The 72,089-nt window shown below is 35.8% G+C and overlaps 3 protein-coding genes, 1 non-coding gene and 2 pseudogenes across 7 annotated transcripts in view; 2 read left to right on the forward strand and 4 right to left on the reverse strand.

The window, feature by feature from the left end:
- Positions 1 to 3,464: 3,464 nt before the first annotated feature.
- AMD1 (adenosylmethionine decarboxylase 1) lies at positions 3,465 to 25,062 on the reverse strand. Its single transcript, XM_011364818.2, has 9 exons — positions 24,625 to 25,062; positions 10,192 to 10,278; positions 9,079 to 9,205; positions 7,985 to 8,087; positions 6,836 to 6,878; positions 6,579 to 6,723; positions 6,374 to 6,466; positions 6,098 to 6,253; positions 3,465 to 5,660 (listed from the first exon to the last, which is right to left on the reverse strand). The coding sequence occupies exons 1-9, from the start codon at positions 24,732 to 24,734 to the stop codon at positions 5,523 to 5,525; spliced, it is 1,002 nt and encodes a 333-aa protein (XP_011363120.1). The 5' UTR covers positions 24,735 to 25,062; the 3' UTR covers positions 3,465 to 5,522.
- A 5,904-nt stretch (positions 25,063 to 30,966) lies between these two features.
- LOC105295232 (40S ribosomal protein S29) lies at positions 30,967 to 31,272 on the forward strand. The gene has a single exon (XM_011364819.2). The coding sequence runs from the start codon at positions 31,015 to 31,017 to the stop codon at positions 31,183 to 31,185; it is 171 nt and encodes a 56-aa protein (XP_011363121.1). The 5' UTR covers positions 30,967 to 31,014; the 3' UTR covers positions 31,186 to 31,272.
- Positions 31,273 to 35,760: 4,488 nt separating this feature from the next.
- LOC111742812 lies at positions 35,761 to 35,879 on the reverse strand (annotated as a pseudogene).
- A 6,337-nt stretch (positions 35,880 to 42,216) lies between these two features.
- LOC111742796 lies at positions 42,217 to 42,343 on the reverse strand. Its single transcript, XR_002781481.1, has one exon. It is a non-coding gene; the product is annotated as a small nucleolar RNA SNORA25 (small nucleolar RNA).
- A 7,735-nt stretch (positions 42,344 to 50,078) lies between these two features.
- Positions 50,079 to 72,089, forward strand: part of CDK19 (cyclin dependent kinase 19) — a 127,116-nt gene continuing 105,105 nt past the window's right edge. For 2 of the 4 annotated variants that reach the window (XM_023533386.1, XM_011364820.2), the window contains exon 1: positions 50,080 to 50,392. Coding sequence is in view for 2 of the 4 variants with exons in the window: in XM_011364820.2 (XP_011363122.1) it covers positions 50,265 to 50,392 (128 nt within the window). In the remaining 2 variants the exon portion in view is untranslated. Of the gene's footprint in view, positions 50,393 to 72,089 lie in introns of all 4 variants that reach the window. The other 2 variants (XM_011364823.2, XM_011364821.2) reach the window with 2 other exon arrangements.
- Positions 56,638 to 56,738, reverse strand: LOC111742795 (annotated as a pseudogene).

The following is a 72,089-nucleotide window of genomic DNA, read 5'->3' on the forward strand; positions in this document are numbered from 1 at the left end:
ATTAGCTATCTCTATGTAACTACCCCCAAATTTAGCTTAAAATAAACCTCTTCACAATTTCTCTGATGGGGGAGCAGCTTAACCAGGTGATTCTGGGCCAAGGTGTCATGAGGGTGCAGGCAATACATTAGCCAGGACTGCAGTCATCTAAAGTCTTGACTGGGTGTATAGGTTTTATTTCTGAGATGCCTTTTGTGACCTATCTTTGTCAGTCATACTTTTATTATTTTCTGCAATATCCTATTGGCTACTTTCAGCCCTATTACTGTGGGAATCATGGGGTCATCTTGGAAGCTGACCTCATACTTGGGAAATAAAAGTAAATCCCTGCCCTCAAAGTTTATTCTAGTAGAAGCTGCTAGACAATAAATAAATTACTTAGCATCTAATGAAAAAAAAAATTAAGGAACATTAGGATTGCTTTGGTGTCGGGTTGCAATTTAAAATAGGAAACAGGATGTCCTGAAATGGTATTTAAAGCGTTAGCTTGGTGAGGGAGTGAGCTAAGTAGATAAAGGAAGAGAATTCCAAGGAACAGTGCAAATGTCCTGAGACAGAATCATGCCTGACAGTTAAGGAGCCAGTGTTCCTGGAGAGAAGTGAGCAAGGAGAAAATAGATGATGTTAAGGGGAAGGAGGAAAGAGATCTTACAAGGCCCTGTAGGATACTATGACTTCGGCTTGAAATTGAGATGGGGAACTATTGAAGATTAGAGCACACCGTTTTACATTTTTCCATTCCCTCTATGTCTTGTAGTTGTTGAGTAAATATTTGTGGATTGGTTTCAGTGAGAACCAGATATACTTATGCCGACTTAAAGAGTTATGTACTAATAGTGACAACTTTTGGGTAGCCCCAGCCAGAGGGGAAGATGTTTTGAGGCAGACAAAAAACATAGTGGAAACTGCTGACTACACCACACAGCTAAAAACAATTTAGGACATAGACCAGCTAGTTACTAGATTAGGGATTTATTGATCCTAATTGTTGGGTGCAAAGTTAGACTGTGAAGCAACTATTCTAATCAGGTTCTACAATGTCCTTGAGCATTGAGCAGTCTTAGCAATGATTTTAAATGGGATCCACTTTTCACCTCAAAGAACTTTTTGTTCTTCAAGATGTGGGTGTTGCCATACTTCCTTATTTCACATGTATTTTAATGTTCTATTGTCTAATAAAAACTTCTAAAAATTACCCAGAACTCTTCTGCCTTATCAAAGAATTCATCTCCTCAGGACAGGTAGTACCAGCACACAAATGTTTTTTGAACCAACCTAATGCACAGTTGAGTTGTGGTGGGGGTAGCATCTGGTCTCAAATGCCATTTGAATCCCTGCTTCTTTTATCAGGACTGCATGACTTCCACAAAGACTGGAAAGTGATCTGCATGTCATGTTCCCCCTCTGCCATCCCCCAGTTGTACATTCTGAGGTACATAAAGCTCTAGATCAGGACACAAAGTGTCTGCTGACTGACGTAAGCTCCAGTTAACCAGTTTACAACCAGGTCGGTACAGAAACTGAGGGTAAGCTTTTGTAACTATTTGGCAGAGTCATTCTGCCTGCTGAACTAATTTTAAAAATCAGGTTTCTTTTAAAAATTCATTTTCATAGTTATTGATTTATTGCAGTTGACAAAGTCATCAGTCTGTTACAGACTGAGAGCTCTAATTCACACACTACTATCTCTGCGTGGTAGATTATGGTACGTGGGTCAAGGGAACCAGAAAGCAACAGCAGGAAGTTATTAGATATTTACTACTCAAATACTTCACGTACATTGCAGATATGAGTTAAAAGCATGCCCATAAAGCCATCAAGATGACTGAACTTCCATATTTCTGTGCGATCTATGAATGCCCATTATGTGTATTTAAAACAAAAAGGTGACCATTTAATATTGTTTGAGAACTTGCTTTTCTCACTTAACATGTTATAAAAATGTTATGCCAACATAGATGTAGCTTTGATAGCTTCAACGTACCTCAGCATTATTTAACTAATCTCTTAGTGGTACACAGGTTTATCACTTGTATTAAGCAATTCTTTTAAATTTAAATAAATTTAAGAAGCTTGCAGAAATGGTTAAACATTCTTTATAGTGCCCATAATCTCACAATACACTCATAGCAAGTTTGGGTTTATCCACCTTTTGGCTCATTAAACTCAACGTAACCAAAAATCAAACCTATTCTATCCAATCCCCCTCCCTTGCCTGTGTAGTCAGTAGAACCAAGTCAGAAATCTGTTTTTTCACCTGTTTATGTCTCATTTATCATTGTTCCTGCAACTTCATCATGTTAACATTTCTCACCTCTCCTTACAGTAGTGGTCCCCTGGCATCGGCCTATCTTTCTGAAATCCATTCTAAAGCTCCCTCTAGGGTTATTGTTTTTGCTCCTTTAAATCTCCTGCTAATATATATATATTTTTTTAAGTTATTATACGCAAATGTTTAGCTGAGAATAATTTCTAGGAAGAAACCGAGCTGCCAGTAGCCAATACTCCTGGGAAAGATATCAATGCATTGGCCCTGGGGCAGAAGTCAAGGGGGAAGTTTAGCACCCACCATCTTAACTTAACCACTTCCCCACCTCTCTTCTCTCAGCACCTCCACCTAAATGGAGATTCTTGAAATTTCTAGAGCAAGCAATTCACCTCTATCTCTTTGAAATGTATCTGCCTTACAATGCCACACTCTTGCTTGCTATTTAGTGGGTTCCAATCTGTCAGCTCAGATGACCTCTTCTATTAAACATTTCCCCACCACCCTAGGCCAAGAGGAAGACTGCTCTCTTGATCTTGCAGCATATGCCTCTATCACTGTCTACTTCCTCTGCTAGAATGAGAACCTAGAAGGGGCTGTGATTAAGACTCATTTATTTTTATATTCTCAGTATCTAGTACCATGACCTGCATTTAATCCATACTCAGCATTTTTAACTCAACATTTAGTTTTACATACTTTAATTAGTTAACGCATTTCCTTTAGAAATTTAATAATTGCATAGACATTATAACCATAGCACCGTTATTTCTGACATCTAGGTTGTTTCTACGTGCAAACTTTGTATATGGCAACGATTTGAAAAACTTCAGGCTAAAAATGCATTTTGCCAGATTTTCTTTCTTAGGAACTATTTCCACGGCTACCAGCATTTAATTAGTGTACTTATTTCCATAAAGCCTCACAAGCATTATTTCTCCTTATTTTGTAGGCTTTGAATCCCAATCAGAGCTGGTCAGGGAAAATGGGTAAGTGGGAGATATCATGAATCTGCTTAGAGCACCAGGAGTCAAGGACATCAAAGTGTTTATGAAGGAGGCTTTTTCAACTTCCAGGGTTCATCTCAAACACCCTTACTACTAAAATGTAGATTTCATCAACTAACTATAAAACCTTTAGGTTATCTAGTATTTGATCATGTATACTATTTAAAAAAATACATCAACAGAAAGCTTTCTGAATGTTACTAGACAATCAATTAAGCAAACTTTTATTGAAGCTTAAATTGTGGTACAGAAATACATTTCAACTGATTTAAGTCCAACACCACGAAGAGAGAAATTATGGCACCAGAATTTTCCCTCCTCTGTCATACACACTAAGATTAATTTAAATTACTGTTTAATCTACATTTTTCTAGGCTTTGTTCCATACAAATTTTTGCAGTTTTTCAACATTAGAAATATTGAATCTATTAGGGAAAAGAAAATTAGACCTCAAGCCAACAAATGTCATCAAATCTACTGGGGCACTGTTCAAGAACAAAATCCACTTTGAGCACTAGTCCTCTAAACAGCACCAAAACATTAGGTACTGTGTACGCTAATTACAGAATCAAACTGATCCATTGATTGAAAGTTTCTTCAATGAAACTTTGAATCAAGAACATGCTTAAAATAAAAGTCAAAAGTGTTCCAACCACTTGATTTCAAACCAAGTAGATTTTGCTTAGAAACACTAAAAAAAAAGTGTTTCGTTTATAAATACGGAAGGAACAAAAACATCACTGCATCAATCCAGAAAGCATCAAAAAAATTTTTGAGGACGAGAATACAAAATTTAGTCAACTTTGCTGTTTTCTAGGCTGCTTAAATCTTACAGTATTTGCAAATATAGCTAAAAGATGCCAACTCTTGAAAGCCTGTATTTCTAGTCATTTCCCACTGGCCACTTTGGAATTTTATGTTTCATGGACAGCATTCTGTTTCACTGTGTATGTCTGAATAACCTGAACAGCTCTCATTCTGGGCAGTCATTCACTTGGATCCTGTGAGACCATGGTAAAAGAAATATCACCAGTAAGAGGAACAGATGAAGTCCGAACATCATCACATGCATCACGAAGTCACAGAACTTCAAGTCACAAGATGGCAGACATTGATTCTGCTTTGAACTAAATTTTATAGCATATTATTAATGGAAATTAGAGGAACTGGCTGCTTAAGTAAAAATTAAGGTGAATGATCTAAGCTGATTTGACTTACTGAATCCAGTACCTGTATCTGAAATCTCTTTGCTAAAAAATTGTGATAAAAATTTTTGTACTACTACTTAGCAAGTAGTAAAGACATGGGACTCATGTGAAGCTAATTCTTATTTACTGGGGAGCACAGAATGGCATGTAGTTCCCATATAGTAATGCCAGTATATCTTAATATTCATCTGTGTCTTCCTTGCTAAACAATAGTTTGTCACTATCTTCCAAAAGAGCCAATGCCAATTAAAAAAAAGCCAAACTTCCTTGACCTTAAAAGAAAATTCAGACTAGGGACTACCCCCCTTTCCCTTCTGGGGTATAATATCAGTATAAACCCAGTGTAACAGTGTATTGCTTTATTGGAGGCAGGGAGACACCATGGTGAGGAGTGAAATCAATTAAAAGAATATAAGCACAGGAAGCAATAATGTTAAAACAGTAATACACAAAATGGATAACTCAATCATTTTCTTAAGAGGACTTGACTCGTGGAAGAAAAACTTTAATTGCTGTTGCAAAAAACACCTGTATGAAGTAGAAATTGATTTCAGTAACATTAGTAGAGAATTTGTTCTAGAAACTGGAGGTAACTGGATGCAATATCTTGGCAGCAATTTAATAAACAGTCCCGGATGGTTAGGCTGAGGCCAACACCTAAGGAGGACGAAAGCCTTGTCTGTGGGGAATTTTGGAGGATACCTGGAGGGATATTACACTGTGCATAAACCAAATTGAATTGTCACAAGTGTTGTAAAGTTTCATATAGTAAAAGTTTTTTTCTACATGCACTTCAATTTCACAGCAAGAGTGGCATAGGATATCTAAACACAGAAGAGAGCATTCATGCAAGATATCTAACTCCTTGATATAATAATGCATACAATTCAAAATGATTACACTATCATTACATCTAGGGCTTTCTGCAACTACAAGGTGGTGGTTATGGAAAGCATGGCCCCTGGTACCAATATCTAAAAAGCAGCCACCACCTTCTTCTATGTGTGTTCTCTTTTTGCGTTTTTTCTTCATTTTTCTTAATCAACTCTGCTGTTGCTGCTTTTTAGCAAAACTGGTAAAAACAAAGTTGTAATCATTGAACATAGCACTCTGGCAATCAAGACGTTTAAAACCTTCAATCTTCTGGGGCGAAGAAAGCACTGTGCGACATTTAGAACTCTGGGCAAAAAAATTAAATAAACTATTAGTGCTTCCAAACTGCAGAAGTTTTTGCAAACAAAATAGTCACGCCATAAATATTTAAAACTACAATTTTAATAAAACTGTGGCACTTGAATATTTTAGTTGCTTTCTTATGGGCTGAATAAAGAGTGATATCTTATGTACTCTCCTCCTCCACCCCCAGCCTCCACCCACCCCAACCCCAGGCCTGTCAACAGAGAAAATAAGGACAGGAGGAGCCCATCAATTAGGCTAGATATAAAACAAGACAACAGAAGTCTAATGAAACATGTAAAGTTTCTCATCCTAATAACCTCAACGAGTCATACCTCTGGGTATCTATGTGCCATTTTAGAATATATTTTACGACATGCCTCTCTATCCTTATTTCCTCCTGGAAGATTTTATTGTCTGTCAATAATAAAACAAATTACCTGATTTACAAACAAGGTGGTCACAAATTTTCCTGGCTTGAAGACTTCCACAACTTTCCTGATCAGGTCATCATAGGAGGTCTGACTTAAGTTTGTTTCAAAGCTAACATAAGAAAATTCTGGTTCTGGAGTGATGTGAATAGTCCAATAAGTTCCCTTAGAGAAATAGTTTTGTGTTAATAATGGAAAGGACACATTTAAATATTTAAGTATTATTTAATTATTTAATCTGTACATTATTTAAGTTAAATATTTAATTTGTGCATTATTACTTACATCCGATTTCATGCCATTCATCGAATACCCACAAGGATTGAACATTGTGGCATCAATGACAGAACCTGGTATCAGGTCACGAATTCCACTCTCCTGAAAAGAAGGCAAAAGACTGAATTAAATACAAATTTAAAAGTTAAACCAAGTGAGTTAAATAATCGACTTTAGTCCCCAAGCAGAATCCAGAATTATTAAAAATGCTTACACGAGTGACATCCTTTGCAGTAACACCATCTTTCATGTAGAACTGGTCCATAACTGCTGGGTCAAGCTCACTCATCAGAATTTCCAGGGTTTGATCTGGCTGACTGATTACCCTACTCTCTGGGAAATCCAAAGTATATAAGTACCTATATAAAAGTAAAGGAGTTGTTTCCAAAAATGACAACTGGAAGTTTAAAGTAAATCTTATACAGAAAAAAGAGGGGGAAAAAAAAATCCATGAAATTGTGTCCAACATACCAACAGTCAGAATTCATACGTCCCATACAATATGCTGCTCCATCTGTTGGGGGAGAAGAATGTAAAATAAATGCAACAAGATCCATTTAAGAGAATGGCTTTTTCTCATCCTTCTAATAGTTAGGATGATACTACTTGCCTTCTATCAAATATCAGTGAAGGGAAATATAAGTAAATGGGTGAATTCGCAAGTAGGCAGGATTCCCTCTATCATCCTTAAAATTATATATTTTTTACTAGCTGTCATTTAGAGATACACTTCAGCCATGAGTCAGCCTAAAGGATGCTGAGAAAACTATGGCTCGTTCTTCCCTAAAACTCCATTAAGAAATGGAATTTGGTCACCCACTTAATCTACTCTCCCAAGTAAATACAAGTCATTTTATGTAAAACACTTCCTTTTCCATATTTTTTCAAAGCCTCACTCAACATGGTAAATTAACAATTGGTAGATATTTACACTAAATTATACTCAGCACTCTCTAAGATAGCCCAGTATACTTTCATATAAATAGATAAGAACAGAAATCTGATTTTCCTTTAAAATGATGCCTGTGAGAGACTTTGTCAAGTTATTAAAATCATCATCCTAGCTTTTCAGCCTCACCTAGGATATGAGAATGTTAGAGAACCTTTAGTGTCCTAACCTTGAAGCTCAAAAAGGAACGTCTATAAATAAAAGCTTAGTAAATGGGTGGAAGAAAATCTTGCCAGTTTTGTTGAAGTCACGTTCTGATCTCACTGTGTTGGTCATTTATAAATCAGCTCAATTCCTGTATAGAATACTGGACCAGTGTCTCAGCACAGGATTATGAAGCCACTAGACATTTTTCTGGATGAAGGGGATCGATCATAGCCTTCATAACCACTAAGTTAGATATAAATCAGAGCAAATGGCTAGATGAAGATGAATACTACCTATAGCAGGTGACCAATTCCTTAACTTTTTTCATCATTTTGACACTGATCTGAGGTACACACACACGCATACTCTAAAATTTGTAATCAGCTATTATTAAAACATTTATCTAAATTGCATAATGTACTATATTTACATGTATATACCTTTATATATAAAAAAAGATCTCCGAAAGGATATAAACTCTAACTTGAATAAAACAAGTTTCAATTCTATTTATCTAAACTTACTTGGGAAAATTGCATTAAGAAACTCTATTTCTTCCTGGAAATTCCGGTGTGGGTACCCTTGGTGAGACGGCTTCATGAAATTCTTACGAGAATAAAAGAAGCTCTAAAAGATAAGATAACTTAATCAACCATTTTCTACATATATATGTCAAAATCAAAGCTCTATCTCTACAAATATTTTCCTTAATATTTAACAATGTTTTCCTTTTAATATGCTTAATGGATATGCAATCTTGTGCTGGCTGACAAAAATGAAGGCCACTGTGTCAGAGAGCAAAGTTTCACACCAATATCCATGAGTTAGTATTATACAGAGCAACTCAGTTTTTAAGCAGTGGAGCAATCTCAATAGAGCATTAATAATGTAGAGTGAGTCAATGAGTTTCTAGAAACTAAAAAATGCCCAATCTACTGATGATGGGTCATGACAACTATAGAGACAAGGTACAATATTTCTAGAGCAGTGGTTTCTAATCTGAGTTTTTAAATAGGCATGTAATCAAACATTTCATGGGAGAACATATGTACATTAATTTTCAAGAGTCAGTGATTCAAAAATTAAGAATTTATTGCTTTAGATTCCTTATAAGAATCAATAAATTAAAAACTGTTTTAGGTTCTACTAACAAGATATTCTTTACCCTAATCAAGTGAAATATTAAAATCTAACATCTGTTCGTCAAACAATATAAGGCATAAGTATAAACACCTTAATTCTTGAATGTTATCAGAATTTAACTCAATACTGTCTGTTGCTTTTTAACATAATCAATTCTTCATTATGAAGACTGAATAGTTTTACTTGCTTTCCCTTCTTCGTTTCTTTACCATTCATATTAACATATCAAGGAGTTAACTATTAAACATGTTTGGTTTCTTCATTTCTTTCTCTCATTTGGATTATATCTCGACTCATTTTCTGCCTCCTCCATACTCTGTTCTTGATTAGCAGGAAGAATGATCTTTTCTCGTGGTGTGCCCGCCCTTACCTATTATAACTGAAGCAGTAAGCAGAAAAATTTATTTACAAATTTATTCAGAACCCTTAATTTGTGCCTGGGGGAAAAAAGATTAAATATTTTCTGATTACTTACTTGAATTGAGTCAAACCCACTGTAATCCCTAGCAAGTTTCAACAGGGGAACCAGTGCTTTCAGCAAGAGGGTGGTACCACATGTCTTCAAAATGAAACGTCTCTTGGAGACAAACATGCTACTCTCACTGCAATTGAAAAAAGTCACAATATCGTAATGCTGTTTATGTACCACTGAGATGCAATTAATCTATTATTAAACGATCATTCAAGTTTTGGCTAGTAATTTTAAATGTTAAGATCTCAAGGAAGCAAATAATCCACTATAGTATCCTTCCTCTTGTTATATAAAAATCAGTTTAATGTTCTAGAATCCACAGAAACGGGCCTTAAATTAGGTATAAAGCACCATTAACTCATTATGTAAACCCTCTTTTACTAAAATTGTCCTCCTCACCTCACCTATCCTAGGACATTATTTACTAAATTCATACTTTACCTCATCTTGCACTACCCACTCACATACATGTATTCTGTAGTCATCTCTTTACTTCTTACATTAGGTAATAAACTCCATGAAGAAAGGAATGTGTTTTTATTTACCTTTATATCCCTAGGGCCTGGCATATAAACATTTGATAAACATCTATGTGCCAAACGCAAGCTTAGTAAGAAGCAAGCAAACACCTTAAGGACCTTGTTCAATCCAAGTCCTATTATAATATGTATTAGAAAATTTCATTGTTTTTCTAGAATAAATTAACTTTCTACCTATAAAAAGGTTGAATGGTTTTCTTCTGTTATGTACAGCAATCCTATTTGTATGGTGGAGCCAATTTCCCCCTTGCCTGAAGTTCCGGTATTTAGAGACATATACTAAAACGAAGACCTGAGGTTGAAGATAAAAGTACAATGCTATTCTACCCTCCTTTACAGACACTCCCTGCTAACTACAAGGAAGTAAAGACGGCAACCACCACGAAGAGCTTTTAGGTAAGACTTCAAACCTACTGCCAAGGGACACCTGAAGTAAACATTTTATTTTATACCATATTTTAAAAAATAAGGTAAAAATGATCATAGAACTAAGGTCCAGAAGAACAATTTGCTATTCTATGTAAAGTAATGATTCAAACTGAAATCGGTTAGCTAACATTTGTTTTATAGGACTTACCTGAGTACATAAGCTTCCTGCTTGTCAGTTTTTGTCACACTTATGATTGAACATTGCACATCCTTCAAAAGTATGTCCCACTCGGATCTATTATTTAACCAAAAAAGGTGATTAATTTATAACAGTACTTGCCTCCTCTCATTAGAGTTTTCCAATAATTAACACTGCATATTTTATATTTATCGGCGCTTTCTTGTTCTAGCTTCTCTTACAAATATCAATATTTAGTTTTGTTTCAAAACTGTCTATACTGACATGTCCAACAAATAAGATAATATGTTTTGCTATATCTGAAAAACTATAAAAAAGCAAACCAGAAAATTAGAAATTATATTTATAATTTACTAAGAAAAGACAAGTAGACAAAATAATATGAATAAGCCACATACAAAGGAAATTCAGAAGGCTCATAAACCAAAGAAAAACATTACCTCTTGCTAGTTAAGTGATTAAAGAAAGGTAAGTTAAACTGAGATACCTTTTTTCTGCTATCAAATTGGCAGCTAAGCACAATACCCAGTGGTGTCTAAGAGTCAAGAAACATGGTCAAAAAAAATGAAAAATGCCTTTAGAAGGCAATTCAACAGTGTAAGCATACACATAAGATCTTGGGAACACAATGCGCCCAGCCCTTTAGTAAGATGGGAAATGCCTATTTCAACAAAGGCAATAGATAGCAATATGAAAAGTTATATGGGCATAACTCAGTAAGCTGGTCTTAATTTACTTGACTGAGATCTAAGGAAGTATTTCCTCTGTAGTGTGCCCACTATAAACGAAAAAAACATAGAACAGTTCCACAAGACATCTTAAAATAATCAGATTAAAGGCTAAAAATGTTTTAAAGCTCTTACTACTTGGTAGGTCATTCTTCTATACCCAAGAAAATGACATATTATGGTTTAAGTTTTCTTTTCCAGTTAAGACCTTTATAAGACATCCTCAACAGCATAGCCAGCATAAAAACAGATATATTAAAAAGCAAACATAGTACCAATCAATCCTGTGGAACTGTGTTTCATCATTTTGCCAAAAGGAACTGATACTGGCCCAATGGGCAACTGCATGCACAATCACAGAAGGCAGTTAATTCCTAAGATGGGTACATCAGTTAAACTGAATAGTACTGAGACCTATCTGAAAAATTTGTATGAGTTTGGCTTGCTAATGATTATAGAGCCTATTTGCCCATAACTTAACCAATTTTTTAAAAAGAGCTAACAATTATTTCTTTTTAAAAGGTGCCAACAATTGCTTGAAAAAAAAATACATATTAGACTAGGCTATGTTTTTGCAGTTTTGAATTTTAAAAATGGTACAATTACTTGTTTAAGGAAGAAAAGTTATAATTAAGACCGAGTTCTGAGTAACACAAACATAGATTGTTTTAATCCTCTTAGTTTATTTAGATAGCCAAGCAATAGCTTTGCGTTTCATATTTCTAAGACTCAAAGTTCACTAATGTACAAACAACTTTCAGAACCACCAGTATTTCAATCCCATGAATAGTATGCTTTAATGCAAAAAGGAATAATCGGACCTGAAGTAAAACATGGGGCTTTTTTTTAACACCTACAGCACCTGGTCTTCCTAGGTGATCTCCCATTCAAGTACTAACGAGGCCCAACTCTGCTTAGCTTCTGAGATCAGACGAGGTCAGGCATGTTCACAACATGGGGCTTTTATAGAAGCTATTGACTTTTTTGCTTTGTGACAGTCCTTGCAATTATTCCTGGGCTTGGTTTCTTTACCTGGTGGGTAATAAAACCCACTTCACAAGACTAACAAGATTAAATCACATAATGTGTATCAAATTTACCTACTAGATAATAAGAATTCAAATACTGAAGATTTTCCAATAACGCTACCTGCTGATGCCATTACCTACTGACTTTCCATTGAAATTCAGCACTCTTGCAAATACTTTATTCCACCCACTGGATATTCTAATGAATCCTTTCCTATCACACCTTCTCAGTTATATTCACTATTTATAAGACTCTCTCCTCCCAGTTTTATTGCGATCTAATTGATATATATCAAGTGTTGTATAAATTCAAGATATATGGCATAATAGTTTGACTTACATATATTGTGAAATGATTACAAGCTTAGTTAGCATCCATCATCTCATACAGATTCAATAGAGCAAAAAAAAAAAAGAAAAGAAAAGAAAAGAAAAACTTTTTCCTTATGGTGAAAACTCTTAAGATTTACTCTTAACATTCATATACATCAGACAAGACAACAGTGTTAACTATGGTATGTTAACACTTTTAAATATGCTCCATTGGCTGAGCTAGATAGATAGGATAACAAACTTTTTCTTTCTTGTATAACTTTGTTTTGTCTGGATTTAAAAGCTGTCTTGCCTTTTCACTTGCTTCTGTTTTCTATGCACTTATCCGAATTTATCCTCAAGTGTTCCCCCAACTGTCTTTCAACATTTCTTTAATGTGAGTCTAGGCCAAGAATAGGATACTAAGAATGAGCTCATCAGGTCTATGCACATGAATGGGGCTTGTTTTACTATGGGCCTCTATACGGGACAGGGTCCTCTGACTGGGCTGCTATCACTGGGGAACTAATGTCATCATTTTCCATCTAAGATCACCAAATATTCCATTCTCTTGCCTGAAGAACGTTTGGATTTGTGGTAGACAAAAGAGGATAAAAGGCTAGGGATCTCACGCTCAGTATAAGCTTTGACTTTGTTTTTGGGATGGTGACTGTATTCCTCCACAATAATAATAGGATCTCCGATTTCAGAAAGATCATGTTTTACTCTCTCCAGAGAATAAACTATTATCTAATCTTCAGATCACCCAGCATCCCCCTTTTCATCCGACTTGACAAATTTTATAATATAAATTAAAGCAATCTAATAATAAAATGAAACCTATATTGAAAAATATATAGATAACTAAATCTATCCCTAATCTCTGTACTTCAGTCAAGCTACGCTTTCCCACAAACTATTCTCTCTCCCTAAAACTTAGGTGCCATAAACTTGTTTACTCAAGTCAAGGCATTTGAGGGTGAAAGAGAACATTATAATTATACTGAGACAACAATGTTTGACTGTTCTGGGTACTGTTGGAATGGATTTCAACCTTGTCCTCACAGCCCCCTTCTTCCAGTTCAAGTTATTCCACTATCCCCACTAGATCAAACCTGTCATGAAAAGGTTTTAAAACTCATAAGACTTGCCGAAATGTTTTATTTGTGCAACTATTTTGGTATTTACATCAATCATTCCATGTAGTTAGGAACTGTTTTTATTTTTTCTTTCCTCAGTGCCTAGCCTAGTTCATAACAGGCCTTCAAATATATGAATCTGGCAATAAGTAATTATTCTAATTAGATCTATGGACTTGCTGGAAACCCATAAACAATCTTAAATTTTAAAAATCTAAAACTACTGTTACATGACCCTTTACTGTTTGTTTTTTTAAAATGGGTACCATAATAGTTTAAGTATTTAGAGGGCACGTTCTTGAATAGACTTAAAGATTCATTTGACAGAATTATCCTGTCAACTAACTAGATATTATATATTCCACCTGAATTCTATTTTAATCTATATAAATGAAGCTTACTCTTTTCACTGCTGAATAACTTAGTTGCTATAGAACCCATTCATTATAAGGAACCTAAATGTGGATTATTTTCTCAAATATTTTTTATACAATACACTTTTCTTTCTCAGAATCTTCTGATACAAAATGTTGAACTTTCTGGTTTGTCCCATAAGCCCCTCGGGTTCTGTTCATTCTTGCCCACGCCCCCAGTCTTTTCTGTTGTTCTGACTGGATAATTCTGACTGACCTCACTCACTCTTCTGTCATCTCCATTCTACTAAGGCCCATACAGTTAACTTTTTATTCCAGTAGTTATATTATTTGTCATATTTTTAAGTTGCACCTTCTATTTCTCTAATACTTTATTCTTTCTTTACATTTTAAGAGTATTCACTCTTAGAGAATGGTTATGATAGCTGCCTTTAAATCTTGATCTGCATCACAAGGCTGGTGCTTGCTGTCTTTTCCTTTGAGAGATGCTGAGAATTCCCTGGTCATTTGAATAACTGAGTAATTTATAACGGTATCTCGAATACTTTGATGTTATAAAATTGGAGCATGTCAATTTTTAAAAATTGTTTTAGCAGGCAATTGAAATGGTTAAGGTTCAGTCTTCAAGTTCTTATCCAACTTCTGTATGGGTTATGTTGCGTTTTCAGTTTAGTCAGGAAAGACTATGCATGCACTGGTATTCAAATTTGTCCTGCTTTATATGCCACTCAGTGCCCAATCTAAGACTGGGAAGTGAGCTATCAGTTTTCAAGGCCTTTGATATGCTGTCTAGGGTCAGACCCATACAAGAGCAGCTGAGGGTGTTCATATAAATCTTTATAGAATCACTTTCTCATCTCACTCCTACTCCCCTCCATAACTGCCCTGACAATTTCTAACTCAGGAGCAGGAGCAGCAGAGCAGCGAAGCTTCTTGGTCCTCTGGCTAGAAAAGCCAAGGCTTTATTTCCTCCGCTTTGCAGCAAGTTGCCTGTGACTGACTGTCTCTCTCGGGCCAAATGGGGCAATGACAAAGGGAAAAAGCAGCAACAGGGATATATCCCTCTTACGATCACAGTTCCTTTGGTCAGAAAAGATCTCCCCTCCCTTTCCTTTAGAGTTTAGGTATCTGCCGGGTCACAACTACTGTAGATAAATACTGTGGCAGGAGAGGGAAAAAAGCAAAGCACCAGAAAAACAAAAACGGATCCTCCCCTCCAACACACACACACACACACACACACACACACACACTCTCTCTCTCTCTCTCTCTCTCTCTCTCTCTCTCCCCCCACCCCCCAAAGGGGCTCTCTTCTTTCTGTCTTTGCAGACCAGAAAAAGAGGACCCCTTAGAGCTCTTTTTGTTTGCACCTGGTGTGCAGCCTTTGAGACCACCTCAGGAGATGTCAGAGGATAAAAAGAAACAGGAAATCAGGCTGTTTCAGTGGTATTTTGAGTTCTGGTTTCCTTCTCCCATTCACTTGCTAACATTTACTTTTCAGAATCCTCAGCTGCACCATGCATTCTGTCCAGAGCTTTTAGTTGCATTTAGCAAGCATCACAGCAGAGTGTGCTTTTTTCACCTTTATGGAAACCACAATGCTCTTGTAACTCCATTCATCATTAGTTAATAAACTCCGCAACCAAACTTCCTTACCGAATAGAAGCCCTCAAGCAGTCTGTATTTTTCCAAAGTCACAGTATAAAAGAAAGCAATTGCTTTAAAACACCCTAGGACAAACAGTTGGATGGTCTACCAACCAAGTGGTTATAAAGACAATCCTAGGAGAGCTGCTAGACGCAACAACATAAAGGGGCAAGAAAGACATGAGAAACATAACCGAAGAAGTTAATACAATGAATACTATACATGTGCATAAATGGAATGGTGAAAAACCAACACCAAACCAGCTAAGAATTCCAATCAATCATTCTATCACATTTCTGTGGGGAAAATAAGTCTCCTTTTGTAAATAAAGTTTTACTGGATCCTAGCCACACCCATTCATCTATATATTGTCTGTGGTTGCTTTCTCCCTATAAGGGGAGAGCTGAGTAGTTGCAACAGACTGTCTGCCTTGCAAAATTTAAAATTTACTCTCTAGCCCTTTACAGAATGTTTGCTGACTCCTGTTTTAAAGGTTTTCAGTGCCCTGCTTTATGTCCAAATTTAATGATTAAAAAAAAAAAAAAAAAAGACATTTTCTAAGTCACTTATCTGTGATTTCAAAGTGAGATAGTATCAATTTAGAATGTCACAGGAGGGCTCGGTATGGTGGAAAGTGTCTGTTATTTGTTGCCAAACACACTAACACCTAGACTGAGAATTACTAGTCAATAATATAAACTATTTTATAAAATTGGTCTTTTTGTTACTCACTGATATTTTACTTCAGTTTAAAATACAGATGAGTTCAGTAAATGATAAACTGATAAAGCAGACAATTTTGGAGTGTATTACATAATACTGATTTAGTGTTGGAAAATATGCAAAAAGTACTCAAAGTGTTACACAATTGCAAGGCGGTATAAAACACAACAAAATTCACAGATACGCCAAAATATTCCAAATTGAAGTATACTTTCTTTACTTAAATGCCGCCATCTCCTCACTGGTCTAACTCAGTGGTTCTCAACTGGGGATGACTTTGACACCCAGAAAACATTTGGCAATATTTAGAGACATTTTTGGTTGTCACACTGGGGAAGGGGTATTGTTGCTGGCATGCAGTGGGAATAGACACCAGGGATGCTGCTATTCCATATAGTACTGTTACCTACGATAAAAAGTTATCTAGCTCGAATGTCAACAAAGCAGAGGCTGAGAAAACTTAATTAACTTAAACCTAAGTTAGGTCATGATAAATGATCCCAAAGAAATTATATGCTCTTTACTATTAATCATAGTACATGAACTGAAGATTTTAGTCAGTAGGTTTGAAAAACAAAATATTAATGGCAAACCATATTTTATATTTAAAGCTTTCTTTAAGAGTCTGTGGTCTAATAAAAACAGAACAAATTGGGGTGCTTACAAGGGAAAACATACAATTAAAATGACAAGAAAGACTTCGGCATCATCTGATTCCTTAAGACCTGAAATGGCCAAATGACTACATTTTTTAATATAAAAAGTAAATGCCTCAGGTCAAATGACATTATGACAAAGGTCCAAGGCTACACAATTGGGAAAGAATAGTGTATCAATCAAATGATGTTGGGAAAAACGGAAATCCATACCAAAGAATGAAGTTGGACCCTTACATTATGTCATATATAAAAACTAGCTCAAAATGGATTAAAGACTTATATTAAAGACTTAAAACTACAAATCTCCTAGGAGAAAATATAGGAAAAGCTTGACGCCTGATTTGGCAATATTTTCTTGGTTATGACACAAAGACCACAGGCAACAAAACTACAAACTTAGTAACTTCTGTGCACAGTAAGGAAATATTTGACAGAGTGAAAAGACAACTTTTAGAATGGGAGGAAATATCTGTAAATCGTGTGTCTGGTAAGAAGTTAATATCCAGAATATAATAAGGAACTCCAACAACAAAAACCCAATCAAAAAATGGGCAAAGGACTTGAAGAGACAATTCTCTAAAAAAGATATGCAAATGGCCAACAAGCACATGAAAAGATGCTCTATGTCACTATTCATAAAAGAAACGCTAATCAAAATCAGGAGATACCACCTCACATCCGTTAAGATGTCCAAAAAAAGAAAGAAAAAAGAAAAAGAAAAATAGAGGAAAGGAACTAAAAAGTGTTGGCAAGGATGTGGAGAAACTGTAATAGCGCACCTTTGGTGAAAATTACCACGTGATCCAGCAATCCCACTTCTGGGTATATAGCCAAAAGAATTAAAAACAGGACCTGGAAGATACATTTACACACCCATGTTCATTGTTATGCATAACTGTCAAAAGGTGGAAGCAACCCAAATGTCCATCAAGGGATTAATGGATAATGTGCTGTATACATATAATGGATTATTCAGCTTAAAGGAAAATTTATCAAATGCTTTTAACATGAATCTTGAGGACATTATGCTAAACGAATAAGTCAGTCACAAAAGGACAAATACTGCATGATTCTACTTATAAAAGGTACTCAAACGTTCCCTATGAAATATCTAGTCAAAATCACAGAGAAAGTAGAAAGGTGGCTGTCAATGGGGGGAGGGGAAATTATTTAATGGGTAGTTTCAGTTTTGTAAGATGAAAAATGTTCCAGAGACCTATTCCACAACAATGTACATTTACTCAATACTGAACTGTACACTTAAAAAAGTGTTTAAAATGGTAAATCTTACCACAATTTGAAAAATTAATGACTAAGGGAACAGAAGAAGGTTGCTGGCAGGTGGAAGAACTGTTCGCACCTGAAGAGTTGAGAAGGGTCCTATTCATGTCCAGGTCAGACATTCCACCAGATGGTGCCTGAAAATCTGCATTTAAAAGGCCTCCATGTAATTACATTCCCCTAATGGATTACTTCCTTAAGGGGTAAAAATTGCTGATTTCAGAGTTACCAAGTAATGTACTCAAATAAGCCTATTGAAAAGGAACTTCCCTCAACTGTGCCCTTAGCTAACAGCCAGTTTGTCTATGTCTTAAGTCTCCTTGCTTTTAGGCCTCTATATAAAGTAGAAGTCTTTGGGTTAAAAGTATCTTAAAACATAAAGATTATTCTTCAACAAAGCTGACCAGAAGTTAAATTCTGTGGATACCTTCCTAGGGCAGTTAATTCAGATATTTCTTTTTGTTTCAAGAAACCAACCCAGAATGCACTGTTAATTATAATCACAGTATTCTCAACCTCAAATTTTTACCCCAAATTTCAATTGCTATCAGTAAAATTATTGCTACATTTGGCTGATTATTATTCAAGGTGTACTTCTTAAAAAAGGGTAGTTTGGAGACAGTTCAAACTTTTTTTTGAAACTGCTGTTAGGAATGCAATGAGGAGTTTAATTCAATAGAAGTTTTCCTACTCCAAAACATTTACACTAAAAGGTTTTTTGGTAATGGGTTGTAAATTCCTTCAATGTAAATTATCAATACTGCAATACTGTGCAATGATATAGTCAAGTAAGGCATGAGTTCTGGGAAAGTTAATACTGAAGTATGATTTACTATCTTTTCAACTGCTCCCAATCCTTAATGCAAGTTATATTTTAGCTAATAAAATGAGTGAAAGAGAGAATAGAACATCTCACTAGTCCTAAACGTCTTTTCCAACACTAACATTAGAGATTTTAATTTTTACATTTCCATGTAACAAAATAAACTGCCTCAAACTTTCTCACAATATTTATCCTCCTCACCTCCACTAGAACTTCCCATCTGAACCCACCTCATTACTAAGGATAGCTCAGGTCTATGATGAATTCAAAAGCAAAAAGGAAAGCCTATTTTATTGTTCTGAAAGATCAAATTGAACTATCTTTTCCTCTCACCGAAATTTCTTATTTTCTAACAGACTTCCCCTCCCTTACTCCTACCCTCCCCGCAAAGCTGCCATTTCTTATAAGAAATTCTTATACATGGTCACGGATTTCTATTCAACATCCTTTTGAAATCTAAAAAATTCGTAGACAACTTCAGGTTAAACCTAAGATATAAACCCCTCTCTTTACATTTCAACTTTAAATATCACATGAAACACGTCAGTTTTAGAACACATCATCCATTCCTTTATTTATGTGGACATGTCTGGACTACTGCTTTTCTCCAACACACTGTTAATCAGTATTCTTCAACCCAAGCCATACCAGACAAAATTTTCCTATTAAAGACAAAAAACAAAACAAAACACACACACACACACACACACACACATCAACTTTTTTTTACATGTGTCCTTTTTGTCTCCCTTGAGAAATCAGTAAAAAAAAAAAAAAATATTCTCAGTATTATGTAATTTGTTTAGATTATACTCAAGTAAATTCTATGCAATGGTCTACAGGAGGGTAGAAAATGTTTAATAGAAAAGGTGAACATTCAGGGAGAGGGTTCCAGTTTGACTTGAGAGTAGAATCCAGATCTACATATGAAAGGTAAAACAACTTTGCAGGGGAGGAACATCTTTGTTACTTTGGGATAAGCAAAAGACATCTTAAGTGGTACGTAGAAACTGCTAACCATTAACGGGAAATATTCATAAATTGGACAATTAAATGCATAAGCTTCTATTTTTAAAGTTATCAATATAATACGGAACACCACAGAGGGTATATCTGTAACACACACTGGACAGAGAATTCATCGACAATATATCAAAAACTCTTGCGAATAAAAAAGTCATCCCCAAAAGAAAAACAGGCAAACAGACTTGAACAAGCATTTCACAAAAGATATTCAAATGGCCAATAGATATAAAAGGAAGCTCAACTCCACTAGTCTGATGGAGAATACAAACTACTACACACCCACAATAGCTAAAACTAAGTAGACAATACCAAGTGTTAGATGAAGATTCAGACCAACCAAATCTTTGTGCTAGATATGTGCACACCCTACAACCTATTACAAGATAATGAACACCTCGATCACCCCCCCAAAAGGCCCCTCAAGCCTCTTTATAAGCCACTCTTCCTTTACTCTATCCTCAGACAACCATTCATCTGTCAGATTAGTATGCAGAGTTTACAGAAATTAAGTCTTACAGTATATGCTACTTTTTAAGAAACAGTCAAACCATTTTCAAAAGTAGTTTGTTCGGTTTTCATTCACACCAGCAGTTATGAGAATTCTGATTCCTTCAGTTTGTCAGGGTTTGATATCAAAATTATGCTAATCTCAAAATTAGCTGGGAAATGTCTTCCCCCTCTATTTACAAGAATGTGTGAAAAAGGTTAGAATTATTTCTTCCTTAAATGTTAGGGAAAAACTCCAGTGAAGCCATTTGGACCTACTATTCTTTGTAGGATGATTAATGCCTAACACAATTTACATAATGGTTATAGGACTATTTAAATTTTCTATTTCCTCTTGCATCAATGTTGGAAAGGTATTTTTCTGACTTTTCCCAAAACATCCTTATCATTTTAATGTCTTTATAGCACGTGTAGTGATGCCCAGTTACGATATTTGTGCCTTCTCACTCTTAGTCTTTAGGTTTTATAAGTTTGACATATACTGTATGTATTTTTTAATTTTAATCCAGTCTGTGAAATGTCTTTTAACTGTGACCTTTCATCTATTTACATTTTAAGTTAATTTTAAGTATAGTTAGTTTAAGTTAAGTTAGTTTCAAGTATACAGTACATTGGTTAGACATCTATTTAGTTCATAAAATGATCCCCCCAATTAATCCCTCCCTCCCCTGGCCCCCACCTAGCCATCGTATTAATGCTAACTGCATTCCCTATGCAGTGCTCCCCCTCCATCCCCATGACCATCTGTCAATTACCAATTTGTACTTTTGGTGACAAGTTTGTCACCAAACTTGTCCACTATATTTGTCTGTTTTTGCTTAATTTGTTCTTTTTGTTCCTTAGATTCCTCATGTAAGTGAAATCATGTAGTATTTATCTTTCTCTGTCAAACTTACTTCACTCAGCATAAGAACCTCTAGGTCCATCCACGTCGTTGCAAATAGTAGGATTTCATTTTTTTAATGGCTAATATTCCACTGAACGTATGAACCATAATTTCTTTATCCAATCGTGTTGATGGGCACTTAGGTTGCTTCCATATCTTAACTATTGTAAACTGTGCTATGAATATTGGGGTGCATAGCTCTTTATGAATTATTGTTGTGGTTTTCCTTGGATAAATACCCAGAAGTGCAATTGCTGGGTCAAAAGGTTTATTCATTTTTAATTTTTGCGAAACCTCCATACAGTTTTCCATAGTAGCTGTACTAATTTGCAATCCAACCAACAATGTATGAGAGTTCTCTTTTCTCTGCATTCTAGCAGACATTTGTTGTTTTTTGTCCTGTTTACATTGTAATGGGATTACTGAGGGTGGGGATGTGAGACGAGGACAAGCAACGATTTTCTGGCTTCCAAATTTTTATATCATTAAATAAAAACAAAGTTATTAAAGGTTAATTATTCTATAAGAAGATTAATATAATGAAGCAATCTAAAATTCCCCAGTGATACTGCCTTCTCTACTTGAATAAAAATAACTACATCACATTGCTAGGGTACCCTTCAACGTGTAGCCTTTTAGACTACAATCTGATAAACTTCATTCTCCAGACTTGGTTGCTAAAAAAAGAAGGGGGAAAAAAAGATTTTGTCCAGAAGAACAAAGAATCAAAGATAAAAATAGTAACTCTTGTATAGTGGCTACTGTGTGTCAGTTTTTAAGTACTACATGTTTATTAACCCACTTTAATCCTCACAACTACCCCATGAAGTAGGTGCCTTTATTGTCTCATTTTACAGATGAATAAACATCACACAGCTATTAAATGTTGTTTTAATTCAAATCCAGACATTCCAGAGGCCATACACCATTTCACTATGCATACTCTTCTGGATAACCCATTATCCTTCCAAGGTCTCTGGGGGCCCACGCCACTTTCCCAGAGACCAGGCTCCAATGATTCCCTCTTGCGAGGTATTGACTTTAGGTGATTTATCTAGTATCTGATATTTTTTTCAGGTACTTTTTAACCTAGTAAATAACCCAACTAAGTGACTCTTGCTTGACAGATAAGGTCATTGAAAAATATTTTCAGAAATGTCCCCAATGGACTCCTCAGTTAAAACCAATAGACTTTTTAGTTCTTAGTTGTTCCATGGACAACAGGAGATAAATGCTGCTAGAAAGACTCTCAAAATAATGGTTTGATGAATGTTATATATCTACAAATGTATAGCACTAAATCATAAACTTGACAAAAAAAAATATTCTGTCCTTGAGGATTTAACTTCCGCCATCACTTTAAGAGCCACACTGAAGCAAATAAAGTAACTGCTACTAATGACAGTACAAAGTAAAAATGATTCTCAAATATTTAAAGAAAGCAAGCTGCCCTTTTATAAGCCTTTCTCTCCTCCTCGACCCAGGGAACTCTTTAACCACCAAAACACACGAGCTGAAATTCTGACGTTTCTGCCCAAGAAGTCGAGGAAGTAAAAACCCCCTTCCCTTTAATAAGGTGTCCTTACAAAACTTCAAAACATTTAATGAGCCAGAGCGAAACAGTGTTATTTATTTTATTTTAGAGTTTTTAGAGATAATCCGATCACAATCGTTTTACCAAATACTTGCCATCAACACCCGGGAGTTTTCCTCATCTGTGAAATGGAGGAAATACTAAGCTTCCCCATATTGTAAGAAACGTTAACTGCTTCCTATACTATGTATATATATACATACATATGTATATGTGCATATACATATATATATACACACACATACATATACGTATATATATATGGATATATATACAAAAGTGCTTAGAATTGAGCCTGGCACATAGTAAGCACTTTAAGTGTGGCACACAGCACGAAAAATGAGACCTGTGGCATTTTAGCTATCATGATGCTTTTCTCCAAGAGAATCTTTCAAGACCTAATAATGCCTTAAAGTCCCGGCAGCACGTGTCCTCTTGGAATCCCTTCTCCAGTTGCTTTTTGTCAGGGACAGCGGCGAGCGTAGCCAACATTCCTGAAACGCCCATTGGCCCACACCCTGGGGCCAGGCTCTCGGTCGGGCCCAGGAGCTCATTGGTCGTCGCCTCTCAATGAAGCGGCCACGCCGGTTCCTGCGCCGCACCGCCACAGACGCCGCACTCATGCTCGAAGGAGTCTAGAAAGCCAAGGGGTGGCTAGCGGTCTGAGCACCGCCGGGTATAGGCCCGGGCACCTTCGGAATCACCTGCGCTTTTACTTGCGGTTGCATTTCCCAAGACCACTAGAAAACCTCTCCTTTTCTGCGCTACTAATCCAGCTCTCTCGCATGACACTGCTCGGGTGGGAACCCAGGGCCCCAGATTCCTTTGCTGGCTTAGGCATTAAAGGTATTATGTCCTGGGCTGGACCGGCCTCTAGACCATAAATGTAGGCAAACCTTACTCCACCCTGCAGCTCGTCAGGATCCCACCGACTCGGTAACAGGTTACACAACCCAAGGTCAGGAGACTCGGGAGCAAGCTTCGGCGGGCTGCACGGCTTGCTCCTGGGGCCGCCCCGAAAAGGCTTTGGTGCAAAGCACGTTAGAGCGGCGGTGGGGCCCAGCCAATGCGACACCACAGCTCCCGCCCAATCCCCGCTGCCCGAGCGCCACATGCTGCAAGCGCGGACCGCTGGCTAGAGGCCTGCTCGCCAGCCCCTGAGCCCAGGACACAGAGGGGCCCCCCTCCTATCCGCCACACACAGCGAAAACGAGTCCAGCTCAGACTCCACTCCCCAACGCGGGCACGCCCGAATTAGCGCCTGACTAAGCCCGCCGAGCCACACCTGCTGGGAAGGAGCCCGCGTGGGCCCCCCGAGACACCCCCGCCCGGGATCTCTGACAGTCAACTCCGGAGGGGAAAGTCGGAAGGCGCGGGCCGCCAAATCACCCGGAGCGGCGCAGTCCGCCGCCCCGCACGCCTCGCGGGGCACGTTACCTGAGCACGCGGTGGTGCTGGCCTCCTCCCCTCCCCCCGGGCAGTACCCGGCCCAGCAACGGCGGCAGGAGAAACCGGCTCAGCCCCCGCGTGGACGGGGCCGCTCCCCCCAGCACCGGGGCCCCCTCTACGGCCGTCGAAACGGCCTACGACCGCGGACCTGCTTCCACCTGAACAGGCTGCGGAAACCCGGCCCCCCGATCTCCGCCCATGGCTGATGCCTTCCAGGCGGCAACAGACCCCAAACCCGACTGTGGGCGAGAGTCCTGAGCACCCACCTTGGAATGGTGCGAAGATCCCCAGATCCTTGGTTTGCGTCGGGTTGCTGCCTGGAGAACCAAACCTCCAGCAGCTTCTCAGTCCCTTCGAAAAAATGTGCAGCTTCCATCACCGTGAGACTAGCGAACAACCAACAACCACAGAAAATCAACTAAATTAAATCTCTTCTCCCGCCGCTGCTGCGGATTGTTCCAGCTGTGTTACTAAAGTTCAGGTTCCTCTTTTTTTTTTTTTTTGCTAAAATTTTATATTAACTTTTTTTAAAAAAAGGATTAATAAAATTTTCCCGGCTTTTTGTGTGTGTGTGTGAGCGAAAGTTGAACGTGAGTCTGTTGGAAATAGAGGCAGATACAGTTCAGTCTCTTGTAGTCCGCTGTTTCCCCGTTAGAGAGACCAGAGCGAGCGCTAGCTAATGTCGCCGGCCATACTGTGGAAGCGAGGGAGCTGCGTGAGCAGCGAGTTTATATATCCCATCTCCCCCAAAAGGCCAGGAAGTGACGCGGCGTCCCGCCCCTGCGGCTCATAGCTACAGCCGCCTGTCAATCACCAGCCGCGGAGTTACGGCTGGCTGGCCGACGTTCTGCAAGGAACGCGGGGAGATGCCCGCCGCCGTGCGGTCTGGTTTCGCGCTGTCTCCTAGGCGGGAGATGGCGCTGTGTTGTCCGGTGGGGATTAGGAACCTGGGGTCGAATATAGAATGGATGAAGAGAGCGCGAACGGAGTGAGGAAAGGCTGTACAGCGCTGCGTAAAACAACTGGGTAGCTGAAAATATGGTGGGGTTGGCGGGGTTCCGCGAGGGCGGTGAGTACTGCTGGGCTGGCATGGTGGTTTTGATCCTGTGCAGTTCGCCGCGATTGCTGAGATACTTGGCCATTCTCCCAAGTGTGTTTCCCCAAGGCGAACGAAGCCAGAGGCATTAAAACTCAGCATTTGTGATGAACAAGTTGCCAAAGGTCGGATTAGAAGGCGCTCTATCTCTTTACGCCTTAGTTGATGTGCGAATGAACACAGTTCGCGACTCTTTTATACAATAGCCAGAAGCGTTGTCTCCCTATTTTAGAAAGGAAAAGCAACGTGGCGCCCAGCCCTGGAGTACTCCAGCTGTACCTACCTCCCACCATGTGGCTCGCCAAGCCTCGGAGTTGGCCCAGCGCAGCAGCTGCTATGAAGCGCTGGCAACTCCGTACTCCATTAGGTCAACTGGTGGGAATTTATTCTGCAAAAAAACTACTTCTAGAAACCGATTTATTAAATATAATCTAAAATTGATAATATTTGTCTTTGAATTGTCTCAAGTTGATGAACTAATTGAAAGAGCTCTCCACCGCCTCCAAAATTTACAATGCTATCATCTCAGCGCATCAGAATTTATATGGAAATTAATATAGCAGGGATTCAAAGCTATCACTTGTTGGGATTTAAAGAACCATAAATCTAATATTTACATTAATCAACGTAAAATGTAAAACAGCTGTCGTCAGTTTAACCTGAAGTGACAAATTGTGGTAACAAAGTTATGTACTCGGAAATATTGGAGAAAAAAGCCAAACTGACATACCCTTGTCAACAAGACAGACTTTTCGTTATCCTTGAGAAAGACTTTCTCAACTAAAAGTGAAATAAGATAATGTAAGTGTGAAAAACCTAATGAAAAAGACGGTTTGAGTTTGCACTCTAGATTCTCTGCAGGGTAGAACTTGTCTTACAAAAAAGTTTATTTGTTCACATTTCATTTTTTCATAAAACCTGTTGAAAGAAGCTATGTTGTGCAGTGGGTACATAAACTACTATTCCCATGTTTTTAAAAAGCATTCAACTCAAACTGGGGATTGAGACAAAAGATAATAAAGGTTCCTTATTTTATTATAATAATAATTCAAAGTGAATGTGGTTATACTTGGAATAAAGATAAAGGAAGTATTTGTGTTTTACAAGCTGTTCAGTTATTTGATGTTGCTTATTGAAGTAAGGAATCAGTCTGCTAAACCACCTCAAACACTAATTGTGGTATAAACATAATTTGGTTTATAATTGCTTATAATTAGTTGCTTTTCAATTACTATTATGCTTTTTCCCAATTTAAGTTAATATAAAAGTGCCAAAAATCTTGGCAAGGTAAGCCTTGTTAATTTAATACAGGGTAATTTTACAAGTGTCTACCAACTGGACTGGTCTTTGTAATATAAATTGTTTTTCTTAAGCATCATTACTATCTTGAAGCTCAAACTTTCTTGTACATATTACTAGGTTGGTCAGTTAATCTTATTTAAATATTTCACTGTATCAGTTTTTTTCTTAATGTTTTTGAATATTCTACACTTTGTACATAAAAGATTGCTTAAAGGACGTAAGGACTCCCGATTCCCTAGGCTTTCATAAGGCATCTCTAATTATACCCCTCCCCCTCTTATTCTCTTTAATAATCCTTCCTATTGAGATCTTACCTAAATTTTTAAAAATGCTTTCTTAACCCCACTGCTACTTTCAGTTGTCCCCCAAATTTTCTGCTCTCCTTCACAGCAAAAATCCCTAAAAGACAGAAAGACATGTCTATACTTTTGCTCTTCACCTTCTTAATTCTACCACTTAATAGCTGCGTTGTCAGTTTACCCTGCCAACTGGCACATCCATATCTTTTGATGTCAAAACAAGGCACATATGTAAGTTTTCATATGCTTTTGGATTTCACATAAAATGACTAGATGGTGTGCCAGAGCTTCTTCAGGTACATGATTTTCTCTAATGTAAATGTGAGTTCCACCACCCAAGTTTGTTGTGGGCCTTATTGAAACTATAAGTGATAAAAGTGGTTTGGAAACTATAAAACCACATACAAAGATATGTTATTATTACTATAAAATGCAGACACAGAAGTACTGAAGAAAGGAACAACACTGAAATGCCAAAGATGTTTTACATTAAATTGTGAAATGAAAGTGCCCAGATATGATCTGTCCTAAAAGCTGTTGGCTTCTTTGGTATGACTAATGTGGATGAGAGGAGATATGCCAAAAGTGAAACTGCAATTTTTTTTGGAATGACTCCTATGAATGTCCCACATTGTATTTCAACCTATCAGACGTAGAGGAAAGACAAGTAAGAGAAAAAGTGAAACTAAACAGAATAAGAAACTCAGAAGAAGACAAATTTAGTACTGGTGTTTCCTAGGATGGATTAAATATTTAATAGCAGATATAAAGTTAAAAATAAGAAAAGAGACGAACTTAATAAATGGAAAAGGACAATGCCATTTATAAACAACGTAGTTGACTATTGTCCTGGCAAAATACGCAAACTTAATTTTCTAACTCATTTTCATCAGTAAATATTCAGTAAGCAAAGAATATAATGTGCTGTTTGCAAATTTCATGTGGTTCATGAACATTTATTTTCAGTTTTTACATATTTAAGAGACAGCCTTTTTAAAGGTTTCATATTTCTGTTTTGAGACCTTTTTTTACTATTTTCTCTCTTTATTGTGATCTCCAGTTGTAGCCATTGTGTCATCTAAAGGATTAAAAAATGAATTCTTTTGAATGTATCTAAAATATAGAGTAAATATAAAAAAATCACAAAATTCTTTTCAGATACTTTAAAAGCTTTTTCTTTCAAAATGTATAATTATCTGTTAAAATTAAAGACCATGTATAAATTAATTAATAATCACAACTCTTAAGTTTACAATATAAAGATAAATTTTTAATTTAATTTTTGAAAATTTAATGAAACCTATTAAATATTTTATGAAAATTAACTTATCTGCAATTCTAGTATAACATGTCCATTTTGCTACTAATGTAAAGAATATCACACTTCATGTATTGTTATGTCTACACCTAGATATACACAAATTTAAGAATAATATAAAAGTTTCAGTATTGCAAAATGTTCCTCAGCCACCACGCGCAACTGTTTGAAATTTCACACTAATTTGTGAGCATCTCTGATGTCCTGAGAAGCAAGAAAATGGATATTTGACAATAGGAAAAGATACTTCGTTAGGTCAAAAGCTATTGCATTCACAATGAGAAAAATAATTTGACTACTTATTTTGTCTTTTTAAAAAATCTAATAGTTTCTGCTATTCAAATTCTCCCCACATTCCAAAGCAAGGACTTTATCCTATGTCAACAGCACCCTAAACCATAAACCTTTATGGCATTCGTATTCAGTTGCCTTTTGTATTATGGACTCGGCAAGAGATGTGAAGAAGTAATTTCTGGGTGTAGATGTTTATGAGTCCACTGGATGTGCACTAGATTTCAAGTGACAGAGGTGCCCATATGTTATTTAATAAATGTAGTGTGAGCTACGTTTGTGACATGCAAGGTACAAGGCAGGGCCCTTCTGAGAGTTCATAGAATTGTTATTTCTGAACTGTAGGTTCTAACAACCTTTCACAGCTGTGGTTTAAAGGCCCAAACCCCCAACTCTTCCCTAGTCTTCCCTTGCCACTGGTAGACATAAATTTCTTAGAGATTTTTAATCTTTTGGGTCCCACCAACTACTCTATTTCAAAAAAAAAACTTGTCAGATTGAAATTAAAAAGCTCACATTCCCTGAGAACAAATATTTACAGCAATGCAGTTATTGTGTTTATTGCTTATGGTAAATTTTTAAGTGAAGTATTACAGAAAGTGAGTTTTATTGAACATTTAATTTATAATTCTTAGGGAAAATTAGCCCTATACTTCCTCTCCCCCCGGGTCTAATGTCTATTGCACAAAGTAGAATAAAGTTTATATCACCTAGAGTTTGGAGGCTTCTACTGTGTAGAAACTGAGTAGCTACAAGTTAAAGACTTCTATCTACATTCTGACATTTAAGACTCATTTCCAAAAACCAAAACAGAACTCAACTTAGTCTTCCTATGGTGAGGCCCACAAGTCCAGAAGCCAAGTGCCTACCATCTGGTTTGAAGTGCTTCATCCTTAAATATTAATAGCCAAGTATTAGCTATTTGAAGAAAGGCTTCGACATTTAAAGATAGATCAAAGTAAATAGGAAGAAAGGAAACCAGAGGAAACAAATAATGTAGGAAGCTGAAAGTAAACTTTCAAGAAAAAAACACCCATAATTATGCTCCACAGGAATAAGATAGTCTATCCATAAAAAAAAAAGCAAAAACAATTCCATATAAACAAGAGACGTTTAAAGAAAAAAAATGCTTAAAAATTAAAAATAGGATAGCAGAGATTAAAAAAAGGGATGGGTGGAGATAAATTTGAAGAAGTCTATGAGAAAGTAGGACATGCCAGATATTAAAGATAGGAGAAAAAAGGGAATTAGCCGATTAGTCCAAGAGTCCCCATAACCAAATAATGAGTTCTAGAAAGAAAGAATAGAGGAGGTAATTATAAATATATATAATAAAATATTTCAGAACAGAAGGACATTAATTGATAGGGCTCACCAGTTGCCCTACACAATGGATGAAAGAAAAAAAAGACCCAAACCAAGGCATAAAACTGTTAAATTTCAGAACAGTTTGGATAAAGATTTTTAAAAGCTTCCACAGAGAAGGCAGGGAAGGGGGATCACAATCAAAGGATAGAGTCAGAGAACACTGGAATTTTCATCAACATTGGAAGCTTTTTAAAAATTTATTTTCTAATTACAGTTGACATATGATATCATATTAGTTTCAGGTGTACAACATAATGATTAGACATTTAGATACCTTATGAAGCAACATTGGAAGCTTAAAGACAAAGGAAAAATATCTTCAAAATTTTGAGGAAAAAAAGTATTCTTAACAGAACTCTACCCAGTGTCAGGCAGTACCTAGGTTTCTTCTTTGTCTCTCCTCCCTTTCTCTCTCTCTTCCCTTTCTTTCCTTCTTTCCTTCCTTCCTTCCTTCCTTCCTTGCTTCCTTCCTTCCTTCCTCCCTCCCTCCTTCCCTCCCTCCCTCCCTCCTTCCTTCCTTCCTTCCTTCCTACCTTTTTTCCTTTTTTTCTTCCTCCCTTCCTTCTCTTCTTTCCTTCCTTCTCTTTCCTCATCTATTTATTGATTCATTTAAAAATTGAAGTACACTTGACATATAACATTATAGTTTCAGGGGTACAACATAATGATTAAATATATACATTGTGAAATGATCACCACAATAATCTTGTTACCATCTGTCAGCATATACAATTACAATTTTTTGTGTATGTGATAAGGACTTTTAAATTTATTCTCAGCAATTTTCAAATATACAATACAGTATTATTAACTATAGTCACCGTGCTGTGCATTAGTACCTAGGTTTCTTGATAAGCACTGTGCTAAACTGAATATATCATGTTTTACACAAAGTGTTAGTTAAAAGCAAATTGTCACTACGGCTTATTACAACCTATAAAAATTAATTACTCTTTTGCCTCATTGCCTCCAAGAGAGCAAGATGGGTCATCAGCAACTGTACTGGAGCCATCCGAGAAAATTCGGCCAGGGGTCTCGTTCTTGCCATGTCTGCTCAAACCGGCACGGTCTGATCCGGAAATATGGCCTCAATATGTGCCGCCAATGTTTCTGTCAGTACGCGAAGGACATAGGCTTCATTAAGTTGGACTAGATGAACTTCCATGAATGGGTCATTCCAGACATCTACTGCAGAAACAATGCTAGCTCTTTGTATATAAAATAAAAACTTCAATTATGAGTGTTTTATTGTGAATGGAAGCCACATGATCATAGAAATCTTTTTAAATTTGCTATTATCTTCTCAGTGGATTTATCTTCAAAATTTGTGGCTTGTTTACCCCTGGTTATATAAAAGTATTCATGTTGAATTCTTGGTAAAATAATAATAATAGTAATAATAATAATAATAATAGTAAGTGACCTCTACAAACTATTAAAAATAAGTAAAATGTAATTATTCTGTTTTTATTACACATAGAATATACGATTAGGACAATGGAACTAAAGTATTAAAGAATTATCTAAGTTCTATTCATGGCTTATTCTTTTGTATTCTTCTTTGAGAAAGATAATAAATGGAATAATTGGAACAATAAACTACCATTATCAATATGTTATCTCTCTTAGGATATCTTTATTGGGAGCTGAAAAACAACAACTATTCTGACATGTAGAAACAGGTTTTAGTTGGTCATTCAAAGCTTCCATTCATTCTGAAAGCTAGAGAAGTAGTTGGGAACCAAGAACTAGTACATCCCTTGTTTCATTTTTAATAAACTAAGCTATACCTGCCACATACCTAAATCCTGCCTCATTTTGGAATAAGGAGAATATGCTGATATTTGTCTCTCCTGGCAACCGCAGCCTGAACTCCCAACTTTACAGAGACAAAAAAAAAAAAAAAAGTCCAACCTCAATCTATCTGGTACTTGGGAACTTGAGATACTATTGCTTCACCCCCACTCAAATTCCCTTCTGCGAGAATCTGCCCTACCCACAGTCTCTGGAAGGGGCAGCCCTCTTTGCGTTAAGACCATGTCTCCCTAGCCATCGCTGACTGGACCAGGGCAGAACACCTACCATCAGATTCTATTGCTTGATTATTCGAACTCAGAGACTTAGACACTGAGTAACTCCATGAAGGACACTAGAACTGTAAGGTCAAATAGACTCAAGAGTGGCAGCCAGTTTTTGCTGTGTGCATTCAAATAAACAGAAATATCTTCAGAGATAAACCATAATAACCTAGATGTTTCAAAGGAAGAAATCATGCAGCGCTAGAGAATGGAGAGAGTAGTGGTTGACAACTTTGACGATCTCTATACTTGTGTTTGGGATCCATAAGATTCTCCTCGACTTCTGATCACCCCCTTTTTCACTTGAGTTAATTTGTATAGCTACCTTTTGCATGTAATCACGAATCCCTGACTCAAGAGTTTTTAAAAGATCATTTTTGGTACAACAGGCTTAGACCTTTTCATACCTCTCTGTACCACCCACATCCTACAGAACCTCTGTAATCTGTTTTAAGTTAGTTGTGAATAGGGAAATATCAGAGAGAAGACATTTCTTTGCAATGTCCTACTGAAAAGACATCTAAATTCTTATAGTTACAAAGATTCAGAGGTGCTTTAAGAGTTACCTTCAAGATTCAGCTTGCTCTTTGGCAATTCTAGTAGATGTTAGAAGAAACCAAATGATCAGCCATCTGATGAATAATCTATATAATTTTATGCCATTTATTTATAATTATATCAAGCTACAATTTGTGAGTAAATGTAATAGTTATTACCTCTATTATGGTTTGTTGTAGTCTTTTGTAAAATAAGTCTATTAAATCTTGCAGGTTTGTAACCATTAGTTTCTCTGTATATTTAATACATATAGTGTTTTAAGTATACAGGAATATTTTTAGAAATTTTTAGAAATTTTTCAGGATTCTAAAAAATCTGGGGAAAAAAGGAATTTTGCAAAAAACAAAATAAAGGTATCGACCTAGACAGACCTTTTCTGCTAAAGAGCACAGATTCTAAAACAATAATGGGGAATTTGCAATGAATGAAGTCATTTAAAATTATAACCTTATTACATTCAGTAAATTAAAGTCTAAAAACAAGATAAAATTCTCCTTCATACATTGACATAATCAATGGGACTGATAATGTTTCACTGGACAATACTCACAGCTCCTCACAACCAGGTGTTGAAAATAGTTCCACATCACACTCAAAATATTTCCTTTAAATTATTTTGTTTTTGTTGTTATTATTTTCTTTAGTGTAAGATTACATTTGTGTGTGTGTGGGAATGGAGTTTTCTTCTTGGTCCCTTGTTGAAACTTTAACAAATTATATGGTATTGAAATCTCATTTGAGAGAGCCTTTGCTGAGATATTATCAAAATAAAGAATTTTCAGCATGCACTCAGAGAATGAGAGAACCTCGTCATTCATAAACATACCTAACCTTCACATTTTTGTTTACAGAACCAGTTTAGTATTATTTATTTGAAATCCACAACTGTAGTTTTCAACTTAGCAAAAGTTTATTCTGCCTAATGTGTACTTAATATGTGAAAGCTTAAGATCAGAACACTTCAAAGGACCATTCATAAAATGCATGAAACTAGGAATTTATATATTTCAGTAAAAACTCAGCTAATGAATTTTATCCCACAGAATTTAAGAATTACAAAACTTTGAAGTAAGGGAAATTCTATTGTTAAGAATAATAAAATAGATAACTATTTTTATGTGCAAATATCAGATAATTATGGGTACCATGATATCTGGTTATATCATAAAGCATGCACTTTTTAAGTTGCTTCCTCTTTAAATGACTTTCAAATTCTGAGATAATGAAAAGCATATATTTATTTGTAAGTCAGTCACTGTTTATCATTAAATTCTTATGAAAGTGAGGTAGACTAAAAATGAAAATCATCAATCTAGGTGAAAGGAAATTATCTCTACCATTGGATAATTAAAATTTAGAATATTTTATGAGTTTAACTATATACGACAATCTAATTCTTATCTACTCTGAATAGTGAAGTCCCAATACTGTTTATTTAGTTTCATACCTAAACGAAATGTGACACTTTTCCATTCACTTTATTATTTCTACAACCTATTTTACATCTAGCATTATTTTCACTCAGCCTTAAAAATAACATAAGCTTTTCCTACGTAACACAATATTCAGGGAGGTAACTAATCACACCAATTTATTTAGTTATTACATTAATCTTCCAATAGATATTTTAAAGCTTTTTTTTTTTTTAAGAAAGTAGTTATGTGAACAAAGTGTCATTGTAATTTAGCTTAGCTTTATCCAAATTGGCTAGTATTGATGTATATACTTTATCCACATGGAATTATAATTGTACTCAAGGAATATTTACTTTATCAACTCAGGATTTATACTTACATCCAAGGAGTTAGATAGGAGTGATTCCTTCCTCCTTTGTACTCATTTATTTTCCTTTTCATGCACCTTGCTGACCTACATAAAAGTCAGTTGTAACTCTTGAATTCAGGTCTTCAGTGTGAAGTAGTGCATTGCTTAACTTGACAGGACTTTAACCTCAGGTGGGAGAAGGGGAGTGTCAGCATTTTCCAACAGCAATGTCTTTAGCAATTAAGGTGTGGCAGCACCAGTGTTAAAGAACCCTATTCCAGTCAAACATGTTTCTGTTCTGCATCTTCCATTGTGCAGTAAACTCTCTACATATACGTTCTAATCCTTAAATAAAGAAAAAAAGCTAGAAAGAAAATTAAAAACTGTCATCCAAAACCAAAAATAATCTATAGCCTCTGAAAATTCCTGGACGTTAAGTTTCAGTCACTGGATTTTCTTTCACCCCTGCCAAGTTCCACAGCCTGTGAGCAGGTTTCCTAACAGGAGCTGAGGGGATAGGAAAATGTTGCTAAGTAACATATGGGTATAGTTGTGTGGTGGGCCTATCAGAGGACACAATCTTGAGCCTTGTGCTGGTTCACAGTCATTCTATAATAAAAGAGCTTCAATCCTATGTAGGTATAGAGAGGCAAAATAGAGAATTCCGAAGCTCAATTTTGAGTTTCAAAAGGTCAGTTAGTTTCATGATGACATAATTACTTATAGCTATAAATTTTTCTTGTTAGCCTTATCTTTTTCCCAGAACATTTTTAGGTTTAGGTATCATCTTTATGTATTTATGAATTAATTCAATCATTCATTCATTCAACAACTATTCATCAAGAACCTATTGTGACATTGTGTTAGGTCTCAGAATTAAAATTGAGACTCATATTGATATTGTGAGGTTTCCATAAATGTGTTATAAAAATGAAAAAGTATAGAGATCAAAATCAGCAATTCCTCATCATTGTTGCATTTTTATTTTCTAGATAAGGTTAGAATGTGAGCCTCTATTTTGTATGGCTATGGGTAACAAAACAGGTATTTCCCAATTGTTAAGAAAGATGGGAGGAAATCTAAATATGAGTAACTATATAACACTTATTGGAAACTACATTATTGCAGAAAAATTAATCAGAGTTCTTTTAAGCGAGAAACTGTTTGGCTTTAATTCAATTTATACATATTTTAAAAGCAAATTATTGTCTAAAGTGAGCTGCACTTTTTATTTACTTTTGCATATTCATCCCCTATTCTATGCCTAGGATAACTTTCCTTATTTTTTTTCTGGCAAACTTAATCTCAGACTTTTTTTTTTTTTTTAACACCTACAGCACCTGGTATTCTGAGGTGGTCTCCCATCCAAGTACTAACCAGGCCTAACTCTGCCTAGCTTCCGAGATCAGACCAGATCGGGCACATTCAGGGTGGCATGACCATAGATATCTGGGAAACTTAATATGCCTAAAATATATGAATGCAGCTCTGCCAAAATGATAACTTTTAATACTGCCTCTTCTTTATTCTTTCTCTTCTTCTGGAACTCTGATTCAACATATGTGGACCTTTTTTACTCTATCTTCCATGGCTCATAATCTCGCTTTCATATTTGCTTTGCATAATATCCTGGGCGATTTCTTCAGATCTATTTCCCAGTGTACTCATTCTTTTTATCAGCTGCATATCTATTGATGTTTAACCCATCCTTAAATTTTTCACTTCAACAGTTAGAGGTATACCTTGTTTATTGTGCTTCATTTTATTGTGCTTCACAGATATTGTGCTTTTTACAAATCGAAGATAAGACCCTCTACTAGCAAAAAGATTGTGACTCACTGAAGGTTTAGGTGATGGTTAGCATTTTTTAGTAATGAAATATTTTTAATTCGAGTATGTACTTTTTTTAGACTTATGCTATTGCACACTTAATGGACTACAATATAGTGTAACTAGAACTTTAGAACTTTTGTACGCACTGGAAAATCAAAAAATCCATGTGACTTGCTTCATTTCAATATTTGCTTTATTGTGGTGGTCTGAAACCAAACCTACAATATCATCAAGGTATGCCTGAAGATATTTCTTTTCTAGATGTTTTATTTAGTTTCTTTGGAAACCTTACTGGGCATTTTTAATAGCCTCTTCTTTCTTACTCAAAATTTCAATCTCATCTTTATTTCTTTAAAGATATGAAACATCTTGATTTTATATTCTATAATAATTCTAATATCGGAATTTTTTGTGGGACTGCCTCTAATTCATGGTACTTTATTTTTCTTGTGTGTTTTATGACTTTGACTGAAAGCTCACAGTTCCTTGGTACATTATCTGTGGGAATTGTTTGAGGTCTGAGTTGAAGAGTGTTCTTCCAGAAAGGATTTTCTTTCTGTTGCTTATACTAGCTGTCTAGGGGTACCATCAACCTAGGACCAATTTAGAGTAAAATTTCAGCATAAGGTGTATGGACCACCTAGGCATTAAGAACTGTGAAGGCTATAAGATTTTACCCTGCCACAGTTAGCCTGCCATAATTACATGAATTTTTGCAGAAAACATGCTATTCTTAGATCAGAGACCAAAGACAGGTTATTACTCAAAGCAATAGCATCAACCAGAGTGTCGGCATTTGTGTTAGTTCCCCCAAGTCCTAATTTCCACAGGGCAACACGAAGTGGTTTAGGTAACATCTATACATGCAGTGGGTTGCATGCATTTCAGAAAAGGAAGTCTGCACTTACAGAACATGGATATTTTATAAAAGGCAGTAAGCCTTTTTCTCTAAAGGTAGACATTATGACTATCTTCGACTAGCTTCCAAGGATATAAGCAAATCTGCCCTCTGGTGCATTGAGAAACATCATCATTCTCTTCCAAGACTACTTACTATATAAACTGTTGAAAAGTAGCCTGGAACAGACAGACAGTGCCTCTTCTCACAAGATGTGCAGAAACTTGAAAGACTCATGAAGAATTGTCTCCTAACAATAGGCAGTTTGAAATGCGTCATAAACCCATGCTTATGTTTGAAAGTTATTACAGTAGCTTTTCCCCTCTTCTATCTAGAGCCAGGTCAAGATGAGTTAGTTTTTCTTGTTGTCCTCTGGTATAGGGCAGGTGTTTTGTTTGTTTGATGAAGGTATAGACTTTTGCATCCTAGTTTGTATGTGGGTATGTGTGTGTCTGTGAGGATCTCCTAGTAGATGCTCTACCTTGGCTGGGGTCTTGGGTTTGTCTCCTGTCCCCAAACTTCATGGCCATTAGAACTCTAGTTCAAGGTCACCAGAATTCAGAAGATACGTCCCACCCCCCATAAAATCCTTCTGTGCTTTTTTACCTCTCGATTCCTGCTTTCACTTGTTTTTTTGGCCTCTGAGTAGTCCTTAACTTTTTGCTAACTCAGAAATTTATTTGAAAGATGTTTTTCATGTTCTAGCCAGAATTAATTTTTTTTTTTTTTTTTTTGCAAGAAGGTTATTCTGTTTCTCTAATCTCTCATACTGCTAAAGTGGCTAAAATACAGAGGATGTTTTCATAATTGGAGCTTTGGGTATATCATGAATCACCTGTAAGAATGCTGAATTCATCCAGAAGGCTGGCAGGTTTGGAAAAGAATATACTTTACCAACATTATTAGAAAATGAGGTTTTTTAGTTAACTGAATTTCTCCCCTAGTTATCTAGAGAATCACCTGCTTTGTGGATATTATCTCCTCACATAAGACTGCTATACACAGAAAGCAAGACCTCAGGATTCTCTAGGTTGTATATAGTCACTGTACACAGTTGCATTAGTTGATTATTTTGTTGGCAAATTTATAAATGCTATACATCTTCAATTTCATAGTTTCGATATAGTAACTACCAGGATCACTGCGGTGTTAACACATTCTGAAAACTTGTTGCTCAAAGTGTGGTTCGTGAGCACCACCTGGGTGCGGTTACAGATGCACTCTTAGGCCCCTCACCAGCCCTACTGAATCATAATCTGCATTTTTCATAAGATCCCAAGGTGGTTCATTTGCTCATTAATGTTTGAGAAGCACTGCCCTCGAAAAATGCTTTGAATAAGTTGCAGTTACTGTTGATGACTCTAGCAGTAATAAAATTTGGAGGCCATTTGTGACAACATAGGTGGATCTTGAGAGTATTATGCTGAGTGAAATAAGTTGGACAGAAAAGGACAAAAACCATATTGATTGGAGTATAAAACAAAAAGTAACAAAGTAACAAACAAAAATAAACTCATAGACACAGACAACCCAATTGTGGTTACCAGAACGGGGAGAGAAGCTGGGTAAAGGGAGTCAAATATATAGTAATGAAAGGAGACTTTGGGTAGTGAGCATGCAGTAGAGTATACAGATAGCTAATTATAATGTTGTACACCTGAAATTTATATACAATTTCATTAACCAATGTTATGTCAATAAATTTAATTTAAAAAATTTTGAAGACAGTATAATACAAGAGAAAGGATGATTTTAAGAATCAGAATCTGAGGTCTACTTCTAAATAATAGGATAGCCTTCAACAAATCACTTAACATTTCTGAATGTAGGATCTTATTTCACAAGATTGTTAAAGGAATAAAAAGAGATAATGTAAAAAGGTGTCTATGACATGCCTACCACATAGGAGGTAAGCAGTAAATGTTAGCTTACTTTCCTTTTTCATGTCTTGCCTAAAGAGAATAGTGAAAATAACTTTCCATCTATCATTTAAGTGTATACAAACAGTGTTTTCATAAAGCCATGAGAAATGTTAGGTATTAAAATAATTACCAGTTGTTCATGAATAGGTAAGATATAAATTATAAAATTTTCCATAAAGAATGAAATACAGTTTGTAAGAGACACATACAAAAAAAATTTAAGTTAAAACAGAAGTTAAAATCATTGAAAATTGAATAGGAAAAACTCCTACCACAAAGCCCATCACAGTTACTGTAGGCAACACTGAAATGTAACACTGAGTTTCCTAATCAGCAAAGCAAAAAGGAAAACTCAGTAAATTACATAAGGAAATTATTCCAGAGACAAATTCCTTAGTATTAAAGTTCAAAAGGAATGTGCTGTGTGAGTCCTTGTCCAAAGAGCATCAAACAATTTAATGGAATATATTTTAATGGTGCAACTGAAAAGCGGTTGCGATAACAAAAATGTTACTTTTTTAAAGGGTCTTTGGCTTTTATACTCACAGACTAAATATATAGATGGAATACAGGACGATTTTTCTCTTCTTCCTTAATTCCTAAAAACCAGCACAGGCTAAAAGAAAATTTCTTAATAAGCTCTCTAGAAATGGATTATTTTTAATTCTTACAAAACTTAATTTACACAGAGGAATATTTTATGTTTCAGTTATGTGCATGGTAAAACTTCAGCCAGAATTCTTCTAACCTAATTCTTCTAAGGAAGGCCTGTAGACAAGTAGAAGAAAATTTTCTTTTGTACCTATGAATTGGGACCAACTCCACCAGCCTATAAATATTATCAACTTACTCGTTCCCAGTAAAATAAATAAAGGTATATAAGAACCTTTAAACTTAAGCCAGTTGATTTAAAATGAAAATACTAGCATAGAATTCCTATTAATTTCCTAACAATTTGAAACAAAAATGTATGATCAGAAATGTTTAGGAGATATCTTAAATAAAAAATATTTTGGCAAATTATCCAGTCTATGTACTGTTGTGTTTTTTAAATTTTTTCTCTACAATATAAATGGACATCGCTCCCTATTAATAGAAACTAGAGTTACACTACTTTTTTTAAACTGCTGCAGCATAACGCTCTGAAGGGATTTGTAATTGCAAAACCAGCTCAAAATTGTCCTATCCTGTTTCTAACGAGATACTGAGTTGTTTTTCAGAGACAACAGACCAAAAACGCAAGTCATGCAGCAAAAACATGGGCAGAGAGAATTCTGACCTCCAGCTGCACCTGGAATCAAAGTCTCACCGCCCCCCATCTCCTGCCCTCCGCCCTAGACAAAACCAAAAAATTGGGACATAACCAGAACATAACACTGGAACTCTTTCAGAAGTTAAGAGAGTGTTTGTTGTGCAGGAAGATCTAGTGTTGAAGCCCCTTACTATAAATGACCAAGTTCTCAGGTCTTCCAATTAAAACTTGATCTGCCAGCACTTCAGCATACCTGTTCCCCACTATCCCCTTTCAAACCCTGCCCTGAACCCTGGATAGAGGAGACTGATTTGGGCCCTCTCCTGGTCTTGTTTGGCTGGCTCTTGAAATAAACTCTTTTCTTGTTGCATACTTGATACTTTTATAGTTGGTCTTATTTGTGCGTTGAGCATAGGAACTTGGGTTAGATGACAAGTATAATGTAGGGAGGAGGCAAGAGAATTAAAATGTTAATCAAGCTACATTCAGAAACAGCAATATGCTGATCAGCCCTGCAAGCAGGCCTAGAGGATACCTTCAGAACAAAAGATTTCTACTGGGATTGCTAACAACCCATTTCCCCACACCTGTGAAAGGGGAAACAGGAACAATAGTCTTTAAGTGGCTGCCCTACACAAAATCATTCATTCCCTAAGGCTAAAACCATAGGGAACAGTATGGATTAAAGGCTGGGAACTGCCAGCAGGCCTTCCTCACTGTATGCCATATCAAAGGAAATGGAAACTAAAGAATGATATATAAACTGAATTCCCTGAACACTCAGGGTCCCTCTCACTCTCTGCTTCTGGGAGGAGACCACATTCTGTCTGTGGAGTGTTACCTCTTTTCTAATAAACTTTTCTTTTGACTCTAACTTTGGCGTGTGTGTTGAATTCTCTCTACACTCTCCACCAAAGGACCCTCTTCTTCTCTTGGTCTCCCCCTAACTCAGGGAAATTTGCCCTGTCCTACATCAAATATGCTATTATTTATTTAACCAATATTTAAAGTTTCTTTTTAAATCATAAAAACCATAGTCATGTTCATCTTTATATTTATATCTTTGCACATGTGCCCGATTAAGAGTTCTCAAAAGTGGAAGTGTTAGGTCAAAGGGGATATATATTTAAAATTTTAAATTCCTATTGCTAGACTGCATTCATGAAGGATTATATCAATTTACCTTCCTCCTGAAAATGTATAACACTGTCTAATTTCCACGTCTTTAATAAAAATCAAGCAGCAATCATCAAAAATTTGTCAATCCAAGAGGTGAAAAGTAATTCTGAAATTATTTTGGGTTGTGCTCTCAAAAGGAAGGGAGTGAGGGAAGCAGGATGAAGTGTGTGTGGGGGGGGAAGGGGGGCGGGGAAGTTAAGTCAGGTTGTGGACTCAGCTAGAGATGAGCTTCTCCCTGATCTCAAGGGAAGCTCAGGGGTATGACTTGCACCACAAAGGTACTGCCTTGAGGCAAGGGTGCCAGCTTTTCCGATCACAATATAATTTGGTCATTGGCTATGAGCTGCCTCTGGGAGGGGTTAAGTATCTTCTCCCATGAAACAATTCCCTTTGTCTACACTCTAAAGAAAGGATAGCTGTGAACTTTTAGCCACCGACACTGACAGCAGCTCCAATACTTTAGGGAATATTGGTGGGTATAGTGACTTGAGTAGTGTCTCTTCAAATTAATGTTTGCCCAGAACTTTCGAATGTGACCTTATTTGAAATTAGGGTCTTTGTAGGTGTAATTAGCTAAGATGAGGTTGATGGGGTTCAGGACATATTACCCCAAAATATGGAATCTTGGCATAGTGAATTTTTTTTTAAACTTAGGAGATATATATATATTTATTTCCCACATTACTGATATGTAGTTAAATCTTATATCTCCTCAGGAAAACATAGTACTATTGAGTGACTATTATATCCTATGGAGAACTTCAATCTTTGGTCACGGAGTTAAGAGCTTCTGGTTTTCATCCCACAAGCTCTCTTTGAAATGACCTAGGCATAGTGAATATTTTAAGCCAAAAGACTTTGAGAAAACAGAAGCAGGGAGGTATTTCTGACCAGCCTCCTCCTCCCCCAAGACATCCCAACGGGTCATAAAACTCATGTTTGAGGTGTTCTCTCTATACCTGGGGGAAGGGAACATGCTTATCTCTACAGACAAAGGGAAGCTGAGAAGAATATGAACAAACAGGACTTGCTAAGTTTTCCCTTTTACTTATTCTTCAACTTATCATATTCCTCTATAACTGTCCACTCTTAATCAAAGCTAGCATAAAGATATTCAGGTCTGTTTCTATGGGTCGTCATTTCCTTATGAAGTTCTCCTGGGTCACATAAAAGTTATTTTCAGACCTACCTAGGGGCTCTGAGAGGGTCAATGAAAACTTTTTCCTCCTTTACAAGGTTATACTAGGTTATACTAAATCCAATAGCTAGTATCCTTATAAGAAGAAGTGAGCACACAGAGATACACACAGAGAAGGCCAAGTGAAGATAAAGGCAGAGACTGGAGTTATGCTGCCACAAGCCAAGGAATCCCTGGGGCCACCAGAAGCTAGAAGAACCATCTGTGGGAATATGGCCCTACTGATAACCTCAATTTCAAACTTCTAGCATCCAGACTGTGAAAATAAATTTCTGTTGTTTTAAGGTACCTAGTATGCGGTATTTTATTACAGCAGTTCTAGAGAATTTATAAAGTGGGGCACTAGCTATTTACCACAGTAGTTCTTAAAAATATGGTCCCTGGACTCCTAGGTATTGATAACACCCTTTCTAGGAGTCTACAAGGTTAAAACTATTTTCATAATAATATTAAGATGTTATTTGTCCCTTCCTTTCCCTCTTTTTTTACTGCATTGACATTTGCACTAATGGTGCAAAAGAAATCAATGGTGGGTAAAATTGCTGGTATTTCAGCATGTATGAGAGAGACAGTGGCACCAAACCGTACTTGTCATCGTATTCATGAACACCATAAACTCGCCATAAAGAAAATACCAGTTACATATAGGGATATCCTCAATAAAGCAGAAAAATTATTAGCTTTATTAAATCTTGACCCTAGAGGACATATCTTTTTAGTATTCTGTGGGACAAAATGGAAGTAAGCATAAAGCACTTCTGCGGCCTACTGAAGTGTAATGGTTGTCTTGAGGAAAGCACAATCACTGGAATTGTGAGCTTTACCAGCCACTTTTTTTCCATCGGCCATCAGTTTTACCTGAAAGAATGCCTGAAAAACTACGATTATTCAGACTGGGTTTTTGGCATTTTCTTAGAAATGAATGAAGTGACAGTGTTACTTCAAGGAAAAGAGCTTATGGTATTTGTTGCCCATGATAACAGTTGAGTTTTCAAGCAAAAATCAGTATTTTGAAAAACTTACTTAACACTATGAGCTTGATATCTTCACAATGCTTAAATCTTTCCTGATGAGATCTGTGGTGATATTAGCAAATATGATTTTTTTGATAATGGAATATGTCAACATTTGGAAGATTCATATAATTTAGTGAAACATTTTTCAAATGACTAATGTATGATGTTACAAATATGTAACTCCATAGTGAGACCAATCATTTAAAGTTGAATGTAGACCAATAGATTTTTAGGTTATAGAATATAAAAACTTCATTGCTATTGGTTTCAGATTCTACATTGAAATTATCCTTTAATAAACTACCACTTGTTGAATTTTGATATAGTATTGGAGAATAATAACTCTATAATTATCTGAAAGGGCTATTAAAATACCCCTCCCTTTTTTTTTTTAACTATGCATATACCTGTGTGATGCTAGATTTTCTTCATAACAAAACATAATCGACCAAACAAAACATAACTAAAATAACATTATAACAGAAGACATGCAGAAGCAGATATGGAAATCTACCTGGATTCTATTAATCCAGATATAGAGATTTATAAACATGTAAGACAATGGCATTCTTTTCATTAATTTTATTTTTGTTTTGGAAAACAGTTTTTAACTATAACCGTGTGAGAATATTTATTATTTTTGAAGAATTAATAAAACTACTTTAAAATTATTAGTTGCTATTTCTAATACACTATCTTGGAAGAAAGACATATAAACACAATATGCATAGACAAGGAAAATGTAAAGAAATCTTAAGAGTGTTGCTAACATCAATGAGGGGCACTCAATCTAGTCTAGGGGAGGTAAGAGAAGACTTCTTAAAGGAGATGATCCTGAGCTGAATCTTAAACCATGGGAAAACAACTTGGTAAACCTCTTCTTCCCTGACCTAGATTAGACTTTGATAAGACAAATTTTATCTCCATATTCAAATTTGACTTCCACATAGCTTATAAACTAGTTATGACCAAGGACATTAGCATTAAAAAATAGTCACGATGTTGCTTATTACTACTTTCACATAGCATTGAACCTGATTTGCAAGATTTGCAGCTCAGTTCTCTTCATGACTAATCCACTGGAAGCTGGGCACACCCACCTTTCCTTTTGACATGAACAAACTGTTGAAATCATCAATTTTTTTCTTTCATTGCAATTTTTACCAGTGTCAAATAAACTCAGTTTTTTAATGGTCAAATTAAACTTTTCAAATTCCTTACTGGCATGTGATTAGGCCTTATTAACTTCTGCATAGTAGCCTTTATTTGATTATTGCTTAAAACCCAGGGCAGGCTGCATTCTGGTGTCAGGGAACCATTTGTGCTATACTGGAGCTAAGAAGTTTAAGAATGAAAGGATGACTGGTAAAGTTCTATTTGTGGACTTTTCATTTCTTTTTCTCTTTGTTTTTCTGAAAACATAGCAAGTCAAAAAGATAAGTAAGGTTCCTTGTAGTCTTGCTTCTACTTGGAAGGAATTTGATTTTTTTCTTCCCTGAATGAAAAAAAAATGTCCCCCAGCTCTCTTTGAAATAAGCACGTGCTCAATAGTGGGACAGACAAACCCACTTTGCTGCTGTTTTGTAACACATTGTATTTACTGTATATTTGAGGACATCCTGTATTTTCCCATACATGATCTACTAAAAATGACAATAAAAAGAACAAAAAGATCTTGTAATCTGTCTACAGAGAATATTAGGTTAATTTTTAAGGATCAGATTCATTCGCCATTATATGTTTTTATCATTAGAGAAATATGACTAAAAGATGAAGAGGAAGTATTCTAATAACATTCTTATAGTTAGACCTCCTTTATGAAAATAAAAATATAAATAAGAAAGCCCAGTCTGGGAATGCCAAAGATTCCCTCTCGTTTTCACTGAATGAGGTGTGAGATGAGGACAAGGACTATTTTCTTATCCTTTTCAGATGGCCCATCATTCAGAGATAGAGTCAAACCTTGGGTACTGTCCTGGGTTGAATAGTGTTCCCCCCAAATTCATGTCTACCTAGAAACTGAGAGTGTGATCTTACTTGGAAACAAGTTCTTTGTAGATGTTACAGTAAGGTTATACTGGATTAGAGTGAGACTTAAATCCAATATGACTGATATCCTTTTAAGAAGAGGGGAATTTGGACATAGACACAGATGGAAGATGGCAATGTGAAGACAGAGGCAGAGACTGGTATTATGCTGTCTCATGCCAAGGCATGCCAAGGATTATTAGCAAGCACCAGAAGCTAAGAGACAGGCATGGAACAGATTCTTCCTCTCAGTCTCCAGAAGGAACCAACCTTGCCTATTCTTGATTTCAGACTTCTGGCCTCCAGGGCTGTGAGAGAATAAATTCTTATTGTTTTAAGCCACCCAGTTTGTTCATTTTTTTTTTTTTTTTTTACAACAGTCCTAGGAAACTGACACAGGTATCAAACTCTTATACCCTATTAGCAGCAGGTGGGCATGCCTCCCTTAGTTTGGCCTGCATCCTTATCTAGCAGGGAGAGCGAGCTAATTCTTAATCCCATTGCCTCCCATTCTTCTCTCTCAGCTTCCCTGACACGACTCTGTACTGAAGAGACCAGAATCTGTTTCCCCAATAGTCTTTGAGCTTAGATCATCCTTATTAAAAGGAACTTTGTTCTCAGACTTTTTAATCAATGTTTTGTCTGAATATGCCTCCCAGAAGAGTAACAGGAATTTACATGGCAGTTAATACTCTGAAATATAATTGGCCAGAAAACTGTTGCTGGTTAAGTGGAAAGAGCAAAGGCAAAGAAGTCCTCTTGTAAGTACTGAGACAATGAACACCTCAATGGCAGTGGCCATTATGAAATACATTCTCTGTATTTCAAGTCTTAGAGACTTGAGGTTAAATACTATCACTGACTCACTATAATGTTACACAAATTATCCTCCTGGAGCTTCAGTTTTCTTATTTGTAAAATGGAGATAATATACACCTTTCTCATAAGGCCATTTTAACGATCATATTAGCTAACAATATAAAATGCCTAGGATTCAATAAATGCTAGCTTTTATTTTCACTTCAATTACTAGTCCTCTTGGAGCTCCATATTTTAGCCCCAATATTTCCATCAGCTCTTTTCCCTCAATATATGAAAAGTTCCTTCTTCTCTTATTAGAAACAATCCTCAGTATATAACTTTTATTTATTTTTTCTTTTTTTAAAATTTCTTTCAGTATGTAACCTTTAATTATATCATTATATACCTGTAGGGAATACCACAAATTGGGCTCCTGGGGAAGCAGATTCTGAGACAGAGATTAACATGTATCAGTTTATTACAGAGAGTTAATAAACCGGGAACAATACCTATGGAAGGGAAAAGAAGAAAGTAGGATGGGGGAGATTAAGGACTTGGTCTGCAATGCATTCTCAGTGATGGCCTCAGCCAGCCTCACAGGAAATTCTGAAGATAGGATGACCTATCAGAGTTGTTCTAAAGTGGGGTGAGTGGTCTGGGCCTTTAAATCCCTGCACTGATCAGCCATTGGATATAGGTTACTCTAGGCAAATGGCATGACCTAGGCAAGGTGGCTCTTCAGATTCCTGAATAGGGCTGACAGCTAAAGGCTGTCCGAAGCAACACTTCCAGCAGCTTTGAGGGTAGAGAGTGGAAGATACATCCTTTAATTCTAAAGGGTGATCTAGGAGGCACAGCACCACATCCACCACGAGGAGTATAATTGTACGATACTATTATGTAATTTTGATAGATGTTGGCAAGATCAAAATCTAATGTATACATTGCTATATATACTTCTACGGGCAATATGGAAGAGTGTCTGCTTCCTCGTATCCTTGGTAATAGAGGATATGGTCAAACTTTTTTATTTTTTTAGTTAAGCATTTCATAATCTATACTGGATTTTGTCCACTTTCTATTTACTCCCAAGTACATATTAAGACCTGGCTCTACAATTTACTAGATGTCTCAGTTTGTTCCTACGTAAAATACGAATAATACATTAGACCTTCTAGGGATATTCTGAGGATATAATGAATTTGAAACCCCCTATTTAAAAATAGCAACCAACTAAAAAATATTCTCCGCACCCCCACCATTATACACTGATGATTTCCAAATTAAGACTTCTTATTGGCAAGTAAAAATATTCATCTGCTTACTTGTTATTTCAATCTTGATGCCCCACGGACACTTCAAATTCAGCATGTCCCAGCCAAACTCATCGTTTTTGTCTTAAAAATTGCTCCTATTCTTTTATTTCTTATTTTATGTTGAAGTTAAAAACCTCAAAATTATCTTGGATTATTCTCTCTCCCTTAACCCCATGTTTAATTAATCACCAGGTTCTGTTGAATTTGATTCATAAATTAATTCTGGTATCTGCCTTTTTCTTAAAATCAGCATTGCCACTCCACGGTTCAGATCTCTGTATTTTACAAGTATTAATTAATGTAATAGCTTTTTCACGGTACTCACCTTCCTCCCATCTATCTCAAACACTGTTGTCTGAAGGATTTTTGAATACACAACACTGATTGCATTACTCCTTAGCTCAAAAGTCTTTAATGGCTTCCTATTATCTACAGAATGATGAAATCTAAAACTTCTGCTTGACACAGACGTCATAATTTGACGTCTGCTTATCCATCCAGTCTCTTTTTAGCCATCCTTTCCCTGCCTTAATCTGCACTATTCAAGCTAGTTGCATTTTTCAGAATATATCACGTTTTCTCATGGTATATGCACATGCTGGTTCTGCCTGAAAAAATATCCTGCTCCCTATTTCCCCATTTGTTTTCCAAATAAGTTCTTTAAATTTTGACTCAAATCTACCTCCTTTGTTAAGTCTAGCCTGAGTACTCTAGCAGTCCTCCTAGTCTACCATTGCTCATTGTACCCAAAGTTTATTTTTGTTTGCATGTTTATTTCTTCATTGGGTTTTAGCTCCCTGATGGAAAAACACTAATTTTCATCGGGTATCTCCAGCACTTATCAAAGTGCCTGGCAATAAGAGAAACTCAGATACTCTAAATTGACTCAAGATCTGAGGAAGTTTCCCAGTAAACTTACTATTGTTACTACAATAGTAATAAACGATCCTCCCACTTCCTCCCTCTAGTTTTCCAGGTTTTCTTCCAAAACCAGGCGGACACTATTCACTTTCCTTACCACTTCGGGTAGAATGGACCATATCCTCCTTTGTGTTTTCACTGAATATGGTACATAAGTCCTATCCTGGCACCAATCGTCTTTAAGATTGCATCCTAAGCATCTGACACATTATGCCTGCAATAACGAGATGAATCAATGTTCATCTTGATTAAGGAGACTTTCTTAAACATTCCGGGAGAATATCACCATTACGTATACACCGTAAAAAACCCTTACAATCCAACCAACCCGACTGTTTTTTAAACGCTGCAACCACCAAGCACTTTAATTGTCCTTAGACGGCCAACACTTGGCTAGGGGAATCGCATACGCTCGGAGGAGATCATGAATAGAGGGCCAAGAAAAAGATGATTGGCTTTTAGGGTTCAGAAGTTACATGTTCTCCCTCAGACCGATGCTAGAAACCGCTGAATGTTGAGCTTTTGAAATAGTTTTTGCAACGTCAAGAAAAAAAGATTACCCTATCAGGAAGAACCGAGCACATTCAATTACCAATCAAGAGCGGGAAAGAAGCCAAAACCCGGGGATACCCATGCACCAACGAGAACATCATTCTCTAGTCTCCGCCAATGAGCGAAAGGGCCGGAGGCGGGGCAACGGGCTGACCAATTGCTACAAAAAACAATCTGCAGTACAACTATCCTAACCACAGTCTTCGCCTCTTAAACCACTAGAGCTGACTCCTGAGCAAGGCGCTTGTTAAATGTTTTCCACTGTCCTTGTTCGGAGATAATTATAGTGAAGTACCTTCCTGACACCAGGACAAGGGCCTTCTTTCCACCAGCTCCTACAGACTCGCAGAAAGCACACAACAACTTCGCGCTTTCTACCTTCACAGGAACTGGCATTCCCTCGCTGAGGGGGAGGGCGGCTCCAGTGCGCAGGCGTGCATACCTTGTGGGGGGCGAGGCTGTAGAGACCCAAGGCAACCTGGGAGCTGTATTTCTCTTCCCGGTGTAACGCAACCGCTTCTGGGACAGTCGGAACTACATTTCCCAGGAACCTCCGCGACATCGGGGCGGGAGTGCTGGTTCGTTAATGAGCTCGAGGAAGCCGTGGCGCGGCCCACCAGGTTCCAAAACAAGGAAATGAAGAGGGGAGGCGGGACTGGGGGTGTCTGCGGGAGCCGTCGCCGCCGCCGCCGCCGCCGCGGAGGAGGAGGAGGAGGAGGAGGAGGTGGTGGAGGAGGTGGATGCCGCGGCCGCCGAGGAGTCCCTTACTGAAGGCGGATCGCGGGGCGGCGGGCGGCGCGCGCGCGCCCGAGAGGCGGCTGTTGGAGAAGTGGAGCCGCGGTCGCGGGGGGAGGAGGAGGAGGGACTGAGCGGCGGCGGCCCCCGCGTCCCAGTGCCTCTATGGGGGAAGCAGACAATGGATTATGATTTCAAGGCGAAGCTGGCGGCCGAGCGGGAGCGGGTGGAGGATTTGTTTGAGTACGAAGGGTGCAAAGTGGGACGCGGCACCTACGGGCACGTCTACAAAGCGAGGCGGAAAGATGGGTAAGAGCAGGGGCGGGGGAGTAGGCTCGCTCGGGTCCTCGCCCTGCCCGCCACCGCGCGGGATGGGTGGGTCGGAGCCCGGCCGGGCCGTGCCCGAGGGGCGAGGCGGAGGTGGTCGCGGGGCCCCGTCCTGGGGCAGCCTCTGAGGGACGCGGGTCCTGCCCGCACGCCGCGTGGCCGCTTCGCGCCCCTAGGGCGAACTCCCGCGGCACAGCTTAGTCGGGGGGCGTCGGTCCCGTCCCGGAGGACGCCGTCCGCGTGCTTGGAGGCTGGCGACGGGACTGGAGTTGGGACCTCGGTTAGAGGTGGAGTTTGGGGGGTCTGTACTCTTGAGTAGACGCGGAGGGCTGGGAGAGCTCCGCCGAGGAGTTGCTGCTCGGCCCTAGGCTGGTGACGGTCGATGTGGAACTTCCAATCGGCTGAGCGCCTCCCCGGGGGCGGCGGTTTGAAACCTTGCCGAGGAGCCTGTCGGGCGGCCGAGCGCTGGGGTCCCAGCCAGCCTCTTGGATCTGACCCCATGGTCACCTCCGCCCTTGGGGCCAGCCAGCCTGTTAGCCCCTCAGCGCAGTCCCTCCAGCCCTTGTCGGATACTCAGCGATTTCTCGACCTCCTCCTTGCTCGCCCCGATTTCGCATTCTCACATTCTGAATTCCGCACCTTCCTTCGAATGTAAGACCTCCTGAGGGACTAACCGCGTTTTGCCCGCAGAACTTCAGAGTTCGTCCAGTTCTCTGGTAATTCATTTACTTGCCTTGGTTATCTTATGCCTTCCATTCCATCTTCTGCCAAATGAGTGCGTGCAGGGGTTTATCGAGCACCTAGATTATCCAGAACGGAATGCGGAGTGATAACAGAACTGGGCCCGAACCTTTGTTTTCCTGAGAGCTGAGGGAACCCCTTAGGAAGCTTTTACTGACTGCTCTCCCAGGAGAAGGCGAGCTGCATAATATATTGAGAACGCCTCTCTTTCGAAGGGCAGAAGGGCTCGCACTGCAGGACAGGTGGAACCAGCTTCCTGTTTCTGAACGGTAGGTTTACCAGTCATCACTTCACTGCCCATCCTGGCAGGAATTCCCCTCTCCCAGAGTGAGGACGCCTGGGAACTTATGCCCGTCCTTAGACTTTAAAGACCGTCAGACTATATGGAAGAAAGTTTTTAGGATCTTAGCGGAACATTTCGGATAAAAATATCAGCCACAATGACATTAGTTAAGTTTGAAGTTCTGCTCATCGCTCTGCGCACCCTGTTTTAATTGATATGGTTGATTTTTGAACTCTAGGACCAAAGTAGGTAGGGGTGTGTGTGTATGTGTGTGCTAACTTCATACAGAGAACCAAAGAGCAAAACTTTATAAATTGTTTTATCATAAAACGTGAAAATTGCAAGGTACTATACAAATGTAAATGATTGTTATTGCAAGTAATTTTTTCTCATAACTGAATGGACCCCATAATATTCAGTTGTTTGTAAACTTTTCTCATAATTCTTTTAGCTAATTGCCAGGTGCCCTTGCACGAGTATCTTGGAATGTGAGGTGATATGATTAACTTATATTTGTTTTTGGAATATTCACTCTACTTGTTATGCTGGTGTTCCTGTGGCAGTCTTAATCAGATAAATTTGGGGAAAGCACATCTAGTTTTTCTAATTGGACAAAACAAATCAGACATACTGTTTTTCATACTCATGCGAACTTTGTAATATACTTGATTTGGAATTTTTAAAATGTATTTAATTTTTTTGTTAAAATAGCTTCCTTTTAGCTGGCAACTTTTGAGAAAAGTTAAAAATTCTGCTTCTGAAATGTATTTGAATAGCACGGGCTACAGCAAAACCAGATAATTTAATTCCTGCTTCTATTTGTTCTTTTTAAATACTTCCCCCTCTAATAAAGTTCTTGATTTGAACACTTCCTTCTTGAGTGAAATTTGTTTGCCTAGAGTTAATAAAGCTGTTTTGGAAAGATCAGTTTGTGTATCTTCAAAATATGCTTTTAAAAAAAACTTAGGACCTGAAAACATGAGTTTAAATCAGTATATTACATGTAAGAAAAATCAGCATAAAGATTTTTTTCTTAGATGAAGGTCTGGTTGATATTTGAGGCTTTACAGTAAACACATTTCTTGTGGGTTGGTAGTGGGATTAGTTTGATAATTGATAGCAGCAATTTGAAAGAACAAAAAGTGTTTAGAGATGGTTCTAAACTAATACAATTTGCGTAGTAAAGGATTTTACACTCTGATCATGGTAAATTATAGTTCTTTCCAGAATTTATTTTGGTTAACTCAGAAAAATGTGCAATACTATTTTAGGGAGCAAGAAAATCACATGAGTAGCTAAAAAAATTATTCTGGTATTTATAGTGTAGTATATTGTATAACCCCTAAATCGTTCACTGGAAGAAATACTGGAAGATGTAATGTAACATAAAACGTCATTAGAAAAGCCTCTGCTTATAGTTTAATATTACAGTTTACAAAACCTTAGAATGTTATTTCCTTTGAAATATTTAACTAACTTAGGCTATATTAATTATGCTACATAGAGTTAGAACAGACTGGAAAATTCAAGATTTACATCTGGGTTTTTCATCTTTCATGTTATTTGTTCCATCTTTTTGTTTTGAAGTAAGAGTCTCTTGACCCAACTATCCCTTTAAAAAAAAATAGACTTTTAAAAGTTTTTGAAGAGAAACAAGTGTAGAATATTTCTAGACTTTCTAATATGGAAGGAATTTGTAATACAACTTTTCTTTCAACATTAGTAAAAAAGTCACCCAAAACAGTAAGTATATAGTTACAAATCTCAAGACCTTCTTAAGTTTGCAATACTTTGTTTTGATTGATAAAGGAATATTGTTAAAAAGTTCTTTGTCGATAAGAGGTTCAGACAAACATTCCATAGGATAGTGTTATGTCTGAAAACTTGTACCCAACAATACTACTATTCAGCTTTGCAGGCAGATATTTAGTCTTTTGAACCACTCCAGTAAAAGAATGCTCTTTTCTGGAGATGTTTTTGAAAGATTGAGTAATTAAAAGCGAAATGGCTGACAGACATCTTAGAGTTTCAGTTTTGCTGTAGAGTTTCAGATGAATAGTTGATGACTACATGTCTTAATGTATGTCATGAAATCTTTCACATATGTAGTAGGTAAATAATGGGTACAATAGTGTTTGCCTGTTTTTGATGGGGTTTTCATATTTGGTTGATAGTTAAATAGATGATTGTATTTGCATGTTTTTGGAAACCCGAAGATTTAAAGATATATCAGTATGATCATAGCATTTTAGAACTTTCAAGAGTTTTAGATCATGTAGTCTAATTTCCTCTTTTTACAAATGAGAAAACCAGAGCTTTTAGAGGTGGTCATGCCCATAGTCTCACAGCAAAGTTAAGCCTGTAATCCAGACCTCTTGACTCTTGAGTTATTGCATTTCTAATGTGTTTTCCTTCCTAATACTGTGGGAGGAAAACAAAAGGCCATTTTGCCTTCAGTTTTGACAATCTTACTGTATAAACTTTTTCTATGCAAAGGATACATCTATACCAAAATATATGGAAAAGGGAAAATATCACATATGAGGGACATTTTTTAAAAGACGCTGGCCTATAGATTCTACCACACTTAGTTACTCCTCTTCATCTGTTTTCATCCTCACCAACATTACTTTTGGCCATCATGTCTGATTTGCACAGTAGCTGGTTGGTTTCTGCCATTAATCTTTCCTCACTGTTGTCCAAGATCCTTGCTGCAGTGTCATTTTCCTACAAAATAAAGTCAATCACGTCATATTTCTTATTGGAAAACTACATTCTCTAAGGCTCATATAGTAACGTCCGATCTTAATTCCTAAGTGGCATGTACAGGTTTTTGCATTCGGATTCTAAAATCTTTGGTCTTAATAGTCTTCCCACCTGCCACCAACTCCCTCATTTTTTCCAGTGTGTTCAAGCCATATGCTTCTGTAGCATTGAATAGCTCGTTTTCTAAGACTAAGTCTTTTTCGGGTCTTATTTATTTTTTTCTACATTCAAATTAGAATGGTGTTGCTCTGCCATTTTTCCCTCTTTCCCTTACCTCCACAAACCTGGCGAACTCCTGCTTATACTTCAGTACCCAATTCAAGTAGCTTTTCTTCTAGAAGCCTTCCTTTATTCACCCAGTCTACTCATTAGCAGTGCTTCTGCTCTTCTTTGTTCTTATGCGTGTAATATCACTATAAGTAATAATAATCTACCTCATAAACTATTAGCTACAAGTGGGTGATCATTCTATTTCCAGTGCCTTGTGCAGGGTTGGGCATATAATGCACACTCAAAAATTTTATTAAATTTAAAACAATACCCTAAATTGGTAAACAGTGTTTCACTGATAATTTTTGGTAATTGTTTTGAAAGCCTGAAATATAGTGATGTTACGTGAAATAAGTGATTAAATGTAAATATTCCTGTAGCACTAACTACAGGAATATAGTGTAGCACTAACTATAGGAATATAGTGTAATTTTTTGTCTAAAATTATATGATGCTTTTCAAGACAATTGATAACATTTCTTTTAGTAGAGATAAGGAACATAAGTAAATATTTTTGAAGTATTAGCACTTTTTTCCTCTTTGGCCAGCTCTTTTTAAATTTTTAAACTAGTTATCTGTCTTCTATGTTTTTACTACCTATTTTATAGAGATGCTTAGAAAATGTCGGCAAGCATTTTAGGACTTTTTGATATATGTTAAAAAAAAATAGTATCTTTAGCACTTAGTAATCAGGTAGACATCGGTTTATATTTAATTGGTTCTTCATATATGCAATGCAGGCCTTCAAAACTTTATTTTTGAGGCCTAAGGGAAATGAATTTTTTTTTCAATGAAATCTGATTGTCTAGAGCAGTGGTTGACAAACTTTTTCCATAAAGAGGTAGATACTACATATTTTAGGCTTTATGGGCCATACTTGTGTGGCAATTACTTGAATCTGCTGTTGTAGTGACAAAGTATCCATAGACACTATGTAAACAAATACAAATTAGAATGGCTTTGTTCTAATAGAACTTTGTTTACAAAAACAGGTAGTGGGCTGAATTTGGCCTGCAGGCTGTATTTTGCCAAACCTTAGACTAGAGCAGTGCTATCCAATTGAACTTTATGTAATGATGAAAATGCATCTGTCCGGTATGGTAGCCACTAGCCACACGTGGCTCAAGAAACATGGTTGGTATGACTGAGATGCTGGCTAGTAGCTATAATATTGAACTGCACAGATTTAGAGTTTTGGGAATGATTAACTTAGGAACACATTTATAATTCTCAAATGCGTGAAGTGGACTTTTAATAAAAATGCATAAATGATGATGTGGACAAATAAGAAAGATGTTGGTGTCTTTCAAGTTTATAAGAAATTTTGAGGCTGAAATAGATTGATAAACCGATATTTGAACCGAAAACTCAAGTTGCGAATGGAATCAAAGATACTTGATTACTTTTTCAAAAAAATATTTTGTAAAAAAATAACAAAAAAGTATGTTTAGTGAGTAATAAGTGCAATAATTACTGAGATCTTATCCAGAAGTTATCGATGGATCAATATAATGTAATGTCAACCTTCCCTTTACCAGTTTCTAGAAGCAACCATTTGGTTTTCTTTTTTAGGTTTATTTTCTTGGGGGCTGTGTGTTTAATGATAAATAGTAGTGCACTTTATTCTCTATATTTTTTAACCTTAAATATAACTCGAAGATTATTATATATCTTTAGTACAGAGATGCTTAGTTCCTCTTAATAGTTTCATTGTATTACATTATATTGACATATAATTCACTTAACTCTCCTTCTTGATGGACATTTAGGCCATTTCCAGTCTTTTGCTAGTACTAACTGCAGTGAATATCCTAGTAGGGACAGTATATTGTGCATATTAGTATAGATGTAAATTTAATTCCTAGAAGTTGCTTACTTTTGGAAGTAATACCTTGAAATGATTTGCTAACATGGTGCAATATGAAATATAAAACTAAAGACTGGAGACAGGGAGGCGAGAATAAGGAAGAGAAATGTTAAGGCTTTAAATATAATTATTAATGCATAAAAATGAGTTCTAAATCAGTTTGCTATAGGAAGTGCAAGTTTAGCAGTGTGGGAGAGGCATGTCTGAGTTTTAGATAGAAAAAATATAGACCTATGGAAAGGTCTTTTTAAATATTGATGAATTAAAAATTTTTACTTTCATATACTATATATATGTATTTTTAATACAGAACACTTCACAAATTTGTGTTTCATCCTTACTCAGGGGCCATGCTAATCTTCTCTATCGTTCCAGTTTTAGTATATGTGCTGCCGAAGCAAGCTGTATACTATATTTTTGAACTGGATATGCTGGATTAAAAAATTAATGTGACGTTAAATTGTGTATTTGTTGCAAAATGCTCAAGTAGTGCAGTGAAGATTAGGCATCAATCAATATAGAAGACTTTAAGGCAATGTATTAGGATTTGAAATTTTCTTGGTAAATGATTAGAGTATTTGGTTCATGTGTTTTTAAAGATCAACTTGTTTCTTATCTTGTCATGTTGTGACTGTGTAATGTAAGTGCTGCTTTTGGATCCCAAAACAAAGGAACAAGATACTTTTTTCAGTGATCATTTAAACATTTTGAGGTGCTAGCATGACCGTGTCTTTAAAAACAGGTAGTTTTTCAGGTCTAGAACTGTAAAGAGGTAGCTGACAAAGCTATTTAAAGATTTTTGTCCATTTATAAATAGCTGATAGTCCAACACTTCCTGTAATAGCTGTTTTGAACATGCATTGTGCAGGATAAAAGAGAATCTCAAGAGAGATGACAGGATGTAATTCAGGATACAAGCGTGCAGCAGTAGTTTTTATTGAGGATTCGAGTTCTTATCCAGAAGTCAGTGATTGATCAAAGAGAAATAAAAACCTGTAATCAAAAATTGGCACCCTTATGAAATATCTTTAATTTCTAATATGTCTTTCTAAAGAAAGCTTTAAACCTATTACATATTTTCTATTTAAAAATATATTTCAGTAAGACTTCATGGTTGATAATCTCAGTTACCAAGCTGAATGTGATTAGGAAATGGATTTAATTACCAAGTAGGCCAGCTAATTTAGTTTTGTTTTGTCATGGCAAACAGCCTTACAGATATTCGCAGATATTTACATTTGGACAGAAAAGTATGTCTATGGCTGCTGGAAAAATAAGACAAAAATTTTGCCTTATAGGTGGGTTAGTTTCCTCTTTCTGTAGGAAAGCTATCATTTTCATTATGATTGTTAAATAAGCTCACTCATAAAAGTAGTAAGCAGTTCCAGGTACACGTGTTACTTTTTACAAGAGATAGTTTCTTCTTCCCCTTTCTTTTTTACAATGTAACTATAATTGTGTTTTAAGAGTGATTTAAATACTGAGTGAATCCTATTGTTTTGGATTTAGGTGCAGATTTAAAAAAATTTTGACCTCCCTTCAGAATAGTTAAATGTAATTTGAACTTGTGTAACTTAGAAAACTAGAGTTCTATTAACTAATTTCTCAGCAGTCTTTTGATCTTTATAGTATATTTGTATTGAAAGTGGAAATATTTTTATTTTTATGCTATTAAATTTCATCAAATAATAGTTTCACATGGTTAAAACACTTCAACAATACAGTTATATATAGGTAATTTTGGTTGACTTTCCACTGGAAAAGCTGAGCAATTTTGTGAAATCTCACTACCTACTATTTTCCCTTTTCTCATATCAAACTTTAAATTTATTACCATTGTTAAATTTTTTATGATGAATACTTTTGTGACTTTATAAACTTAAATTTCTTGTTTTTGATTTATCAACTTAGATATTATCTGTAGTCTTCCTGATGTGAATGTTAAGGAAAGTAACATTCTACTTTTTTTCTTCATCGCCCAATGTTAAAGTATAATTTTTATTGCATTCTGGTTTATTCATTGCTTTTTGTCTGTGGATTAATTCTAAAAAGTGAACATTGGAAACCAACAGCCTTAAAATATTATGATTATGTGCTGAATGAATTAATGTAATGAGACCCATGGAGGAGGAATTGTAATCTTGTGTATTAAATAAGTGTTGCTTGAAATAATCTAGGTATTAAGACCTAATGGATCATCTTAATTTATTTTGCCCCTTCTTCAGTCTTCTGGGTCATACTCAGCTAATAGTTTTTCTTTATAGCCCACATACGGTTTTTGTTGGATTCTTTATTTTGTTTGTTTGTTTAGTTGAGGATATCTTTTTGAGTAGCTTTTTCATATAGGATGTATAGATTTTTTGATTTCTTGCATTTCTGATAAAGTATTTTGTCTTCATACATGATTGATAGTATAGCTGAATGTAGAATTTTATATTAAGAATAATTTTTTTCTTAGAACCCAAAATTATTGTTTCATGTCTTATAGTATTTTTTTGTGCTCATTGGAAGTTTTTTTAATTGGAAGTTTTTTTAATTGGAAACGTGTTTTCTTCTTCTCTGGAATCTCTTAGGATTTTTCACATTATCCTTGCATTCTAAAGCTTTACCAGTCTGTCTAGAAAATAGAGATTTTTTAAGGAAAAATTTATCTGGCTTTGTTTTCTGTGTCTTTTACAAGTTATTTATTCTTTGAATAGATAACCTATGCACATAATTTGAACTTTAAAAGTTAAAAAGTGGTACTTAGTAAGTTTAGTTGTTGTCTTCCTACCCCATCCTCCATTCCTTCTAGTCTCTTTTTCCAGTCCTGTCAGTTTCTTATGGGCTTTCCTTTGTCCTTGGTTTAAGGCAATTTTTATTTCCTGTTTTTTGTTTTTGTTTTTGGTTTTTTCCTCTTTTTCCTCTGCTGCCGCTCTTCTCTTCTTCAGGTATATTTATTAAGAAATGTTGACTTAGGCTCTAACTTTCACGTCTCTTAAATTCATTCTCAAAAATTTCAACTCTTGTTACCCAGTACATTCCAGAAGATTTCTTTTATTTAATCTTCTAGATTACTGATTTGGTCTTTGGTGGGAGTCAGTATTTTATTCAGCATGAACTGAATTCAGGAGTTTGACTGCCTGAGTTCAACAAGGCATTGGTTTAATAAAATAAATTCTGTATTAATATTTAGGTTGTCTCTAGTGTTTCACCATTATAAACCATTCTTCAGTAATTTTTTTTGTATGTACCATGTGCTGTTTTTAACTTTTTCTTCTTAATGTTTTTCTGATAATCTAAGTGCTAGACCAAGATAATGGGAACGTTTTTCTGTTTTCACCTATAAAGAAATTGTATATGTTTTACTTATCAATGTATAGGGAATTATAATCAGTGTAATAACTGATTGAATTTTACTTTGTGTCTGGCACCGTTCTAGCTTCAAATTTATGTTTATTATGTATAGTTGACCCTTGAACAACATGGGTTTGAACTGAATGAGTCCACTTATATGTGGATTTTTTTCAAAAAATCTGTAAATGTATTTTACTATTTTCTTAATAATATTGTATTTTCTCTAGCATACTTTATTATAATACTACGGCATATAAAACAGAAACAAAATATGTGTTAATCAGCTTTTTATGTTTTGAGAATTTAAAGTTACATGTGGATTTATGACTGCGCAGTGATTGGTCCCTGCGTTGTTTCAGAGTCAACTATAGTTGAAAGGATTGAAACAAAATCTCTGGTTCACATTTCCCTCAAGTAAGTAAAAACTGGTTCATTTATGTCCAATTAAATTCTTTTTTTTATTTTTCTTACCCAAACTGCTATCTAGAAGGGCACAACAGAAGTCAGTCATCATAGGCGGATGTAATGGTATAAAGGATCAGGTACAGTAGCTGAAAGGGGCCACTAAGAAAGATCAGTTAGCAAAGACTGTCACTTTAAGTCATGTAATAGTAATTTTTCAATAATATTCATCTATTCACATATTCGTCCATCAGTCTATATCCAAATTTCCATTCCTCTTCCATCTGCCTATCTTCTATCCATTTGTCCATTAGCTGTTTTCATATGTCCTCCATTTTTCTGGGTATCCATTAATTTATCTATCCTTTTCTATTTATCATTTGATTCCTTCTCATGAGCCAAGTATTGTACATAGATAATGAGGATACAAGGATAAATGAGCTTTAATTTCTGACCACAAAAACCATATAAAGTATTCACAACAAATTGCTAGTAGTGATTGTCTACAGGAAGGAAATTTGGGTTGAGAGACAGACTTTAAAAAAAATTGCATACTCTTGTATTATTTGAAAAATATGTTTTACTACATTTCTATTACCTATTTTAAAAATGAAATGTTAAAAAATGATAAAATGTTTAAAAAGTAAAATATGTATAACTTTGGTTATTGGAAAAAAGCAAATGTCTTTTTAAAACAGCTTTTATTTTCTTACAAAAATCAGTGTGTTAAAAAAACAGTATGTGTTCATTAAAGAAAAGTTAGGAATTGGAGAGACAGAGAAGAAAACATAAATGACTTGTAATAAGATCACTCAGAGATAGGTATTGATAATATTTTGACATATTTTCTCATGGTGTTTTCTTTTTTCTTTCTAGTTTTACTGAGACATAATTTACATGCATCACTGTATAAATTTAAGGTGTACAGCATGATGGTTTGCTTTACACACACTGTGAAATGATCACAGTAGGTTTAGTTAACATCCATTAGCTCATATAGGTACAATAAAAAGTAAAGAAAAATTCTTTTGATGAGAACTCTTAGGGTCTACTCTCTTAACCACTTCCCTAGTATTGTACAGCAGGGATAACTGTAGTCATCACATTGTACATTATATTCCTAGTACTTATTTACCTTGTAACTGGAAGTTTGTGCCTTTTAACCATCTTCTTCCAATTCCCTCAGCCCTTCTCTTGGTGTTTTCAATGGATTATTTATGCATAATAATGCAAATATTGTAATGTAAAAAATAAATTTGACATAATGTTCACTATTTTAAAGTATACAATTCAGTGAATTTTTGTACATTCATAATGTTGTGCAGCCACCACTACTTAGTTCAGTACATTTTCATCACCCCAAAAGGAAACTCCATACTTCTTAAGCAATCACTCCCCAGTTTTCCCTCCTCCTGAATCCTGGCAGCCACTATCTACTTTCCGCTATGGACTTGCCTGTTGTGGATATTTCGTATAAATAGAATCATATCCTTTGTGGCCTTTTGTGGCTGGCTTCTTTCACTTAGCATAATGTTTTCAAGGTTCATCCATATTGTGTGTATCAATACTTTACCGCTTTTTATGGCTGAATAATGTACTATTGTATGGTTTCGCCACATTTTATTTATTCATTCATCCGTTGATGGAAATTTGGATTGTTTCTACTTTTTGACTATTGTGAATAATGCTGCTATGAACATTTGTGGACAAGTGTTTGTTTGAACATTATGTTTTCAGTTCTGGAGTGGAATTGCTGGGTCATAGTGGTAATTCTATGTTTAACTTTTTGAGGAACTGCCACATATTTTCCACAGTGGCTACACCATTTAACATTCCCACCTGTAATGTATGAGGGTGCCAGTTTTTCCACATCCTCATGAGCACTTGTTATTTTCTGTTTTGTTTTTTTTTAAATTTTTTTATTATAGCCATTTTAGTCAGTGTGAAGTGGTTATCTCATTGTGGTTTTCCCACCTGCTTTTGAGATATAATTGATATATTGTATTAGTTTAAGGCATAAAACATAATGACTTTATGTATATATTGTGAAATGATTACCAAAATATGTTTAGTTATCATTGGTCACCTCATGGTTACAATTTTTTTTCTTGTGATGAGAACTTTTAAGATTTACTCTTTTAGCAACTTTTAAATATACAGAACAGTATTGTTAACTATAGTCACCATGCTGTACATTACATTCCCAGAACTTATTTATCTTATAACTGGAAATTTATACCTTTTGACTACCTTTTGCCATTTTCCCTTCCTCCCCCTCCCACCTTATATCTACCAGTCTGTTTTCTGTTTCTATGAGTTGTTTTTTTAAGATTACACATATAAATGAGAGCATACAGTTTTTGTCTTTTTCTGACTTATTCCACTTAGAGTAATGCCCTCAAGGTCCACCCATGTTATTGCAAATGGCAAGATTGCCTTCTTCTTCTCTTTTTTTTTAATGGCTGAATAATATTCTATTGTACATACACGCCACATTTTCTTTATTCACCAAAGGACACTTAGGTTGTTTCTATGTCTTGGCTGTTGGAAATAATGCTGCACTGAACAGGGGGGTGCAGATATCTCTTTGAGATAGTGATTTCACTTGCTTTGGATACCTAGAAGTAGAATTGCTGGATCATGCAGTAGTTCTATTTTTAACTTTTAAAGAACCTCTGTACTGGAATTACTAGTATCTTTTTTGATTTGGAGGTTCCATGAACAAATTGCTAATCACTGTGATTGAGTTTGGGATCTTCTGATTTAAGATTTGATGAATGTTTACCCATATTAAATTTCCTTTGAAAACTTGATTTTTAAATGGATGTTTGTATTCTATCATATGGCTATATAATGCTTTAGTTAACCTTTTCTAATTTTTGAACATTTAAGTCCTAAGTATTTTGATAATATAAATAACACTAATAGGTTTTCTTCTATGTAAATCTTGGTGCGTATATCTGATACTTTCCTTACAATAGAGACTTATAAATAAATTTACTGCGACAAAGGGTATTAGTTGTTTTAAGACTCTTAATATATATTTTCTAATTGCTTTTTATATATAGTTTCATTCACCTCACCACCACTAAATATATATATGTGTCCCTCTTATGTCAATCTTAGTAGCTTTGAATGTTCTTTGTCATAATTTGATAGGTGAAATGGTTTCTGTCCTAGCGGGATAGGAGTTAGAGCTGTTTTCTCTGTACTTTTTCTGAAGCTGAAATAAGGGTCTGGCCAGCTTTACAATTCACATCTCTCTTTATCTCCTTAGGGATTGTAGTTTATAGCTGAGATACCTCTCCTTCCACCTGTCTCACCAACCTTTACCCAGTTTATAGTTGGTAAATATTTTTGGCTTATTAAAAAGCAGCATTTTTTTCCCTTGGAAAACTATCTATGTAACCTTGGTATCCACATTGTTCCTACTTTTGTATTGAAGATAGGTTCAGAAATATAATTCGTTAGTATGCAAATTGCCAGGAAGTTTTTTAGTTATTTTAATTTCATATTCTAATTTTTATTAAAATAAAGTGTGATTTTCTTCAAAGATTCATATCATATCATTCTAATGAATAGTAGAAAGAATAAAGTTTAATGTTGTGTTTTAGATGTAGACATTGTTAAAAGCATTAAAAAAAATTCAAACTACTGGAGAAGGGAGAGAGCAGATCTAGTTATCCTTTAAACCCTGGCAAAAACACATGCTAAGGTGTTTCTTTGTCATTTTGACTTTACATAACAGAGAAACTAATCAATAATGGCTTAAACAAGTAAGAGGTTTATTTTTCTCTTGTATCAAGAGTCCAGGGGTGCACTGGGCTAGTGCAGCTGCTCAAGGATATTATGAAAGACGTACCTCCTTCCTTCTGTTCTGTGGTTTTTGTATACATTGTTCCCAAATGATTGTTGCACCTCCAGGCATTGCTTCCACATTCTAGGTAGGAAGCAGGGGAAGAGACAGTGGTTGAAAGGCAAAAGGGGCTGTGCCAACCAAAAGGTAAGCAAGTGACTTCTCTGAGTAGAGGAAGGAAAAGAAAGCAGATTACAAATGGCTTTAGGAAACCAGTTTTAATAGTAATCTATGCCATACTGGAACAAAGAGTTTAATTCGAGGTGGTGAAGAAGAAAGAAATCTTCGAGTTGACTTTAAGGTGTTAACAAAATTTCAACTGAGTAAATTTTAAAGATCTTATTGGTTTTATTCAATGAATAATGAATCAGTCAGCATCTAGTCTAGCAGACAGAAAGGACTCTGAAGAGCTGTACAAAATGACAAACTTTTATAAGCAGAAGAGAACAGGAATAAGGAAGTAATACTAGAGAAAAAAGTGGATTGGTTATGGCAAAGTCACTTTCCTTTAGGGTGTGGCAGGAGGAGTCTGTCAGGCAGATTACCCAACTAGTGCTGATTGGGCAATTCCTGATTGATTTTATGATTCTGTTTCTGGAAGAGCTGAAACTAAGTTAAGTCTCTGTTTGGTGATGTGGGTTTTAGCATAAGGGACTTTGTTTTTGGGACTGTCATCTTGTTTTTAAGAAAGCTTAGCTATCACCCAAGTGCTTAGTGATAAATACAGCTTAAGGACTATCACTGTTTCCTACACTATGTAAGGACTTTTCATAATTAACCAAAACAAATTTTGTAGACTTTAAAGACTTTAAAGTATAAATATAAAGGTTTAAAAATTTAGATGGATAAAGATGGGCTTTTAAGGAAAGCCCCATGACATTATGGGAGTCCTTATGTTTTTATATAAATGATAGGAAAACAACAGTAATTTGGTACTTATAAGAGAACAGAGTTTAGTCATATTAAATTTTACATGTCACTTTTACTCTAGGCCAGCTAACTAAGCTTCTTTTTCAGTTTATTGAGGTTGTAAATTCAGTACTTTTATTAGATAGATATTTTCTATCACAAAGGCATCTGAATAAAAAGGACTTTTGAGTCTAAATGATTTAAACAAATCTTATTTCTTCTTAAAGAAATACTTGAACTGCTGATTCTCTGTGCGTGTGTGTGTGTGTGTCTAAAGCACAGCTGTAAGGATGGTGTAAGAAAACCTTGGAGTAGGAAACCCTTATTTTAGATCTGGGCCAATACTCTCTAGCTGTGGGGTTTTGATAAAGTATTATATCTGAACCTCATTTCCCCACGTGTAAAATTTGTAGGATGATGTTACTATCTAATATGGTTGTTGTGAGGAGTAATTAAGTCAATGTATAAAAGTCCCCAGCAAAGTATTGATTCATTTATTCTTCGGGTATATAAGGGGGTTTCCATGATAAATTTCCCTAAAGATTAAATTAGCAAGTAAAAAAAGTAGGTATTAAGTAAAAATTACAGCACCTTAGTTTTGAGAACGAGGATTAACTTTGTTAGATTCAGTAGGAAGATAGAATTTTTTTCCCATCTATAATTGTTATAAAAAACTTTATTGTATTAGAAAGGAAAAATGGGTTCTATGATGGGCTATCTTTAAACCTTCAAAATAAAAGATGAAAGAGGAGAACCTTATTTTTTCTTAAAAGTTTTTTCATATTATAAATAGAATGTGTTTAAGAAAATTAGAAAATAAAGGTAGGTGATGGATGTGTTAACTAACCTTATTGTGGTAATCATTTTACAATATATACATAAATCGTGTGTATCTTAAACTTATGCAATGTTATATGTCAAAACAGGAAAATAAGATAAGCAAAAAGAAGTAAAATAATTCGTAGATGAACACTATGAATGGTGTGGCATATCTTTTCTACATGTTTTTCTGGGCAAGTTATATGCCTTTTTCTCAAGAATGTAATCAGATTCTATATGACTTTTGGTAACATACATTTTCTATTTAGCTATATAATGGATATTTTTCCATTTCATTAAATGTTCTTATCAAGCATATGTTTTCTTTTAAAGAAAATTTATACCATTCACACATATAACCCTTTCATCAATAATATTAATTATAATGCAGATATTCTTGAGAGTATGGGTAAAAGTTTGTTTTCTGATTTTCTTTCCCCAAAAGATCTGTTTTATATATTTAGTGACTATATTCCACTGTATAGATGTACCATTTTTTGTTTAACCAGTTACTCTGTTGATTGATACTTGTTTATAACTTTTTATTATTACAAACAGCACTGTCATCAAAAGATACTTAGTTAAAACTGTTTTTCTGAGAGAGAGAACTTTCTGATGTGAAAAATGTAAAGCAAAAAGGAAAGAAATGAAAATGAAGATCACAATTAGGAAACTTGCCAAGTGAATTTGTGTTTCCTAATATTACTATATGGATCTGTTTAAAGTAGGAGTTTTAAGAAACTATATAATCATAAACTTAAAAATCTCTTCCTGGATGTACTTATTGGTAGTGATAAAAACACTGCATAAGCTTTTAGAACTTCATGGAATCTTATATCTTGTTCAAATCCCTTGCCTTAAGTCCAGAAATATTAAATACCTCCTTTAAGATCACATAGTGTGCTTCAGTGTCTGAAATATTGGTGTAGTTTTACCCCAACATTCTTATCTGTAACAAGATGTCTAATATAAAGGCAACAAAATCGGTTTACCTATGGAGCATTCATGATAATCTTTAATGAAGAGACTGATAAAGGCAAATTAATTATCAATTGTCAGGATGCACTTTTAAAGATATTAAGTTAGTGCATTTTCATCAGTGAACTATTTAGGTTCATCTTGGCAGAGACTTTTTTAAAAATTGGACAATTCAGTGGTTTTAGTCTATTCACAGAGTTGTATAATCATTATCACTATCTGATTTTAGAACATTTTGTCACCCCCAAAAGAAACCCATTAGCAGTCACTCCCCATTTCTCCATTCTTCTAGCTCTTGGCAACCACTAATCTACTTTCTGTCTCTACAGATTTGTCTATTCTGGATACTTCATATAATGAAATCCTACGATGTGTGGTTTGTGTCTGATTTCTTTCACTTAGCGTATTTTCAAAGTTCATCCATGTTGTAGAATGTGTGAGTACATCATCCCTTTAAATGGCTGAAGAATAAATACTCCATTGTATGGATATAGCACATTTTGTTTATTCATCAGTTGATGGGCATTTGGGTTGTTTATATTTTTTGTGAATAAAGCTGCTATGAACATTTATATAGAAATTTTACTTGACCATATATTTTAAATTGTCTTAAGCATTTATATACCTAAGGATGGAATTACTAGATTATATGTTAGTTAGCTCTGTATTTAACTATTTGAGGAACTACCAGACTGTTTTCCAAAACAGCTGCACCATATTACATTTCTGCATGTAATCTGTGAAGGTTCTAGTTCTTTACACCCTTGCTAACATTTGGTATTGTCTGTCTTTTTGATGTTAACCATCCTAAATGAAGTGGTATCTCATTGTTTTGATTTATTTCCGTAATAACTAATGGTGTTAAGCATCTTTTCATCTTTTTTTTTTTTTTTTTTTTTGGCCATTTGTGTATATACTTTGGAGAAATGTCTATTCAAATCCTTTGTCCATATTTCATTGGGTTGTCTTTTTGTTTATTGTTGTTGAGTTGTAATAGTTTTTTTGTTTGTTTTTTTTTTTTTGGTAAGAGTTCTTTCTATATTCTGGAGAGTAGGCCCTTATCTGATGTATGTTTTGCAAATATTTTTTCTCATTTGATGGATTGCATTTTCACTTTCTTGATGGTGTCCTTTGAAGTACAAAGTTTTTAATTTTAATGCTGTCCAATTTATGTCTTTTGTTGCTTGTGCTAGGGAACCACTGCTTGATGTAAGGTCGCAATGAACTCCTTTGATTTCTTCTTAGAGTGTCATAGTTTTAGCTCTTATATTTAGGTCTGGTAGTGTTTTTTAAATTTTTATTTATTTATTTTTCTTTTTTTTTTAAGTGAAAAAACATGTGATAAGATTCCAGCCTTAAGGATTTATAGCTTATTTGGCTTAAATATATATGCAGTGAAAAGATAACTAGCAATACCATTCACTCCTTTATTTGATATTTGCTGAATAATCCTATGTAGGTATTAAGAATGTAAGGATAAAAGACATAGTTCCTTTTCTTATATATAGAGAATCAAATAGATTACAATACAAGGGTATAATTCCGTTATACAGGTATGCACAGAATGCTGTGAAGGTAGCTAGGAAGTTCACTGAACTGACCCAGGGGTGTGCAGGTGATTTGGAAAGCTTCCAAGAGGAGGAAAAGCCTATGATGCTGAGTTTTGAAGGCTGAAGAATGAGCCAGGGAAGTGGTTTTTAGTTTAGTAATATGAGTAAATATACAGTATGGAGGTGAAAGAAATAATAAACGCAGATCTGGAAGAAATTTCTGTTCTTGTTTGGGCCAGATAACTCTATGAGTATAAAAAGTTTTTTTATACCGTGGGAAGGCCTGAAAGCAGAAATCTGTAAAATGGGGATGGTGTCATTTCCTTATGAATTGTAAGGAATAAAGGAGAGATGATGCTTTTATACTGTAAATAATGTGTTAATTCTATTGCCATTAATTTGTTAATATGAAATTTTAATGGGCTTCTGTCTTAAAAAGTTATTCCTTTTGCACTAAAAAATGCATAATAACTTTGTAGTGTATCAGTATTAGGATTGCTTCCAAGCTCTCTATTTCAATGATCTGTTTATGTATTCATCTGTATTTTTGAGAAATCAAAAGATTCATGTATAAAATTGTATATATTTCCAACTTTTGATTATAAAAATTTCAAACGTACAAAAAAGTCTACAGACATAGTCATAGCCCTATGATCACCTGTATATCCACTGTCTAGATCAGAAGTTCGCAAATTTTTTTTTTTTTTTGGTAAAGGGCCAGATATTTTCCGTGTTTCTGTTAAAGATCAGAAAATATTTTAGATTTTAGAGGTCATGTAGTCTCTGTCACAACTACTCATAATTCTGTAGTTGTAGTGAGAAAGCAGCCATAGAGAACAGGTAAATGAATGGACATGACAGTGTTCCAATAAAAGTATGTTTACAAAAACACGTGCAGTTGGATTTGTCCTGGGCAGCAGTTTGCCAGCCCTGGATCCAGATTAAACAGTTAACAGATTGCTATATTTGCTTTTTCTGTAAATGTGTTTGTATATACAGATATGTTTTTCTGAACCACTTGAAAGTAAGTTGCAATCGTCATGGCACTATACCCTTTAATATTTCAGCATATATCTCCTAAAAATAAACACATTCTCTTGCATAACCATAATACCATTGTTATAGCTAAGAACATTATAATTTTGTTCTTTTTAATGGAACCAAGATTTTATAACATACAGAAAGTATGAAAATCCTGAGATTTGCTTCTTAACCATTATAACCTATTGAACTATCTTTATCCCCACCTTTCTTTTCTTATCTTTTTCTTGATTTATTTCTTTAGGTAGAAATCTGTATTGGGTGACACTGCTGATTTCATTTGACCCAATTACACTATCAAATGATGAAATTTTGAATTTTTTCATGTGTTTGGTTTGTATTTTTAAAAACCTGGGTTATGTTTCTGTATTTTATATGTTGTGAAGGAATTATGTGTAATTTATAATCAAAAGGAGATCTCATTAAGTTACATTTAGTCTATAATTTATATTGGATTATTCTCGGTACATAGTAGAAGGAATTGAAGGAAGGTAGGGCCAATTATGTGCTTATAAAAAGTGGCCAACTTTGATTTTCATGCTAAAAGAAGCAGAGAAAGTAATATAGATGTTCCTACTATTTTCTAAATGAACTTTATTGTGCTTTTACTTGATCAGAATATTTATAACACTTAAGATAAAGCTACTCCACTCTGTGAAAAGTTGTGTTGCAAATTTATCCAGTCCTTTCCCTTTTTCTGGATATAGTTATTCACTCTCCATTCCCCTATCCTAATTTAGCATTCCTCAGTGTGCCTCCTCCCATATCATCTCTTAGTGTATGGATGCAAAGCATCATCTTACTTTATCTTTTTAAAAACATCAGTTTCCTTATTAGAAGGGAAAAGTTCATTGTATAACTGTGGGACTGTAGGAATAGTGTGCTACAAGATGAGGTATATTCTTTATTTTTAGTTTAATGACTTAACTATTGATGGGAGGGAGGCTGATTCTTAGAACAGACTCAAGATTATTATTACATCTCTGTATTCAACACAGGGGAAGCAATACGTATAATTATGATATAAAGAAAATAGAACAGCAAGCAATTCAGGATGGCTAGAGAAAGTACTTGGGATGAAGGTTGGGAATACATTTGAGAAAGACAGAGCATGGTCATTGTGTGATTGGCTAAAGAATTTGGCCTTTAACCTGATGGAGAAGTGGAGTAATAGATTCCAAATGGAATAGATTCTAATAATTCGCAAAATTGTAAACATTTTTTTTCTGATTATAAAAGGAACACAAACTTGTAAAATGCAAGCAATACAAAAATGTAGGCATTCACTAGAAATAACCCCTGCTAACAGTTCGGTGTGTATCCTTACAGTGGGGAATTTCATAATCAATTTTCATTGGTGTGGATGGTGGAGAGTACACGGAGATCAGAATGGGAGTAGGAAGGCTGTTAGGTCCAGGTGAGGAATAATGAGGTGCTGTTTCTTAGAGGCAGCTGTGGGAGTAGTAAAGGAGGAAGGCTGAGGGTAAATTCCAAGGGATATATAGGAGATAAATAGGATTTAGTGGCCAGTTGGATGAGTGGGGTAAAGGACATCCCAGAGAAATGGGTAGGATGGTAGTTGAGTTGTTTTCCCAGAGCCTGGGAACAAATGTGGGGTCATTTGAGGTGGCATAAAAAGGAAAAATAGTTTACCAACTGCATAATTCCAGAGTGGAAAGTGTGTCCTTTATTCTTATTTTCTTTCAGTCATATTTAGAAGGAGAGGGTAAAAGTAATTTAATTCTGTTTTTACAGATAAGAGCTATTATGTCATGCCCTTCTCTCTTACTAATTATGTTTCTCCCTTGAATTAGTTAAAGATAGCAGGTTCCTTTAAGAAGCTGCTTCTGATTTGTAACTGTAGCATCAGCTTTTACAGTTCATAAAGTTCTTGTTGGAGTCTTGAAGTTTTTATCCTGAAAAATTGAGATTGGATTGGGATGAGGAAGGCACTTGGGTGAGTTGGTGGCAGAGGTTCTTTGACTCCGAATTAAGAACTGATTGGGTCTCTGAGAAGGATCTTGCTTTCACCAGGTTCTGCTGTGTTTTTCACCATTGGGAACAGGGCTGTAGAATTCATAGCATGAAACCTCTGCTGTCTGTTACCTTCACAATAAGGCAGACCACATTGGCATAGATTGAGTTCTGGGACACAGAGAAGGATCTCCAGTATCCAGGTAACTAAAAGATGATGGGTTGCTTAATGGCTTGCAGTTGTGGGACTAAGACATTGATTCCTGGGAAGAGAAAGACTTGGGTCACTAATGCCAACCTCTTGCTTTCAAATAGGATTAAATATGAACTTTCATACAGATAAATATTTCTGTATTTTGAAATATTCCCATAGAAAGAAATTTCACTCTTTTGATTGTTGTTCTTTGCATTGAATAGTCCTCACTGTTGGGACATTATTTATTCTAGCCAACTGAAATGTCTTGTGCCTTCATTGCAGGGCACTACTTGTTTAATTTGATGTTATATCCTTTAATAGACCTCTTATAAAAAGTTGCCTGAATGTACATGCACTGTCATAGTAATACATTTCTTTTGAGTTTTGAGAAAATCTGGATAAGGATTATTCAACCATAATAGCCATAATATTAAGTTAATTTTTCCCTTGGAGTTCCTTTGTTGTTTACAGACTATTATTATTATTATTACTAAAATTTTAATGGATATAGTTATCTGAAATAATTCCAGATATTATATGGTGAGAAATAGGCTTTTTTTTAGGGTCACTGATTGGGATTGTATAACAGATACATAGAATTTAGTAAAAATGTTGTCCCCTACAATTTTTTCTGTTTATACTGGAGGGAATTAAAGAAGATTGTAATGAGAAAGATATATTCTGAATTTTT

This window comes from Pteropus vampyrus, unplaced genomic scaffold (assembly GCF_000151845.1).
Source record: "Pteropus vampyrus isolate Shadow unplaced genomic scaffold, Pvam_2.0 Scaffold101, whole genome shotgun sequence".
Taxonomy (NCBI): Eukaryota; Metazoa; Chordata; class Mammalia; order Chiroptera; family Pteropodidae; genus Pteropus; species Pteropus vampyrus.

Bases quoted from the DNA above. Each gene is read 5' to 3' on its own strand.
- AMD1 (XM_011364818.2), bottom strand. From the start codon at position 24,734: ATGGAAGCTGCACATTTTTTCGAAGGGACTGAGAAGCTGCTGGAGGTT. The intron at 6,879-7,984 runs GTAAGTTTAGAT...CTCCCCCAACAG, and splicing joins TCTTAATGCAATTTTCCCAA to ATGGAGCAGCATATTGTATG. The intron at 6,467-6,578 runs GTAAGCATTTTT...CCTTCTTTTCAG, and splicing joins CTGCAAAGGATGTCACTCGT to GAGAGTGGAATTCGTGACCT.
- LOC105295232 (XM_011364819.2), top strand. From the start codon at position 31,015: ATGGGTCATCAGCAACTGTACTGGAGCCATCCGAGAAAATTCGGCCAG.